A 64,551-nucleotide genomic window follows, 5' to 3' on the forward strand; every position below is an offset into this window, starting at 1 on the left:
CAGCATGTGGGATCTGTGATCCCATTGATCCATCTCAGCCCTGGCTGTGCTGTCAGCTCCATGCATGGGGAGGGACTGAGAGCTACTAGGGGATATTACAGGAGAGGGCATGATTCCCACCGGAAATCATAGAATATCAGGGTTGGAAGGGACCTCAGGAGGTCATCTAGTCCAACCCCCTGCTCAAAGCAGGACCAATTTCCAACTAAATCATCCCAGCCAGGGCTTTGTCAAGCCTGACCTTAAAAACCGCTAAGGAAGGAGATTCCACCACCTCCCTAGGTAACCCATTCCAGTGCTTCACCAGTCTCCTAGTGAAAAAGTTTTTCCTAATATCCAACCTAAACCTCCCCCACTGCAACTTGAGACCATTACTCCTTGTTCTGTCATCTGGTACCACTGAGAACAGTCTAGATCCATCCTCTTTGGAACCCCCTTTCAGATAGTTGAAAGCAGTTATCAAATCCCCCCTCATTCTTCTCTTCTGCAGACTAAACAATCCCAGTTCCCTCAGCCTCTCCTCATAAGTCATGTGCTCCAGCCCCCTAATCATTTTTGTTCTCCTCCGCTGTACTCTTTCCAATTTTTCCACATCCTTCTTGTAGTGTGGGGCCCAAAACTGGATACAGTACTTCAAATGAGGCCTCACCAATGTCGAATAGAAGGGAATGATCACGTCCCTCGATCTGCTGGCAATGCCCCTACTTATACAGCCCAAAATGCCGTTAGGCTTCTTGGCAACAAGGGCACACTGTTGACTCATATCCAGCTTCTCGTCCACTGTAACCCCTAGGTCCTTTTCTGCAGAACTGCTTCCTAGCCATTCGGTCCCTAGTCTGTAACAGTGCATGGGATTCTTCCGTCCTAAGTGCAGGACTCTGCACTTGTCCTTGTTGAACCTCATCAGGTTTCTTTTGGCCCAATCCTCTAATTTGTCTAGGTCCCTCTGTATCCTATTCCTACCCTCCAGCGTATCTACCACTCCTCCCAGTTTAGTGTCATCTGCAAACTTGCTGAGGGTGCAATCCACGCCATCCTCCAGATCATTAATGAAGATATTGAACAAAACCAGCCCCAGGACCAACCCTTGGGCACTCCGCTTGATACCGGTTGCCAACTAGACATGGAGCCATTGATCACTAGCCTTTGAGCCCAATGATCTAGCCAGCTTTCTATCCACCTTATAGTCCATTCATGCAGCCCATACTTCTTTAACTTGCCGACAAGAATATTGTGGGAGACCGTATCAAAAGCTTTGCTAAAGTCAAGGAATAACACATCCACTGCTTTCCCCTCATCCACAGAGTCAGTTATCTCCTCATAGAAGGCAATTAGGTTAGTCAGGCATGACTTGCCCTTGGTGAATCCATGCTGACTGTTCCTGATCACTTTCCTCTCCTCTAAGTGCTTCAGAATTGATTCCTTGAGGACCTGCTCCATGATTTTTCCAGGGACTGAGGTGAGGCTGACTGGCCTGTAGTTCCCCGGATCCTCCTTCTTCCCTTTTGTAAAGATGGGCACTACATTAGCCTTTTTCCAGTCATCCGGGACCTCCCCGGATCGCCATGAGTTTTCAAAGGTAATGGCCAATGGCTCTGTAATCACATGCGCCAACTCCTTTAGCACCCTCGGATGCAGTGCATCCGGCCCCATGGACTTGTGCTCATCCAGTTTTTCTAAATAGTCCCGAACCACTTCTTTCTCCACAGAAGGCTGGTCACCTTCTCCCCATACTGTGCTGCCCAGTGCAGCAGTCTGGGAGGTGACCTTGTTCATGAAGACAGAGGCAAAAAAATCATTTAGCACATTAGCTTTTTCCACATCCTCTGTTACTAGGTTGCCTTCCTCATTCAGTAAGGGGCCCACACTTTCCTTGACTTTCTTCTTGTTGCTAACATATCTGAAGAAACCCTTCTTGTTACTCTTAACATCTCTTGCTAGCTGCAACTCCAAGTGTGATTTGGCCTTCCTGAGCGATATTTTTATACTCCTCCCTGGTCATTTGTCCAATCTTCCACTTCTTGTAAAGCTTCTTTTTTGCGTTTAAGATCAGTGAGGATTTCACTGTTAAGCCAAGCTGGTCGCCTGCCATATTTACTGTTCTTTCGACACATTGGGATGGTCTGTTCCTGCAACCTCAATAAGGATTCTTTAAAATACAGCCAGCTCTCCTGGACTCCTTTCCCCCTCATGTTATTCTCCCAGGGGATCCTGCCCATCAGTTCCCTGAGGGAGTCAAAATCTGCTTTTCTGAAGTCCAGGGTCCGTATTCTGCTGCTCTCCTTTCTTCCTTGTGTCAGGATCCTAAACTCAACCATCTCATGGTCACTGCCTCCCAGGTTCCCATCCACTTTTGCTTCCCCTACTAATTCTTCCCAGTTTGTGAGCAGCAGGTCTAGAAGAGCTCTGCCCGAGTTGGTTCCTCCAGCACTTGCACCAGGAAATTGTCCCCTACACTTTCCAAAAACTTTCTGGATTGTCTGTGCACCGCTGTATTGCTCTCCTAGCAGATATCAGGGTGATTAAAGTCTCCCATGAGAACCAGGGCCTGCGATCTAGTAACTTCTGCTAGTTGCCGGAAGAAAGCCTCGTCCACCTCATCCCCCTGGTCTGGTGGTCTATAGCAGACTCCCACCACGACATCACCCTTGTTGCTCACACTTCTAAACTTAATCCAGAGACTCTCAGGTTTTTCGGCAGTTTCATACCGGAGCTCTGAGCAGTCGTACTCCTCTCTTACATACAACGCAACTCCCCCACCTTTTCTGCCCTGCCTGTCCTTCCTGAACAGTTTATATCCATCCATGACAGTGCTCCAGTCATGTGAGTTATCTCAGCAAGTCTCTGTTATTCCAATGACATCATAGTTCCTTGACTGTGCCAGGACTTCCAGTTCTCCCTGCTTGTTTCCCAGGCTTCTTGCATTTGTGTATAGGCACTTAAGATAACTCGCTGATTGTCCCGCTTTCTCAGTCTGAGACAAGAGTCCTCCCCTCTTGCACTCTCCTGCTCGTGCTTCCTCCCGGTATCCCATTTCCCCACTTACCTCAGGGCTTTGGTCTCCTTCCCCCGGTGAACCTAGTTTAAAGCCCTCCTCACTAGGTTAGCCAGCCTGCTTGCGAAGATGCTCTTCCCTCTCTTCGTTAGGTGGAGCCCGTCTCTGCCTAGCACTCCTCCTTCTTGGAACACCATCCCGTGGTCGAAGAATCCAAAGCCTTCTCTCCGACACCACCTGCGTAGCCATTCGTTGACTTCCACGATTCGACGGTCTCTACCCAGGCCTTTTCCCTGCACAGGGAGGATGGATGAGAACACCTCTTGCACCTCAAACTCCTTTATCCTTCTTCCCAAAGCCACGTAGTCTGCAGTGATCCGCTCAAGGTCATTCTTGGCAGTATCATTGGTGCCCACGTGGAGAAGCAGGAAGGGGTAGCGATCCGAGGGCTTGATGAGTCTTGGCAGTATCTCCGGCACATTGTGAATCCTTGCTCCTGGCAAGCAGCAGACCTTTCGGTTTTCGCAGATAGATGACTCCGTCCCCCTGAGGAGGGAGTCCCCGACCACCACCACCCTCCTCCTCCTTTTGGGAGCAGTGGTGGTGGAACCCCCAACCCCATTCCATTACTGTTGCAAAGGTGCAAATGAGTAGTACCTGGTTCTGCAGTGCTCAGATCGGTCCCTTGGGATCGGTCTCTGCCTCAGCTGGAGTCACCAGCCCCGGATGGGATGTTTTACAGGAAATATTTCCCACTGTTCCCACAGATAAATATAACGTTCTTTACCGTGACCCTGTGGATCCTGAGAAACAAACTCTCCTCTCTCAATGCAGATGTGTCCACTGTCAGAGACCACAGGTGAGACGGCAACAAAACAGTCCTGGAGGGTCAGATGCCTTGGTTTGGAGAGTCCTTGGCACTGGGATGGTGGGAGGGATTGCAGGAGGGGAACAGCATATCTAGGATCCATGGGAATGAATTCCCATAGTGTTTGCATTGACAGGAACCCTGTCCCACACAGGAAAGTTGGGGACGGTAGCTCCACCCTACCCTGCTCGGATCCTCCTGACCCAATTGCTCTCCATAGGGTTATTGTAGCAGGATCTCTCCATCTGCCCTTATCCAGGTTACTGACCTTTAAAGCCATCGCCCAGCTCTTCATTCTGGGCTGCACATGGAGCCTTGGTCTCCTCCAAATCGGCCCAGCAGCCACGGTCATGGCGTATTTATTCACCATCGTCAACAGCCTACAGGGAGCCTTCATCTTCCTGGTGCACTGTCTCCTCAATCGCCAGGTAACGCCCGTGCTTGTCATCAACCCCCCAGCACCTTCACCGGCCTCATGGTGGCCATGTCTGATCTTCTCAGCATTAGTTACATAGTGCAGTGACCGTGTCTCTCACTCTCCAGGTGAGAGAGGAGTACAGGAGATGGATCAAGAGATTCCGAATGTTCAGCACAAAGTCTCAGACATCCGATCTATCCATGTCTGCTGTCCCCACCACCAGCACCAACACGGTAAGAGGTCCTCTGCTCTGTTTCAGTACCCGCCTGTGAAACAGTCATCTCTAGCTGGGTCCCATTACTGCTGGAAAGGTGCAAAGCAGTTCCCTCTGCTGAGTTCCTAGACAGGGTGCCAGCTGGGAAAGTGATTACAAGTGTCAGTGAGAGTCGGTCATTATCGAGGGGTATCCTAGATGTCTGAGGCACCAGAACAGAATGCCCTGTCCTGGCATCTCCACATTCCCTTCCCTTGGCTCTCCTGGGAGCTCCAGGGGTCACTCACTGTGGGCTAGGCAGGCATTGGCTCTTGCAGTGTCATGATCTGAATATATCATATTGTCCCCTAGGATTGTCGGTGCAGACAGATCATTCCCAATGAGCAGTCAGCACCGTGAAGAATTTCCCTTGGCCCCATTATCCCTATGGGTCAGGATCCAGGGGCTTTGTGTGTCGCCTCCCAGAGACAACCCACCAGTTGGCACATTACTCTCTCAGTGGCCTTAGAACCTATTGTCATTTTTCTGCTTTTCTTGCCAGGTGTAACAATTCTGCCAGGTGGAGTCGATAGCAACCCGGTCCAGGTTCAATACCTAAGGGTTCCAATGCAAAACAGAATGAGCTGGAGCCCTCACCCAGTAATCTGGGAAAACTTCAGACCACCTCAGGTGCCTGCAAGAGGCATACGTCCCCTCTCAGAAGCACTGAATCTGTGTATAACAAAGAGAACTTTTAATAAAAGTTCTATGGTCCCCCACTTCCCATGGGGGATGGGCTGCTGTGATCCCCAACTGGTTTTTCAGTTTTTCCCAGATCCCCAACTGGTGCAAATCGGCATCAGTCCAAAGGCATCCACACACCCATTTACACCAACTGAGGATCTGGCCTTATATTATGAGCTGCCACCAGCTCTGGGGTGGAGTCGTGCCCAAAACTAGCCCATGGATTAGAAATTTATCGAGAATGAAGAAGCTCGTCAGAAATGACCCTACATCTCCACTGAGGAAACTGAGCTCGGACTCCGTGTGGAGGCTGCTGGAACCAGACTACCAAGCTAAGGAGGGCATATGGTAACATCACGGCTGGTTTGTTATTCTCATAAGTAACATCTCTGCTAGTTAACATCAAGGTCCATTGGGCCATCCTGGTATTTGATACTCCTTTCCCCTGCAGTTTCCCTGATAAAATATACTTCAGGGGAGAGTGAGTTGTTTGTATTATAATAGGGGCTGTGCCAGCAGTCAAAGCAAAAGCTTCAATGGCCCACACAGCAGCTAAACATTCTCTTTCACAGATTTGAATCTGCTGCTCCTTAGGGGTTAATCTTCTGAACTCGTATGCTACCAGTATTAACTTCCTGTCAGTTTCCAGTATCAATATCACTACTGGACTTTGTTGGGTTGCTGCCAACTTACTCACAAATGGCTTGCTTAACTCTGGGAATTTCAATGTTGGAGTTGGCATCAAGGCTTGTTTTAAATTACAGAAACTTTTTTCTTGTTCAGACCCCGACTCCCATTCTACTTTCTTTTTTAGTAAACATCAGAAGTGTCCAGTTATAGTGGTAAAATTCCAGATGTGTTTCCTTAAATAGTTAAACCCCCTGAAGGCAAACCAAACCAGCCAGACAAAGAGGACTTTGGTCTTACCCCACTGGCTAACCACAAGTCACTCAAGCAATTTCCTTAGACACTCCAGTTTCCCGGTATCACCACCAGTGCCACTCATTATGGGGACAAATGGTTATGAAAACCAATACCCCAGTAAAAGAAAAAAGGTTCTCCTGATCCCAAAGGACCAAGCCCCAGACCCAGGTCAATATACAAATCAGATCTTACCCGCAAATCACGCTGTTGCCAATCCTTTAGAATCTAAAAGTTTATTCATAAAAGGAAAAAGATATAGATGAGAGCTAGAATTGGTTAAATGGAATCAATTACATACAGTAATGGCAAAGTTCTTGGATCAGGCTTGTAGCAGTGATGGAATAAACTGCAGGTTCAAATCAAGTCTCTGGAATACATCCCCAGCTGGGATGAGTCATTCAGTCCTTTGTTCAGAGCTTCTGTTTGTAGCACAGTCCCTCCAGAGGTAAGAAGCAGGATTGAAGACAAGATGGAGGAGCTGCAGCTGCCTTTTATAGTCTCCTTCAGGTGTAAGAACATTTCTTTGTCCTTACTGTGGAAAATTACAGCAAAATGGAGTCTGGAGTCACATGGGCCAGTCCCTGCATACTTTGCTGAGTTCCAAGGTGTATTTGCCTTCTCTCAACTGGTCAATTGTATAGCTGATGGTCCTTAATGGGCCATCAAGCAGGCTAGGCAGAGCTAACACCAACTTGTCTGGGGAGTTTCCCGGAAGCATAGCATAAGTTTGAAATACAGACAGTATAGAGCCAATATTTATAACTTCAACTACAAAATTGATACGCACATATAGACAGCATAATCAAAAACAGCCAACCATAACCTTGTCTTAGACACTTCATTTGACCCCCTTTAAACAAGATTTGGTGCCACTACAGGACTTTGGTTGCAACCATGTTCTATATGGTCCCAGTTCAAATCAATAACGTGACACCCTCCTAACATCACCCTCAATGCCTGAGACTCCTCTGGCCTTGGTAAATTCATTAGTGATTTCATCTTTTGTTGATCTACCTGAATTCCTTGTTCCTCTAGGGTCACCCCCAAATAATTCACTCTCCTCTGCACTAGTTGGGCTTTCTCTTTGTTAGCCTTCAAACCCGTTTCCTGGATGAGTCTCAACACTTTTCTAATCCGCTCAGTCACCTCCTCTTCAGTGTCTCCCCACACTAATATGTCATCTACATATGAGGTGACATTCTCCTGATCCTCTTTGGATAATTGATCCAGCATTTGCACCACATATTGGTACGCAATAGCCGGAGTGCAGTGTAGGCAACAGGGAATTATTTTAAATAAGTACTGTTGTCCCTTAAAAGTAAACGCAAAGCAGGCCCAAAAATTGGGATGCAACGGGATAGTGAAAAAACAATTTGCCAAATCTAGGGGCCCCCTGTATTCTTGCCATTACGTGAGGTAGATCTGCTACTATTGGTGCCATGCGGGGGGTAGCTTTATTCATTTGTCTAAAATCCACTGTCAATCTCCAATCTCCTGAGGCTATTAATAGGGGCCAAATTGGGCTATTGTATGCAGAATTCCCTTTTCAATCATTCCCTGTTGTTCTAATGCAGGGGTGGCCAACCCCAGAGCCACATGCGGCTCTTCAGAAGTTAATATGCGGCTCCTTGTATAGGCACCGACTCCGGGGCTGGAGCTACAGGCGCCAACTTTCCAATGTGCCGGGGGGGCTCAATGCTCAATCCCTGGCTCTGCCCCCACTCCACTCCTTCCCACCCCCTCCCCTGAGCCTGCCGTGCCCTCGCGCCTTCCCCTTCCCCCCCAGAACCTCCTGCACGCCACAAAACAGCTGATTGGGAGGTACGGGGAGGGAGGGGGAGTCACTGATTGGCGAGGCTGCTGGTGGGCGGGAGGCACTGGGAGGGGGGAGAGCAGATGGGGGGCTGCTGACGTATTACTGTGGCTCTTTGGCAATGTACATTGGTAAATGCTGGCTCCTTCTCAGGCTCAGGTTAGCCACCCCTGTTCTAATGATTCAATTATTTTCTCAATTCCTGCCTCTGCTTGCACAGGATATTTATATTGTCTCTGTGGTGTCACTTCGTGCCCCACGATTTTAACACATGCTTCGATTTTACCACATTCTGCTTTATTCTTAATCCATACATTGGGAAACTCCTTTACCCACATCCTGTTGAGCCAGTATAATCTCCTCCACTGCTTCTGCAGCACATATTCTTGGAACGTACCCTGCTCTCAGGACACTTTCCGTCCAGCCGGGCACATGCCACAGAACTCCATTAGTTAAATCCAAAACTAACCAAAAAAGGAGTCCCCAATACTACTGGGTCAGCTGCCTGATCTGTCTGAAGCATTTGTTCTTTACAACAAAAATCCCCCACTCTCTCTCTGGGTATAGCTATTTCTGCTGAATGATACACTGTTCCTGTCACTCCTTCCCCAATAAAGGAGGCTGCTGTCATCATCTCTGACACATACTGAGTCAAATCACAACTTATATTTACAATATTTACACATGCCCCACTATCCACTACTGGATATTAGGGGGAAAAAATTCACTAGGAGGGTGGTGAAGCACTGGAATGGGTTACCTAGGGAGGTGGTGGAATCTCCATCCTTAGAGGTTTTTAAGGCCCGGCTTGACAAAGCCCTGGCTGGGATGATTTAGTTGGGAATTGGTCCTGCTTTGAGCGGGGTTGGACTAGACGATCTCCTGAGGTCCCTTCCAACCCTGATATTCTATGATTCTATGATCCAATAGGGCATCGTTGGGTCCATTATCTCCACAATGACAGTTGTCCTAGGCCTTCCATTTGAATCCCATCTTAATCTAGTTACCAACTCCCACTCCTGAGGACCCATCATCAGGGCTTCCCTATAGACCAGGGTTCTCTGAACCCTCAGTTTGCATAGCTGCAACCTTTTTCTGCTCCTCAAACATTTCTTCTTCCATCCTTTGCATTTCTTTCATCAATTCATCAGCACGTCTCCCATCCCACTTATCCACATCTACTCCCCTCAATTTCAATACCTCCAAGCGATATTCTGAATCACATCTACTCCCTTCTGGGGCTCATTTGATTATTCCACCCTCTACCTTCTTGGGGTGGGGTGTTTTGTCCTCTACCATGGCCTTTTCCTCTCTCACGGTATCTTGATCTAGAAACACTCTCATCTAAATATGTTATTGCTTCAACAAAAGGTACTCTGGGTTTCAATCCTTTGACCTGGCTTCCACCTTTCATCAATTGTTGGCATTCTATCCAGTGCTCCAATGCATCCTTAACAGTTAACCCCTCATCCTGGGCTGCTTGGTTCACCAAATTAGTAGACATCACTAATAAATTTCTGTCCAATCCTTCAAACATATCATTCCATAATTCCCTCTGAGTCAAATCAACTGCCATCAAAAAATCAGGTGTGACATGTTTGGTGACCTCCGCCCTGGGATTAGTCACTGGTTGTATTTCTCCAGCCAAGAATCTCAATGTTATTCTCCTTAACAGGTAATCCCTGGATGAATCTCCAGGCTCCATATGATCTGCACTGGATAACACCTTCATGGGTCTTTGACCTTTATCTTTCCCTAACAGCATAATAAATCATGGTATCAGTTGATGTGCTTCTGGCTGCCTGTCCAAAACATTTTTCATTTGATCTGCTGCCTGTCTAATCTCTTACCTCAATTTAGTATAAAGCCCCTCTCGAGGTTGGTCAAATTCCCTTTTCTCTTAACCCCCTCGCAGATCCTCTGCTTACCAAATATCATTAGAATCCAAATCCGAATCCAAATCTCTCTTTTTGACACACAGCCACAACTTGCATCTCCTGTATTTTCACTTGATTTTTCAGTGCTGCTATAGTTTTCTGGCACCAACTGTGAGAAACGCTTGTGATCTCCTCTTCCTTTCCATTAGTCAAATCTCAAAATAACTGTTTCATTACTATCACTTGATGATCTAATTTATCTTTGTCTGCTTTAATCTTTTCCCAATCCATCATTCTTTTCTCCAATTCCCTATTTTGTTTTCCCATTTGTTCTAACTGAGTTTGCATTATCTGTGCCTGCCTCACTTCCCACTCCAAATTTTCCTGGCAAGTTTTAAAATTCTCTTGTAATGTTCGTAACTCTGCAAGTATTCCCCCCTTACATGCAATTGCCTTTTTACAGCTTGCCACAACAGCCATACTACGGCAGTTTGCTTTTTACTGGCATTCGGCTTGTACATCTGTACATCTTTCTCAAATCTGTTTTCTAAGGTATCAAATGTTACATCTGGTTCCACTGCACCTTGCATCCAAGTGCATGTCCCAAATGCATTAATCTCCTTCTCTAACAGAGAAGGGACTTTAACTTTAGTCCACTGGGTTTCCTCTTTCCCCCCTTTACTTCATTTCTTAAACAATGTTTTAAACATCATTACACTAACAGCATGCGGTATCTCCCCACACATTTTTTTCCCTCACAAATTTCTTACAAATTTCACAAAAAGGAGTCACCCTTATTAGTCTTAAATAAGGACTCCCCCAACACTGTAAGACCCCATCTCGAAATCCAGCACTACTTAATAAATCCCCCCGCTCCGCATTCTCCACCACTTGTTAGACTCGCAATAGAGGTCTCCCTACGAGATGGGGAGCAAGCAGATACTGGACACAGTGTTGGAATATAATACTCTAAATACTCTTTATGGATTACAAAACAAACCTTGCTCACTTCACATTCACACCCAAAACATACTATACCAGAGTCCAAAGGTGAGAATGGTCCCAATTGCCAGTCTAGTTTCCTTCCATCAGGATAAGATCATAAGATGCGGGGAGCCGGCAAAGCCACATCTATATCCACATGGCACTCTGGATCAATAAACAACTCCGACTTGCAGAAATCACAGGCATCCATTTATGGTCCATTCAGTCGCGTCATGGGTTCTTTGCCTTTGTTTACTAGGCCTTCTACTCGCAAAATTCCAGAGAAATAATCCTGGGCGGGCCTCCATGACCCAAGGCATGCCATTTCCTGCAATTCTTATATAATTTTATATCAGTCCAGCTGGTGTTATTTCCTTGTCCGATGATTTTCTATATTTTTCTTGGAACATAAGACTGTTTTTGCACAAAGAGTTCTAATAGTCCTTGACCTATTGTGTCATTCATACCAGGCCTCAATGATACATATCCCAACAACACTATGATTCTGTACTGACATGGAGAGGAACTGGTTGGGCCAAGGTCCCTGACCTGACAATTGTGACAATGGGAAGTGTGACCACAGGCATCCGTTCCCCCGGAAAGGCATGATGACGGCTCCTATCAATATAAAGTGCACCGCCGAGAGGAGCAGAACAGAGACATCCACAGCCATGCATCTGGACTGCTGCTACCACAAATGGGACAATTCAGAGCAGTGCACCTGGGAGAGGCGGTAAAGGTGAGCTGGCCCGAGGAAGGGTGGGCTTGTGATTAAGGAGCTGCCCTGGGAGTCAGGAGGCTTGGGTCTGATTCCTGGCTTTGCTAATTTGAGGTTGGCCGGTGCCAACAATCAGGATAGTTTCTCTCTCTCTCTCCCAATTCGCGTCTTGGTTAAATCTGGATATTCCCATCATCCACATAAAATCATTTTTTATCATGGGGCAAACTCATCCCTGGGTCACTCCAGTGCTTTCAGTGTTACTATTCCAGGGACAAAACTGGTCCTGTGAGCCTGCCCATATCTTCCCATTAGTGCCTGAGAGGGTTCTCATTTTGCCTTTAAGGCAGGGGCTTCTCAATCTGGAGGTAACACTCACCCTGCCCTGCCCATATTGCCAAAAGAGAGAGCGATTCCCAACATGGAAAATGGAACACAGGGAAGACTGAGAACTATCTCAAGGTATTTACCCTATGGTGAATCCCTCCCTTCCCCTTGTCCAGTTATCATCTCCTGTAGGAAACCATGTTCAGTGCCTGGAGTCTCCCCCGAAAGTAAATGTTAGGTGGGGTTGATCCTGCATTGAGAGATCTAACCAGTGTTGCTTCCTACAGCTCTTTGCCTCTCCAACTCCGCCCAAGGGAAGGCCATTGTGATCCTGTATCTCCTGCTGGCGATTTGCATTGCAGTGGCCACAGTTCTCATCATAGTGAACCTTGGGAAATGAAAGTCTCCTGTTCGTTTCTACCTAGGCCTCAGATCTCACCTGCCAAGAGTGAGGCTGTTCTGACTAATTTTGGTGGATTTTAGCAGTGGAGCACAAAATTGGGCTGAGACTGGAGGCTCAGCTGCGATGTTAATTATGGAGCAGTTGCCATTGCTAGGTAACATTCACTCACCGCTGAATTAAGGTGACAGGATTTTCAAAGCGGTGGGATTTGGACATCAGAAGTCTGGGGTAGTAACCGGGAGGAAAGTGCATTTTACAGCAGCACGGCTGTCCCCACAGATATGGGTTTCCCCTCCTGACAAATTTTACTCTGCCATCAAAACTCTCATGTCTACAATGTCCCGGGGTCTCGCCGAAACCCAGCCGGATCAAGATCTGATAAGAAGAGATTCCAAGAGAAATCTGATTGCCATGACAATCTAGGCGAGAGGATAAAGGAAATGTTTCTATTCCTCGTCTGACTTGACTGATCTTTTTTGGATTTATGCCTCAAGGGAGGGGAGAGTTGGGCTGGTGAAAGTTGATGTAGCTCCTTGGAGTTCAGTGGAGCTGAGCAGACACACATCAGCTGGGGATCTGACCATCACTAAAACAGGACTCTAGATTATTGTGGGGCGTGGGACAACCACAGGAAGTGGAAGCAGTTCTTAGAAGTTGTTGGACAACATTGTCCTGCTCCTAGGATCACTGATTGTTCAGTGAGATTTTGTTCTGATGAAGTCACATTTCTACCAGTGTCTCATTGGCTGAGAGTGTTGTCCTGCTGGGGAAGCCTTGGCATAGATGGAATTGGTCTGTTCCAGGAGTAGGCATGTGCCTGGGGCTCCCATAAACAGCCACTGCTTGGGTGAGTGGGAACAGAGACCTGTGTCCTCCAGGACAGATCCCAGTTTAAATGAAGTAAGGAAGCAATAATCTGGACGGGGGAGAAGTGTGGTGGTGGGTCCCCAATCATCCAGCAGATGGTCCCTGCGAACCCACCTACAGTTGAAACCATTCTACAGGGACAGGGCCAATGGGAATGACCACGCTGGGTGTCCCTGATGTCCCCGGATTACCTCAATGCAGTCCTGGGTCTGACCTGTTCTTTCTACCACAGTCCCCCTACGCAGGACATTGATTTCCTAATTTTCCTCTGGGACACTAAACACTGTGTCGGAGAAAAACCACAGTTCTCACTCTCTTTTTGGGTGCAGCAAAGTCAGATACTTTATTATCTCAAGCAATTGCATGGAGGGAGAGAGTGCACTAGGACACATGGTTTCCCCCTCCTAGGCAGGTCTCTCTACAGGTAAACAATTACAGCAAGCATTTATACCTTTTGTTACAGACAACAATAAGCAACAGCTGCATTTTGTTTATACATAGGTCATCCTGATATCTTATTTTTCTCACTTATTTAGACTCTAGTCTACATTCCATCTTATCTACACATGATCTACACAAGGTCGCAACAACTTCTCACACAGTTCTTTCCCACTCACCTCACACAATCCTCGCTTCTACAAGTCTGGCATTATTAGGGTTACAGTTAGCCTGACTCTTGCTAACAAAGACTGTTTGCATTTGAAATTCCCTTCCAATCCCTGTCAGGCCTTGTTCTGCTTCCACAACTGTAACAAGCCTGCACCCATCTGGACAGGATGGGTGTCACTATGGAGCACGTCACGGGCACTGAGAACATCCCAGTAACAGTGGGTTAGTGCTCAGATCCTACTGCTCCAAAAGGGGTCTGAGCCCCAGCTGAGCAGAGGTTGGCTGCTGTTGTGGCTAAGGCATGGGCTGGAACTCACAAGATCTGGCTTCAGTGCCCAGTTTTGCCACTGACTCCCTGTGTGACCTTGACAGAGTCACTTCATTCCTTTGTTCCTCAGTTTCACTATCTGTGAAATGGGTAACATTTCTTGTCTATTTGTATTGTAACCGTCTCTTGCTCTGTGTCTATGCAGTGCCCAGAGCAACGGTACTCAATCTCAGTTCGGGTTTGTGCAGCACCTGGCACAAAGGGGCCCTAATCTCAGGTGGGGCTTGTAGGCAGCACTGTAATATAGATCAGTAATAGCTATAAGTGAAACCCATTTACATCCTTGCAAACGACTGCCCTTGCTCCATAAATTTCACACACTCCAGGATGAATGGTCCTTATCCAGCACTCCTCAGGGGTGGAGCGTGTGGGTGGGGCAGCATGAGGTCCTGTGTTGTTATTTAAAATGGAAACGCTCATCTTCCTTTTAGAGTTCAAAATGTCCAAAGAATTCAATGTATTTAACAGTCGACTTCTTAATGGTATGTTCTGCTGATGTTTCTCAAGAGGTTGGGCATAAACAGTTCCATTGTACTGCCAACCCCAGCATTCAAAAATCATGAGCGAAGCCCATGAGACTGGCTTTAAAATCATTAATTTTTTTGAAATACAATAAATGTTGCGCTTGATTTATTTCTGTTCTGGTTTCTGAGCCTTTAGGGTCACGCTTGCATCACTTTATTAAGCGGTTCTCTGCTACCATGAAGAGTAGAAATTAATTTTTTTAATGAAAGTAGAGACTCTCTCCTAACTGCATAAATCCAGGAGCTGGGACTTGAAGAAACAGATGAAATAGAATTGTGCGGGTTGCACATGGGTGGGGTCTCTCCCTTCGATGCAGAAGTTGATTTCTGCCCCTGTTCTTTGCAGTGTCCAAGGATCTGGCTGGGGATCGAGGAGATCCAAGCTCATCATGTGAAAGACCCATCACATCTCCAGGACGCCATAGGTGAGAAACATCCTTTTCGTTCCAACGCCTGATCACTGCTACTTCCTTGTAGAGGGACTCCTGGGTCTGATCTTCCCGTGTGGAGGGCAAGCTGAAATGGAAGGAGAGAAGGAGGATGAGAAAGGGGAAGTATGAGGATGGAGCAGGTAACCCTGTATGGATAATCCCATTTTAGTTTAGTTATGCTGGTGTCAGTGCCGTGACTCTGGATTTAGACTTCCATAGAAGAGACCTGTGATGCAGAAGTGGAGTGTGGGCTATGTGATTGTGAGCCTACCGAGGTAAAAATTCACTCACTGAATACAACGGTTGGCTTGAAGGAAAATCAACGAGCCCAGGATAGCAGAGGTGCTCAGGTAATACAATGGTCGACTCCAGTATCAGAGCATAGATAGGTCAAAGGCTGTGAATAGGGACAGAGAGTGTGTTTGCGGATGGATGGACACATAGAAATTTCCAGCTGCTGTGAAGGAAGGTCTGAACCAGCCCAGAAATATCAACCTGTTGATTCCGGTGGCATTTTTCTACCCCCTGCCTGCCCTGACAGAGATAAGGCACCTAATGCACAGTATGTCGAAGGAGCTGGCTGGGGTGAGAAGGGACCATGACAGACTCCAGGAGGTCTTGAGCAGGGTGCAGGACGTGTTCTGCAACATCACAGGTAAGAAGGCACCAGACAGGGCTCTAAACCACTGACAGCGTTAATCTCAAAGTCCCAGAGTCAGTGAAAGCCAACAGAGACCAGCGCGTTCGACTGTCATGTTCCCAATATGGCCTGCGCAGCTCCCCCTGGACTGAAACTGGCCACATCTCCCCAGCTGAGAGTCCTCAGAGGCTGTAGCGCCGGCACAGATGTCTCCTATGTCACCCTCCTGTCTGGCCCCGATTCTCTCATTGGTTCTATGCCTTGGGCACCAGAGTTGGTATAGAACCAGCCAGAGACTAAGGGAACCATAACCCATTCCCTGATACCTGCCCTCCCCCCAATAAAAAATTAGGATCCTCTTCAGCCTCAAGTCCACCTCCTGTATCTTAGCACCCGGCAGACAGCACACCCTTTTGTTCTCTGGATCAGCTCTGGTTACAGGCCTGTCTATTCTTCTCAGTAAGGAGTCCCCAATCACGTAGACCTGCCTTTTCCTGGTGATGGTACGATTCTCCGGTCTATCCCGTTCCCTCTGGCTGAAAGTCCTCTCAATTCCTATTCTCCCTTGCAATCCTGTGAAACCCATCCCGTATTCTCCTGGGGCTCATATTTGGTGTTATCTCCATTGATTCTTCCCCTCTTCCTATAGGACAGCCTCATTTGAGTGGCTGCTTGGAGACAAGTGTAAACTCCCCAGTCCCTGCCTGAGTAAGAGCCCTCAGAACTGTTCAGAATAAATGTCATGAAGGTCCAAGGGCATTGTGATCATGAACCTAAGTTATCAGTGTTGTAATACAATATTCCCTTCCCCATATGTTCCGATAGCCAGTAAAAATCATTGGCTTGGTCCTCAGCTGCTATGAGTTCATGGAGCTCCATGAAAGTAAACGCAGTTACACAGCTTTATACCCGCTACGTTTCTGGCCCTTCAGCCTCAAGATATATAGACGAGTGTGTATCCTTCCCTTCCCCCAGCACTGCCCCCAGAAATGCAAAACACCCCCTGCAGGGCACAGCGGAACACTCCACCCAAACAAAGACATCTGTGGGGAGCATAATCCAGGCTGGGAGTTGGTTTAAGAAGTAACTGTAGATGAACCACTGACTAAGGGCTTCTCTATATGGGAAAGTGTTACCACTTATGCTCATGCCGCATTACAGGTCTTGTTATCCCCTTCTAACACCATATGTGGACAAATTCATTCTGTTTAGCCCAAAACCCCTTCCAAAGTGACATAAATAAACTGAATAAAGGTCATGCTTATGCTGGACAAAGAGAATCCACAGGAGGGGTGTTTAACCTAGGATAAGAAAGTCAATTTAAATTCACAGTTTAGTTGATACCAGTATAATGTAGAAAAGGCCTAAGAGTGACCACAAGGGGGCCAGATCTCCCACTGATATAAAACAGCATCTTTCCATTGGAGTCAACGGGGCCAGATCCCAGCTGTGAAAATTGGCATCACTCCATTGATGTCAATACACCCATTTATGCCAGCTAAGGATCTGACCCTATGTAATAAGCTTTCACACACTGAAGAATGGAACTGTGCCCAGAACTAGCTCTGGGACTAGGAAGAGGAAAATTAACTAGAATGAGGAAGCGCATCAGAAATGACCCTAATGTTTAAATTGAGGAAACTCTGTGCAGAGGCAGCTGGAACCAAACCATGGAGCCCCACAGGAGGCAAAGCCCAGACACCCAGGCACAGTGAGGCTCCCTGCTTATCCCCGGCTGAGCTTCATAACCCCCGGTCGCCACAGCCCCTGCGCCGTCCATGCTTCTGGTTTTGTTTGCCCTGGTACAGTCATCTGTGCCCCTCACCCCACCCACGTCCCCGGCCTTGTCTGCCCTTGTCCAATACTCTGCCCCTCCTTCTCTGTTCCAGCCTAATCTCCCTGTGGCGGGGTGATGACTCACCAGAACGGCGCCTCCTCCTGGTTGTCCAGGGAATTAGCTCTTTTCCAGCTCCGGAGTGCCCTCTGCCAGCTTGATGGCCTCGCCTGCCGCTGGCCTTGGGTCCCTCCCGAACCCAGGTGCCCCTTTGCCTTGGGGTGCTGCCCTCTGGCAGTATCCCCACACTTTGGGTCTCCCCTCCCCCAGGGAACCCCCAACCCTCTATCCCCACCTTGCCTCAGTGGCTACTGCCAATCACCATCTAGCCCCTGCTCACTGGGGCGGACAGCGGTCTGTAAACCACTCATCACTGGCAAGGGGGGGTTGGACCTGCTGCCTTTGTCTGCCTTGGGCGGCACCTCTGCAACCCCAGTACCCTTCCCGGACTTTAGCAAGGCCTGCAGCCTGGGGCTTTTCCAGGCTGGAGCTCCCCAGCTCCTCTGGCCTTCCCCCAGCCCTGCTCCACTCTAGGTACCCTGCTCAGCTCCCAGGCAGCCAGGCCCTTCTCTCTCCACTGCTAGAGAGAGACTCTGTCTTCAGCTTCAGGCCCACAGCCCTCCTATAAGGGCCAGCTGGAACCTGATTAAGATGGCCACAGCTGTGGCTGCTTCCCAAATCAGCCTCGCCTTTCCCAGCTGCAGCCCTCTCTAGGGAAGCTCTTACCCTTGTTTGGCAGGAGTGGGGCAGTCATCTGCACCCACCCATGTCATCAGTCTTATCTGCCCTCTGTACAATTGCCCCAGGCCTCCTTCTCGGCCCATTTCCCAGCTTTGTCTGCAGTTGGTACAGCCACTGCTGTGCCCCCTTCCAGGCAGGCGTCTATGCATGGTACGACCTCTCACAGCCAATCCCACAGGCTCCAACCCTGTGCACACTTCAGTCCCTCTCTGCTGGGCTGTCTCTAGTGAATCTGCTGATCGGCATTTGTTTATTTGGCTGTTCCCCTTTCCTGGCCCCTCCCTGTCTCTATGTCCATCCTTAGCCTGTGAGTTCCTCAGGGCAAGGACGGTCCCTTCTCGCGTCTCTGGAAAGCACTGGGCACATTGCAGGCACGGCCATAAACATGTCACCAAAATTTACACAGCAGAGAATTAGCCAGGGGAACTCACTGCCGCTGGATGTCAGTGAGGCCGAGGGTGACGGGCCTGATTCTGATTTCCAAACAGGGCCCTTTGCACTGATATAAAGGGACCTAAGAATCAGGCCATCTTTATATTAAGCATAAAAAGAGCCAGTTACATTAGACAGGATAAACAAATAAATATAAGGGCTCTACCCCTGTGCCCTTCTGCTTCAGGGCACAAATCAATCACTAATGGCCTGGAGTCAGAAATGTCCCCATATTGCAGAAGTGTCCACCTTAATTCTATTTGATTTGAATTAATGGCTAATCCCAAAGGGACATGGCCCCTGCAAAGTGAGCGCCACCCAGGTCAATCTCTGGCAAGATACTTCGAGGGGTCTGACTGCACACTCCTTTTATGTCCATCACTGGCAATTGTAAGCTTTTGGCTCCCACATAATTGCTGGTGGTTTAGCAGCATTTCTTTTTACACATGCTTTGGAATTCGTTGGTCTTTCGATCTTATAATACTTCCCTACCAGGAAAGCTGCTGATCTCAAACCAGTCCTGATGGAGGCGATTGCTGAGGTCAGTTTCTAATACCCTCATTTCTGATCTTGTCCTGCTGCTTGATATGAAACAGCTGATGGAAACGACGACAACATCAGGAGAATCGACAGCATCAGTCCGGTGTCCTTCCGCACCACACACATTTCACTTCCAGATTACACAGTCAGTATAACTGTGGTTCTATATGTCCACAGTTTCATAGCAAGACTGATGTCATGATAATCCCACAGAGACCCCTGAAGGACCTGAAACGCGGCAGCTGCTGCTGCTATATGAGCTACAGGCACCCACATGTTTCAAGCATCTTCCAGGACGGTCTATGATGCTGCCCAAATATTTAACAGTCCAGACGGGTGAACATTGAGCTCTTTCTAATTTGGAGCTGAAGTCTGTTAGATGCTAATGGCCAGGGACTTCATTTTATCTGGGTTAATAGCCAGACCAATTCATGCGGCTTCTCACCTGATCAGCTCACCTTCAGCTGCATCGATTCATGGAACTGGGCCAACAGGACAATGTCATTGGCATATTCAGGTTCTCAAAGTAGAATAGTGTTCAGCTTAACGCCACTGATAGCCGCCTCCTCAAATGTATTCAATAGCCAATCAGTGCTGGCATAGGCGTGTCCACTTAGGGGCTCCTTCCACCTTCCACGGAAGTGGTGATAGTGGTTCAAGTCAGTGAGGTCTAATATATATTATGTCCCCTGGTCTTCATCAGCAGATCTCAAAATGCTTCATAAAGGAGGTCAATGTCATTATACCCATTTTATTGATGGGGACACAAATGCCCAGAGGGTTACCCTGCAACAGAGCCGGGACAGGAACCCAGATCTTCTGACCCTCAGTCCAACCCCACTTCCACCAGACCCCACTGTCTTGCCTCCAATGTAACCTTCAAGGTGCTTTAAAAAAAAAATACAGTTAGCCTCAGAATTGTTACTTGCCAAAAAATCTCATGACTGGGGCCTTACCAAATTCATGGTCTGTTTTGATCAATTTCACAGTCAAAGGATTTCAAAAAGTGTAAATTTCGCAGTTTCAGTTATTTAAATCTGAAATTTCATGGTGTTGAAACTGTGGGTGTCCTGACCCAAAAATGGGTGGTGGGGGATTGAAAGGCTACTGTACGGGGGTCGTGATATTGCCACCATTACTTCTGCGCTGCTGCTGGCGGTGGCATTGCCTTCAGAGCTGGGTGGCTGGAGAGTGGCGGCTGCTGGCTGGAAGCCCAACTCTGAAGGCAGCGTTGCCACTAGCAGCAGTGCAGAAGTGAGGGTGACATGGGTGGGGTCATAACTTTATTGGGGGGGAGCAGGGCCGGCATTATGGGGGGGTGACCACCCAGGATGCTGTTGTCTAGGGGGTGTCATGGTCACCCCCAGCAAGCCCACCCACAGCCACCGAAGGCCTCTTTATCCCCCTTCAACCCAAGCGTTTGGCCTGGAGCCAGCGAGGGGCCGGGCTTAGGGCACCCCAGTTGAGGGCTCGCTCCCACCTCCAGGAACCTCCCCTAGCTGGAGGAAGCTGCTGGTGGTGGGGCAGACGTAAGGGTGGCAATCCTGCAACCCCTCTGCAATAGCCAGATGTCATGGTCCGTTACATGTTTTTCCTGGCCATGAATTTGGAAGGGCCATACTCATGATCATCCTTGGGATCGTGTAATCACTGACCTAGTGGATTTTGTGCTGGCGTGAGCGAGAGCATGTAGAGTTATCAGTGAAATGCTGAGCTGCTGTCCCCATGGAGTCACTACAAGGCAACGGCCGCTCTTGGATTACAAGTGGAAGGAAGGGATTCTGGCTACATCCCCCTGCACGGCTAGCCTGCCTGCCCACTCAAATTGCCCATCAGCAGAATATCTTGACATTGGTTCCACCCATGGGACAGTCTTTGACTTCCTTCAGTTGGACAAGCGGTGCTTAGAGAGTGAACACTGCCACTAAACTCTTAACTAGCTGGCGTGAACGAGCCCCTGGCAGGGTTATAGCTGGTGTAGCGAGCTCCACTGTCCTGCAGTCGCTAGCACATGTTCCCACATACTCTGAGAAGTCCACAGGAGATTATCTGATCCAGCAGACCCTGGGGTGTCCAGGTTGGTGTAGAATGTCCCCTTAGTTCTTCAAGTGTTCATTTGCCTTTGTGGATCAAGATGCAAATGTAACAAGCTTCCAGTTGGAAGAGTGATTGTAACTCCAGTTATTGGTGAGAAACTGACATTTTTCTGATCATGAAACCTTCTGCTAAATCCACCTGCTATCTTCTCTAGTGTGTCTCAAGGAATAGTACAGGACCCCATCAGGTGAGGTGCTGGCAGAGGCTGCTCTAGGTACATGAAATGTAGGCAGCTGTCTATGGTGGCAGACTTCTGGGCAGTTGCCTACAGTGGCAAATTTAGCCTGTCAAGTATCAGAGGGGTGGCCGTGTTAGTCTGGATCTGAAACTGCTTCTGTAGTTGGCTAGCCATACACAGTCTTTGTTTAATCCTGAGCTGACGGTGTCAAATTTGCAGATGAACTGAAGCTCAGCAGTTTCTCTTTGAAGTCGTCCTGAAGTTTTTTTGCTGCAGGATGGCTACCTTTAAATCTGCTATTGTGTGGCCAGGGAGATTGAAGTGTTCTCCTACAGGTTTTTGTATATTGCCATTCCTAATATCTGATTTGTGTCCATTTATCCTTTTACGTAGGGACTGTCCAGTTTGGCCGATGTACATAGCAGAGGGGCATTGCTGGCATATGATGGCGTATATTACATGGGTGGACGTGCAGGTGAATGAACCGGTGATGGTGTGGCTGATCTGGTCAGGTCCTGTGATGGTGTCGCTGGTGTAGATATGTGGGCAGAGTTGGCATCAAGGTTTGTTGCATGGATTGGTTCCTGAGTTAGAGTTACTATGGTGCTGTGTGTAGTTAATGGTGAGAATATGCTTTAGGTTGGTGGGTTGTCTGTGGGTGAGGACTGGCCTGCCACCCAAGGCCTGTGAAAGTGAGGGATCGTTGTCCAGGATGGATTGTAGATCACTGATGATGCGTTGGAGAGGTTTTAGCTGGGGACTGTATGTGATGGCCAGTGGAGTTCTGTTGGTTTGTTCCCTGGGCTTGTCTTGCAACAGGAGGCTTCTGGGTACACGTCTGGCTCTGTTGATCTGTTTCCTTATTTCCTCGTGCGGGTATCGTAGTTTTGAGAATGCTTGGTGAAGATTTTGTAGGTGTTGGTCTCTGTCTGAGGGGTTGGAGCAGATGCGGTTGTACCTCAGTGCTTGGCTGTAAACAATGGATCGTGTGGTGTGTCCGGGATGGAAGCTGGAGGCATGAAGGTAGGCATACTAGCCAACTACAAAAGCAGTTTCTCCTCCCTTGGTGTTCACACCTCAACTGCTAGAAGAGGGCCTCATCCTCCCTGATTGAACTAACCTCGTGATCTCTAGCCTGACTCACTCTTGCTTGCATATTTATACCTGCCTCTGGAAATTTGCACTACATGCATCCGACGAAGTGGGTATTCACCCACGAAAGCTCATGCTCCAATACATCTGTTAGTCTATAAGGGGCAACAGGACTCTGCTAAATTTAGCCTGGCCGCCCCCATGTCATGCAAGACCACACTGCCACTCACTGGAATTTGGCACTGCCGCCCTTTCCTTCATGATATAGGAATGACTGAGCCAAATCTCCCACCCTAGGCTTCTGAGGAGGGGGATGGTACACTGAAGTTTTGCCTAGGGCGGCAGATTGACTAGAGCAGCCTCTGGGAGAGAAGTGCTGATTTCAACATATTCTGATAAAAGTCAATGGGAGTTGAGCAATCTCAGAGCCTGGAAGTCTAAGGACCAGAAACTGGAACCACAGAGACGCTATGATTCTGCACTGACCTGGAGAGGAAATGGTTGGGTCACAGTCCCTGACCCGTGTGACCACAGGCGTCCGTTCCCCTGGAAAGGCATGATGACGGCTCCTATCAATATAAACTGCACCGACGGCCAGGAGCAGAACATAGACATCCGCAGCCATGCACCCGGACAGCTCCTACCACAAATGGGACAGCTCAGAGCACGTGGAACTGACAGTGCAGGAAGCGAGCAGCGTACCTGGAAGAGGTGGTAAAGGTGAGCTGGCCTGAGGAAGGTTGGTCTTGTGATTAAGGAGCTACCCTGGGAGTCAGGAGGCCTGTGTCCGATTCCTGGCTTTGCTTATTTGAGTTTGGCCGGTGCCCACAATCAGGATAGTTTCTCTCTCCCCCAAATTAGTGTCTGGATTGAGTCTGGATAGTCCCATCATCCACATGAACTCCTTTCTTATCATGGGACAAACTCATCCCTGGGTTACTCCAGTGCCTTCAGTGTTGCTATTCCAGGGATGAAACTGGTCCTGTGAGCCTGCCTATATCTTCCCACTACAGCCTGAAAGGATTCCCATGCTCCCTTTAAGGCAGGAGCGTCTCAATCTGGGTGTCACACTCCCCTGCCCTTCCCATATTGCTAAAAGGGAGAGGGATTCCCAACATGGAAAATGGAACACAGGGAAGGCTGAGAACTACCTCAAGGTATTAATATGATGAATCCCTCCCCTCCCTTTGTTCAGTCATCTTCTCTTGTAGGGAACCATGTTCAGTGCCGGGAGTCTCCCCCCAAAGTAAATGTTAGGTGGGGTTGATCCTGCATTGAGAGATCTAACCAGTGTTGCTCCCCACAGCTCTTTGCCTCCCCAACTCCGCCCCAGGGAAGGCCATTGTGATCCTGTATCTCCTGCTGGCGATTTGCATTGCAGTGGCCACAGCTCTCATCGTGGTGAAACTTGGGAAATGTAAGTCTCCTGTTCGTTCCTACCTCGGCCTCACATCTCACCTGCCAAGACTGAGGCTGCTCTGACTAGTTTGGGGTGGATTTTAGCGGTGGGGCACAAAATTGGGTTGAGACTGGAGGCTCACTTGTGACCTTAATTATGGAGCAGTTGCCATTGCTAGGTAACTTTCACTCACCTCTGAGTTAAGGTGACCGGATTTTCAAAGTGGTGGGATTTGTCCTTAGCATAACTCCCACTAGCTTTCCATGGAACCTGTGCTAGTAAATCTTAGAAAAATCCCACCCAAAATCAATAACCGGGCCATGTTTGTGGTGACATTTTGAACGTTGTGAAATATCCATACAAAAATGTTCTTTTTTCAACCGTGTTCTGTGGCCAGTGCAAAGGGCTGTCGGCCGATCACGCTAGCGGAGAGGGAATGTCTGGGAGTGAGAACAATGCAACGGGGGCATGGCACAATGTGCTGCCACAATTGCCTCTTCCCCATTAACACAAGGAGAGCTTGGGCCCGACAAATGCATTCCTTTCCTATTTAACTTTGCAACCAGCTAACCACACACAAACCGAGACAGGCTCCTTGTGGTAGCAGGCGGCTTTCTGCTCCGCACAGCAGTCAGAGCCCTGCATTGCTCTGGGAAGGCTGAGCCTTTTCACTCTCAGCTTTGCTATGCCCCTTTGAGCTGTCCAGCCACATTCCACGCCTGTGTGTAGCAGTACCAGCTGCACCGCACACTCTGGGGCCACTGGCAGCTCAGTGTAACATAGAGCAGCCCCAACGCAGCTCTGCATTGTACCAAGGACCGAGCTGGTGTCCAGAATAATGAATCCCAGTGTTGAGCACAGTGTGCCTGTAGTGGAGGATCACAGCTAACATGAGGTAAGGGACATCAGAAGTCTTGGGTAGTAACTGGGAGGAAAGTGCATTTTACAGCAGCACGGATGTCCCCAAAGATATGGGTTTCCCCTGCTGATAAATTTTACTCTGCCATCAAAAGTGTCATGTCTACAGTGTCCAAGGGTCTTGCTGAAGCCCAGTTGGATCGAGATACTATAAGAAGAGATGCCCAGAGAAATCTGACACATCACCAGGACTATCTAGGTGAGAGGATAAAGGAAATGTTTCTGTTCCTTGTTGGACTTTGCAGAACTTTTTAGGTCCTTACACCTCAAGGGAGGGGAGAGTTGGGCAAACGGGGTCAGGTGCAGGGCTGGTGAAGTTGATGTAGCTCCTTGGACTTCATTGGAGCTGAGCAGACACACATCAGCTGGGGATGTGACCCCAGCTCAGACAGGACTCTAGATTATTGTGGGGTGTGGGACAACCACAGGAGGTGGAAGTAGCTCTTAGAAGTTGTTGGATAACATTGTCCTGTTCCTAGGATCACTGATTATCCAATGAAATTTTGTTGTGATGAGGTCACGTTTCTACCAGTGTCTCATTGGCTGAGAGTGTTATCCTGCTGGGCAAGCCATGGGCATGAGCGGAATTGGTCTGTACCAGGAGTAGGCACATGCCTGGGGCCCCCATAAAGACAGCTACTGCTTGGGTGAGTGGGAACTGAGACCCGTCTCCACCAGGACACTCCCCTGACCATCTGAAAAAAGGAAGCAGGAATATGGGTGGGGGAGGCCCCAGTCTGTCCAGCAGAGTGTGGTAGTGTGTCCCCAAACACCCAGCAAATGGCCCTTCATTTCTCTGTGCCTCAGTTTCACTATCTTTGAAATGGGTTCATTTCTTGTCTATTTGTATTGTAACCGTCTCTCACTCTGTGTCTATGCAGTGCCAGAGCAAGGGTACCCAATCTCAGTTCCGGTTTGTGCAGCACCTGGCACAAAGGGGCTCTAATCTCAGGTGGGGCTTGTAGGTAGCATGGTAATTTAAATCAGTAATAGCTATAAGTGAAACCCATTTACATCCTTGCAAATGACTGCGCTTGCTCCATACATTTCACACATTACTGGATGAATGGTCCTTATCCAGCGCTCCTCAGGGGTGGAGCATGTGGGTGGGGCAGCATGAGGTTCTGTGCTGTTATTTAAAATGGAAACTCCCCATTCTCTCATTTTCCTTTTAGAGTTGAAGATGTCCAAAGAATTCAACGTGTTTAATAGTCGACTTCTTAATGGTATGTTCTGCTGATGTTTCTCAAGAGGTTGGGCATAAACAGTTCCCTTGTCACAAGACGTGAAATAAAATCATAGGGGTTGCACATGGGTGGGGTCTCTTCCTTCGACACGCCCATGTACAGCAGTTCTTTTCTGCCCTCTGCTGTTTGCAGTGTCCAAGGGCTTGGCTGGGGTTAGGCTGGGGATCGAGGAGATCCAGGCTGATCACGTGAAAGACCCATCATATCTCCAGGATGCCACAGGTGACTGCTCCTTCCTTGTAGAGGGACTCCTGGGTCTGATCTTCCCGTGTGGAGGGGAAGCTGAAATGGAAGTAGAGAAGGAGGATGAGAAAGGGGAAGTGTGAGGCTGGAGCAGGGAGCCCTACATGGATAATCCCGTTTTAGTTTGGGATCAGCTGCATCCTGCTCCCATGGGCCACCCCAGGTTTTATCCTGCGCCCAGTTCATGCTGCAGCAGAACTTTGGATCTCAGACCCCGATCCAGCAAAGGCACTTAGGCATGTGTAACCCATTGGTGAGCAGTCTGACAGGTAACGCCTCTGTGCTGCTCTAGGAGATGGTTCGGCAGCTTTATCTCACGCTGAAGTAGTTCCTGCTTTTAGCCCTGGAGGGCCCCAGTTCAATCCCCAAGTTCTTCCCCACAATAGCAGCTGTCAAACAACTCTACCCTCGTGATTACTGTGTGGTGTAACACATCTCAGAGCAGTGGTTTTCGACCTGTGGTCCGTAGACCCGTGGGGGTCCGCAGACTATGCCCACGATTTCCAAAGGGATCCTCACCTCCATTCTAAAGTTCAGGAGTCCGAAAATGAAAATAGGTTGAAAATCACTGGCTTTGTGTTTAAGTGCTTTGCTGCATTGTGGTCTCAGTACCCTGTAGATACGTGGGAGTGGTGGTGGGGTGCTCTGGTTCGCTCAGCGCTGCTGAGAGCACACAGCTTCCATGGCCTGCAGAAGGAATTTGGGAATGCTCATCCCGTGTGGTTTCAGGCCCATCCAGTAAAAACATGAGCCGGGTTCTGATCTTAGTTATGCTGGTGTCAGGGCTGTGACTAGGGATTTAGACTTCCATAGAAGAGGCCCATGATGCAGACGTGGAGCCTGGGCTACCTTATTGTGAGCCTACTGAGGTAAAAATTCCCTTACTGAATCCAACAGTTGGCCTGAAGGAAAATCAATCAGCCCAGGATAGCACAGGTGCTTTGATAATACAATGGTGGACTCCGGTATCAGAGCATAGATAGGTCGAAGGCTGTGAAAGGGGACAGAGAGTGTGTTTGCAGATGGATGGACACATAGAAATTTCCAGCTGCTGTGAAGGAAGGTCTGAGCCAGCCCAGAAATATCAACCTGTTGATTCAGGTGGCATTTTTCTACCCCCTGCCTGCCCTGACAGAGATAAGGAACCTAACGCACAGTATGTCGAAGGAGCTGGCTGAGGTGAGAAGGGACCATGACAGACTTCAGGAGGTCTTGAGCAGGGTGCAGAACGAGTTACGGAACATCACAGGTAAGGGGGCACCAGACAGGGCTTGAAACCAGTGACAGCGTTAACCACAAATGCCCAGCGTCAGTGAAAGCCAACAGGGAACAGGGCATTTGACTTTCAGGTTCCCAATAGGCCTATGGCCTGCACAGTTCCCTGTGCATGGAAACTGACCACATCTATGTGCAATGGAAATGGACACAGCTGATAATTTGGCTAAATAGATAATGAAGCCTAACATGGGATGGATACAATACTGTATGGCAGAAGCCACCAGAGGGTGCTGTTGTACATCAGCTTGCAAGTTCCCTTTCCAAGCATATCAGCGGTATTCAGTCTTCGAAGACATGCTGTGTTGTTGGTTTCAGGCTGTGTTATTTTTGGAGGGGAGCTGTTGCAATTAGCAAGGGAGTTTGCTCCCTGCCTGACTCTCTAAATAGGCTCAGTTCTTGGGGCAGAGTTGTGCCCAGGAAACTGGGAATCGGTGTCTGGGCTGAGATCAGCGATTGGCCTGCATTTTATTTATGGGCGTCTCTTTTCCAGCACAAGTGCACCCAGCAGAAATCAACAAGTTATATTAGGAAAATATTAACTCAGTGATTCATTTTCAAATGGGAAACCGACCTACCAGGCCCTGCCATCTGCTACCACATGTCAGAGGGGCGACACTGCCATGTAACTTATAAAACCATCCCACAGAGGATGAATGAGCACCTGGTGGAAGGAAAAAGAATCCAATTTCCGGGAATACGCAAATTCAGTGCAAATTATTTGCTTGAAGCCAGTGAGAATGTCAGAAGTAAATAAGGAGTATGGGGACACGGATGTTTTTACACTTCAGTTAGACTGCATTTTAACTCTCTGATGCAGGCTTGTCCCATAATTTTACTTCTCACAGAAGTCATCTGCACAAAATGTCCACCTGGCTGGCAGAATTTAGAGAAAAGTTGCTACTTCTTTTCAACATCGAGTAAATCCTGGTTGGACGCTAAGCAGTTCTGTACCAATGAAGGGTCTCACCTGGTTATTGTTAACACCAAACAGGAACAGGTAAGCCAGCCACTCAGACTCCTATTGTGGATCACGCAGAATGGAAGGGATTAAGCACAAGGGGCCAGATTCTGTTCTGCTACACCAGGGTGAATCTGGAGTTACTCTAGATTTACCCCAGCGTAACTGAGATCACAGACTGGCCCAAGTTTTCCAGGAATTTAGCAATATCTTTGGATGTAACTTTCTGTTCAAGAAGAATTGAGGGAACCTGGATACATAGAGTCATTTGAAAATTCATAGATTCTAGGACTGGAAGGGACCTCGAGAGGTCATCGAGTCCAATCCCCTGCCTGCATGGCAGGACCAAATACTGTCTAGACCATCCCGGATAGACATTTATCTAACCTACTCTTAAATATCTCCAGAGATGGAAATTCCAGAACCTCCCTAGGCAATTTATTCCAGTGTTTAACCACCCTGACAGTTAGGAACTTTTTCCTAATGTCCAACCTAGACCTCCCTTGCTGCAATTTAAGCCCATCGCTTCTTGTTCTATCCTTAGAGGCTAAGGTGAACAAGTTTTCTCCCTCCTCCTTATGACACCAATTGTCGAGTGAGCTTTGTAAAAAGAAATCTCAGTGTCAGATGTGGATGATTCGATATGAATCAAAATTCATCTGGGGGGGGGGCAGTTCTAATCCCCTGTGAATACAAATCACAGAGTCCCTTAGGGACCTAAAAATAATATTTGATTGCTACCGACCTGGGCAGGAATTCAGCTGCTGACCCATAGGTGAAATGCTTTTCAGAGCAGCTCACTACTACACTACGAAAGGCTTTTTGATATTCTATGGAAGACCCCACTCCAGATTCCTCATCGGGACTTTGCAGAAGGAATCCTGCCCTGACGGAGGATCCACCTTAAGTTTTAAATTGAGCCCGGTGCCTGCTGGGAACAGGATTTGGGAGACTAGTTGGTGCTGGGAGGATGCCCATGTAGTGCAGAAGTGGGCAAGGTACTGGTGTGAATCTGGAGTCACCAGAACCAAAATCTGACTCATGAGCACTACAGCTCATAGCGTGTGTATTTCGCTATCCTGTCCTTGGGCCAGGATTTAAGGCTCCCCCAGTAACCAGGGTGCAGAATGGGACTCAACAGGGACTGCAAGATGGTTCCTTGGTCCCTCTTCATGGAGGGGACCTATGGCCATGGGATTGACAAGCCCCAAAAGCAGGCCTTCAGCAGCTGTAGGAGGATTGAAAATTACGCGCAGTCCTCAGGGAACAGCAGTGTAATATTCAGCCTTATTACTGTCACTTATCAGTATTGTGAGAGCATGTAGAAGTACCAATCAGAGCCCCATGTGCTAGGTGCTGTACATATGTCACAAAAAGAAAGTCCCTGCCCGAAACAGGCCAGTGTTCCTCTCCCATTTTATAGGGGAGATTTGCAGGGCAAAGGGCAGAGATGATGCATATGAAGTACAGCTGGTCAGAAAATGAGCTTTTTTGTGTGGAAAATTTCATTTATTTGAGCTAAAAATATATATACTGCGAATTTTCAACCGAAATCTGAAACATTTCAATTTGGAAGTGCTGCTGCAGTGCCTCATGGGAGCTGTAGTTTGGATGCTTCAGGCCCCCATTTTTAGAGGTCGAGCTACCCACTCAGTCTACATCTCCCATGATGTACAACACTCATTCCTCCTGAAGAGAGGAAGTGAGGCATCATGGGAGTGCCTGGTGCATCATGGAAAATGTAGGGTGGGACCCTTAATGTAAAGGGTTGGAAAAACAGGGGGAGGGGTGAGACTCTGCTGGCCACAAACACAGGCCCCCTGAAACCTCATCACCTCCTGCTTGGGATCATGATTGTCTCCTTCACCTGTTTTCCCACATAGACATTTTTGTCAAACCACATCACTGAACCCCACGTGTACTGGCTGGGCCTCAGCGACTCAGCGGAGGAAGGGGAGTGGCGCTGGCTGGACGGCAGCCCCCTGTCTGTCAGGCAAGTCCCTCTTTGTTCGGCCTCTTTGGAGAAAGACCTGTCCCTTACAATCAGCTGTTTCTGCTTTATCTCCTGTCCCGCATTGATACCAATGCAATTGATACTAGAGGGGTCTCTGGTCCCCTTTAGTGGCTAAACCATGTAAAGAAGGTTATGAGTCTGCAACTGCCTCCATGCTAATGTCATCCAGGGTCAGCACAGAGCAGGGACAGGACCTGGGATGTTCCTGGGGAGCAGAAAGCTGCTTGACCATGGGGCATTCTGAATGTCCTGCTAAGGAACGGTGCTGGGGAGAACAGCAACATGGCCCAGGGGACAGGGCCATGGACAAGGAGGCAGCACTCCTGGGTTCTAGTCCCAGCCCCATAAGTATCCTCAGGTGGCCGACTGTGAGGCACGTCTCTTCCTGCTCTATTCCTCAGTTTCCTCACCTGTAAAATGCACTGGAAACTGATGTTGTCCAAGCTGAGAACAGCTCTGGCTTGAGCAGTAACTGGGCCAGCTTCCCCCTATTCAGTGGCTACCACCAACCTGCCATGGCCCTGACCTGCAGGCACCACCTTAAGGAGTGAGTAGGCACATCAGTCCATGCCCACCTTGACTCTCTCTGCTAAAACTATCAGACCAGTCAGTGCCCGTTGGCGGCAGTGACGTGGAGACGTGTCCCCTAGGAGCTGGCTCATTTCACACCCCCTGCATGGAGGAGGTTTTCAAACCAGAGACGCTGTACGCATGTGGACTCTGTTCTGTTGCTAAGACCCACAGCCACACTGGGGATGGGATGGGAGATGATTACCAGCAGGGGCAGCCTGTGGAAGCCAGGAGCAAGTGGAGCATTTGCTGGGGTGCTGGGATACACAGCACCCACCAGTGGGAGTTGCTCTCGGAGCAGAGCCATCTAAATCATGTTTCTGCAGTGTAGGCACAGTCAAGCATAGGTCTCTTTGTGCCCTGACTGCCCTCTGTGCTGTGATGAGCAGCCACCCATCCTCTGCCTTCTTCCATCCATCCATCTTCCTCTTACCCACCTACTGCACCACCTGGCCTGCCAACCCCTGCTGTTTGGATGGTGACATTTAAAGGCAGCTGGCATCCACCAGGGTCCTTCCATCCAAAGTGATTGGTTCCCGCACCTCCCTTTTAGAACTTCCATACCCACCTCTAATTCCAAGGGGCTTCGGTTTCCTTCTCAGGTTCTGGGGGCCCGGGGAACCCAACAATGTTGGGCAGCAAGGGGAGGACTGTGGCAGCCTCCGCTTTGACGGGAAGTGGAACGATGCCACCTGCTCCTTCACTGAGAACTGGATCTGCGAACGGCAGTGCTAGCTGAGTCCCTGAATCCGCAGCAGGGAGGGGAGGTGTCACACAGCCTGCCCCACGTGGGACTGCTCCGGAGCTATCATCTCTCTAAATCAGTGATTCTCAGACTGCCGCTCGTGAGCTGCAAGAGGCTCTTTAATGTCTCCCCTGCAGCTCTTTGCAGTTCATGCTATTAAAACACTGTGGTTTAATTATTAACCAATCTAAGTTATTAACCAATCTGGATGCTTTTACTATGTTATTAACCCATTAAGTTATCAGCCTGCACTAAGCTACTAACTTATTTGCTGTGAGAATAAGAGATATAGATATAAAACTACATATTTCCCATCACACTGTTTAAATATGAATAGTACTATAGTAAATGAAACAATGAATTCACCCTACTGTGGCTCATTTGCATAATGTTGATGGCTAATTTGGCTCCTGAGCCACTGAGGTCCGAGTATCACTGCTCTACATGCTGGGCGGCTATTGCAGCGAGTGGAGCTTTGGGACAGGATCATGGAAAGCAGAGGTGGAGAACGTGACTGGCATTGGACCGTCTAATCCATTTCCCTCCCATACTGGGGCCCAGGGCGGGGTAGTTCCCCTCAGGGCTCTAGCATTAAATGTGGCTCCCACCCTTCCCCCAAGAGGTTGCAATTCCCCAGCCTGGTAGATCTCATTGCCAGGCTGTTCTTCCTGACACTGGGCCAGAGTCTGATCTCAGGTGCGCTGCTGTAAATGCAGAGGCTGTACTGGCTTCAGGGGACTCACCCCGAACTGACATCGATGTGAGTGAGATCAGAATCGGGGCCATTCGCCCTCAAACGTCCTTTTCTTAATTTCTTCCCATTGCTCCTCACTCTGCCCCCGGGTGTCTGCGCTGAGAGGAAGGATGATCTGATGTGTAAGGCACAGGATTGGGACCTGGGTTCAGTTCCAGCTCTGCCACTGACTCCTTCACCTGTCTGGGCCTCAGTTTCCTTCTCTTTAAAATGGTGACGATAACCCTTCCCGTGTCTCTCTTGTCTATTGAGCCTGGGAGCCCTGTGGGGCAGGGACTGTCGCATTATGTGTCAGCGCCGCACCCGGCACAATGGGGCTGTGATCTCAGATGGGGCCGATAGCTGCTCTTATAAGTGCTCCCAAGTCACCTATGTGCATCTTTAGGGCGCTGTTCTGCCATTAGACCACGCACTCGGCTCCCATTGAAAGCAGTGGAATTGCTTGTCTGTCTCCGAAGGCAGAGTTTGGTTGTTTGTCTTATACCCCTGATTAAATCTTGGGGATGGGGGGCACCGGTGGGTGGGACACCCCAGGGGGCCACTGCTTCTCGGGTGGGGGGCTGGGCCGAGCTGCTCTCACCTCCCCCGGGACTGCTGCTTTGAGTGGGTGGAGCCAGCGGCACCAGCTGCAGGGGCATCATGTTTCCCATGACCACACAGCATTTTTTCCTACTCATTACAGATAAGTGCATAAGGACACGGTCATCCTGTTCCCTACTGTTATCTGATGGTCTTTAGCAGACACCAACTAATACCCCAGCTTGTGCTTTATCTGAACAGCTAAGGTCAGGAACTCCTTTTATCTGGGCCAGCAGGTCCCTGACTGGGTCTTGCTCACCCTTCTAGACCTTGGAAGACTAGGTCTTTGTGGTTTCCAAAATGGCTGCTCCAGAGACTCCTATCTAGACAAGCTTGGAGGACTCACCTTCACTGCTCCTCTCCTCTCAGCCCCCTATTTCTTGGGGCTGGGGGGCAGTAGGTTGCAGAAGGACTACAGGGCCCCCAGCAGGCCAAATATACCCCGCCTCAAACCAACTTTATCCAGCCTGTCCCCAAGAAGAGTGGTCCCCCTTCTACTGAGGTGGAGGCCATGCACACTATACAGCCCCCTCTCCCCACAGAAAGTGGACCATTTTTCTACAAAACCACAACCTTCCATCACTCACTTAGCCAGCAGTTCACTTCCATAATGTTCTGCATTCTCTCTTCCTTTACTTGTAGGATAGAAGGGATTTTTTCAAAGGTGGCTTGGACATTCTTCTCCAGAAGTCATCTACTATCCGTGAGATATCCCGAGGTGTGGTTACATTAATGCCAATATGAACCATCACCAATAGATCCTTGCATTTTGACTTCTGAAGCCTGTCCAATCTTAGTGTGATATCTTGTGTCTTGGCTCCGGGAGGGCCGGGGACAGTCCTGTTGTCCTCCTATCCCTTGCAGAATGTTCTTTCGATTCTTTGGAGTATTGAATCTCCAGCAATGATCATCTGTCTTCCTTGGACAGTTGGAGAACTCTGTGCAGCCAAGCTTTATTTTCTTACAGGGTGGGCCAAGCAACGGTGGCTACTCACACGTTCCTGGAATACCAAACATCATGGCACTTCTCGGAATGGCATGCGCACACCCCTTGCCAGCGTAACTTAGTCCACATGGTGTGTCCAAGGTCACACTGCATGGGGGATGCCATTTTTGAGAGCGACCCGCTCCCACTGGCCTGACAATGTATGTAGCAGGTGTACAAAAGTCATACTGGCGGGGCAGAGAAGTGCACTCTCCAAAATGGGATCTTCCGTCTGATATGGGAAAAAACACGCCCCGTTTTTACCACTACCGGATGGGAGACAAACCAGACAATAAGAGGACTATCTGGTGTGAAACCAGACAAGAGGCCTCCATACGCCAAACTGCCATTCAAAAATGTTCTGTATATCTGTCCATTCGCTTGTGAGGTATCTTCCAAAGTTTCCACATTCATGGCCGGGCACATCATGCATCCATCTTGTATTCAGAAAACAGTGCACACACTCATGGGCTTTCGCCATATAAAGTCAATTTTTTTTCAGTGAATTCCCCTTTCTCAGGTGTTTCCTGGTGGCTGTTCCGTCTGGATTGTGGTGAGCAGTGGGGAATTGTTCAAGAGGTGCCAAAGGAGGAAATAAAGCAAATGAACAACACATTCCCAGTGGCTACACACATTTCTTTGACTTTCAGTTTGCCAGGAGCCGGTGGAGTGATGCTGGCATTGTGTATGGGGGTGGCATTAATCAGAGGGGGTCAACAAAGTCTTTGTTCTCTTTATACTATATTGGATACAGATCTTCCTCATTTGAATGGCTGCTTGGAGAGAATCGTAAACTTCCCAGTCCCTGCATGAGCTGTTCTGAATAAATGTCATGACGGTCGAAGAGGGTTAGGTTCATGATCGCAAGTTATCAGTGTTGTAATACACTTATTCCCTGACCCATATATTCTGATAGCCAGTAAAAATCATCGGTGTGGTACTCAGCTGCTATAAGTCCATGAAAGTATATGGAGTTACACTGCTTTATACCAGGAAAGTTTCTGGCCCTTCAGCCTCAAGATATATAGACATGTAAGTATCCCTCCCCTCCCCTGGCACTGACCTCAGTCATGCAAGACACCCCTTGCAGGGCACAGCAGAACACTCCACCCAAACAAAGACATCTGTGGGGAGCAAAACCCAGGATGGGAGTTGATTGAAGAAGTAACTGTAGATGAGCCCCTAACTTCTCTATATGGGAAAGTGTTACCACTTATGCCAATGCAGCGATACAGGTCTTGTTATCCCCATCTAAGCCCATATGTTTATTCTGTTTAGCCTAAACCCCTTCTAAAGTGACATGAAATAAATTGAATAAAGGTCATTCTTATGCTGGACAAAGAGAATCCACAGGAGGGGTTAACCTAGGATAAGAAATTCAAGTTAAATTCACAGTTTAGCTGATACCAGTATAACGTAGAAAAAGACTAAGGCTACGTCTTCACTACCCGCCGATCCGGCGGGTAGCAATCGGTTTATCGGGGATCGACTTACCGCGTCTCGTGAGGACGCGGTAAAATCGATCCCTGATCGCTCTGCCGTCGACTCCGGAAATCCACCTCGACAAGAGGCGGTAGCGGAGTCGGCGGCAGCGCGGCAGCGGTCGGCTTTCCCCCGTCCTCACCACCAGGTAAGCCGACCTAAAATACGCAACTTCAGCTACGGTATTCACGTAGCTGAAGTTGCGTATCTTAGGTCGGAACACCGCTGTAGTGTAGACCTAGCCTAAGAGTGACCAAAAGGGGGCCAGAGCTCCCACTGATGTAAAACAGCATCTTTCCATTGCAGTCAATGGGGCCAGATCCCCAGCTGTGAAAATCAGCATCACTCCATTGGGGTCAATACACCCATTTACACCAGCTAAGGATCTGGCCCTATGTAATAAGCTTCCACACACTGAAGAATGGAACTGTGCCCAGAACTAGCTCTGGGACTAGGAAGAAGGAAATTAACTAGAATGAGGAAGCTCATCAGAAATGACCCTAATGTTTAAATGGAGGAAACTCTGTGCAGAGGCTGCTGGAACCAAACCATGGAGCCCCACAGGAGGCAAAGCCCAGACACCCAGGCACAGTGAGGCTCCCTGCTTATCCCCGGCTGAGCTTCATATCCCCCGGTCGCCACAGCCCCTGCGCCGTCCATGCTCCTGGTTTTGTTTGCCCTGGTACAGTCATCCGTGCCCCTCACCCCACCCATGTCCCCAGCCTTGTCTGCCCTTGTCCAATAACTCCGCCCCTCCTTCTATGTACCAGCCTAATCTCCTCCTCGTACAGTTTTCTGCAATCCCCACCCCACCCATGTCCTCAGTCTTATCTGCCCCTTGTACAATTGCCCCAGGCCTCCTGCTTGGCCCATGTCCCAGCTTTGTCTGCAGTTGGTACACCCACCGCTGTGCCCTCCTCCAGGCAGGTGCCTATGCATGGTACGACCTCCCACAGCCAATCCCACAGGCTCCAACCCTGTGTGCAATTCAGTCCCTCTCTGCTGGGCTGTCTCTAGTGAATCTATCTGATCGGCATTTGGCTGTTTGGCTGTTCCCCTTCCCTGGCCCCTCCCTGTCTCTCTGTACATCCTGAGCCTGTGAGTTCCTCAGGGCAAGGTATGTCCCTTTGGAAAGCACCCGGTACATTGCAGGCACTGCCACAAACATGTCCCCAAAATTTACACATCAGAGAATTAGCCACGGGAACTCACTGCCGCTGGATGTCAGTGGGGCCGAGGGTGAAGGGCCTGATTTTGATTTCCAAACAGGGCCCTTTGCACTGATATAACGGGACCATTGAGGAACTAAGAATCAGGCCGTTTTTATATTAAGCATAAAAAGAACCAGTTACATTAGACAGGATAAAAAAAATTAACATAAGTGCTCTACCCCTGCGCCCTTCTGCTTCAGGGCACAAATGAATCACTAATTGCAGGAGTCAGAAATGTCCCCATATTTCAGAATTGTCCATCTTAATTCTATTTGATTTGAATTAATGGCTAATCCCAAAGGGACATGGCCCCTGCAAAGTGAGCACCACACAGGTTAATCTCAGGCAAGATACTTCAAGGGGTCTGACTGCACACTTCTTTTATGTCCATCACTGGCAATTGTAAGCTTTTGGCACCCACATAATTGCTGGGGTTTAGCAGCATTTCTTTTTACACATGCTTTGGAATTCGTTGGTCTTTCGATCTTATAATACTTCCCTACCAGGAAAGCTGCTGATCTCAAACCAGTCCTTCCAGATTACAGTCAGTGTAACTGTGGTTCTATATGTCCACGGCTTCATAGCAAGCCTGATGTCATGATAATCCCACAGAGACTCCTGAAGGATCTGAAATGTGGCAGCTGCTGCTGCTATACGAGCTACGGGCACCCACATCTTTGAAGCATCTTCCAGGACGGTCTATGATGCTGCCCAAATATTTAACAGTCCAGACAGGTGAACATTGAGCTCTTTCTAATTTGGAGCTGGAGTCTGTTAGATGCTAATGGCCAGGGTCTTCATTTTATCTGGGTTAATAATCAGAACAATCCATGTGGCTTCTCGCCTGACCAGCTCACCATCAGCTGCATCGATTCACTGAACTGGGCCAACAAGACAATGTCATTGGCATATTCAGGATCTCAAAGCAGAATGGTGTTCAGCTCAACACCACTGATAGCCGCCTCCTCAAATGTATCCAATAGCCAATCAGTGATGTTATAGACTTGTCCACCTAGGGGCTCCTCACACCTTCCACTCAAGTGGTGATAGTGGTTCAAGTCAATGAGGTCAAATATATATAATGTCCCCTGGTCTTCATCAGCAGATCTCAAAATGCTTCATAAAGTAGGTCTATGTCATTATATCCATTTTATTGATGGGGACACAAATGCCCAGAGGGTTACCCTGCAACAGAGCCAGGACTGGAACCCCTCAGATCTCCTGACCCCCAGTCCAACCCTACTGCCACTAGACCCCACTGTCTTGCCTCCAACACAAACTTCAGGGTGATTTTTTTAAAAAAAAATACAATTGGCCTCAGAATTGTTACTTGCCAAAAATCTCATGACTAGGGCCTTACCAAATTTTCGGTCTGTTTTGGTCAATTTTAAGGTGATAGGATTTCAAAAAGTGTAAATTTCACAGTGTTGAAACTGTGGGGGTCCTGAGCTAAAAGGGGTTTCTGGGGGATTGCAAGGCTATTGTACGGGGGTTGTGATATTGCCACCATTACTTCTGCACTGCTGCTGGCGGCGGCATTGCCTTCAGAGCTGGGTGGCTGGAGCGTGTCGGCTGCTGGCTGGGAGCCCAACTCTGAAGGCAGCATTGCCACCAACAGCATTGCTGAAGTGAGGGTGACATGGTATGGGTGGGGTCATAACTTTTTTGGCAGGGGAGGGATGTCTGTATGGGTGTGTGACCACCCAGGATGCTGTGGTCTGGGGGTGCCATGGCCACCTGACACACACACACACACACACACACAACCAGGCCAGGGTCTCTGTAACCCCTTTAACCCAAGAGCTCGGCCTGGAGCCATGGAGGGGCAGGGCTTAGGGCACCCCAGCTGCGGGCTAGCTCCCACCTCCAGGAACCTCCCCTGGCTAGAGGAAGCTGCTGGTGGCAGTGGTGTGGAAGTAAGGGTGGCAATCCTGCAATCCCTCTGCAATAGCCAGATGTCATGGTCCGTGACATGTTTTTCATGGCCGTGAATTTGGTAGGGCCAAACTCATGACCATCCTTGGGATCATGTAATCGCTGACCTAGTGGATTTTGTGCCTGCGTAAGCATGAGCATGTACAGTTACCAGCAAAATGCTGAGCTCCTGTCTCCATGGAGTCACTGCGAGGCAACGCCTGCTCTTGGATTCTGCTGTTATTGCACATCCTTCACCCAAGGGCTTCTCTTTTCAGAATTGCAAGTGGGAGGAAGGGATTCTGGCTTCATCCCCCTGCACGGCTAGCCTGCCTGACCACTCAAATTGCCCATCAGCAGAGTACCTTGGTATTGGTTCCACCAATGGGACAGTCTCTGGTTTCCTTCAGCTGGACAAGCGGTGTTTAGCGAGTGAACACTGCTACTAAACTGTTAACTAGCTGGTGTGGACGAACCCCTGGCAGGGTTACAGCTGGTGTAGCGAGCTCCACTGCCCTGCAGTCGCTAGCACATGTTCCCACATACCCTGAGAAGTCCACAGGAGATTATCAGATCCAGTAGACCCTGGGGTGTCCAGGTTGGTGTAGAATGTCCCCTTAGTTCTTCAAGTGGAGAAATTGGAAAGGGTCCAGAGAAGAGCAACAAGAATGATTAAAGGTCTTGAGAACACGACCTATGAAGGAAGGCTGAAAGAATTGGGTTTGTTTAGTTTGGAAAAGAGAAGACTGAGAGGGGACATGATAGCAGTTTTCAGGTATCTAAAAGGGTGTCATAAGGAGGAGGGAGAAAACTTGTTCACCTTAGCCTCTGAGGATAGAACAAGAAGCAATGGGGTTAAACTGCAGCAAGGGAGGTCTAGGTTGGACATTAGGAAAAAGTTCCTAACTGTCAGGGTGGTTAAACACTGGAATAAATTGCCTAGGGAGGTTGTGGAATCTCCATCTCTGGAGATATTTAAGAGTAGGTTAGATAAATGTCTATCCGGGATGGTCTAGACAGTATTTGGTCCTGCCATGCGGGCAGGGGACTGGACTTGATGACCTCTCGAGGTCCCTTCCAGTCCTAGAATCTATGAATCTAGATAAGAATCTAAGTGTTCATTTGCCGTTGTGGGATCAAGATGCCCATGCCACAAGCTTCCAGTTGGAAGAGTGATTCTGACTCCAGTTATTGGTGAGAAACTGACATTTTTCTGGCCATGAAGCCTTCTGCTAACCCCACCTGCCATCCTATCTAGTGTGTCCAGGTATAGTACAGGACCCTGTATATATGGGTCAGGTGAGGTGCTCGCAGAGGCTGCTCTAGGTACATGCAATATAGGCAGCTGTCTACGGAGGCAGACTGCTGAACAGCTGCCTAAAGTTGTAAATTTAGCCTGGCTGCCCCCCAGTTATGCAATACCACACTGCCACTCACTGGAATTTGGCACTGCCGCCCTTTCCTTTACGATGTTGGAGTGACTGGGCAGAATCTGCCACCCTAGGCCTGTAAGCTGGAAAACTGTCTTGAGCAGCCTCTGGGAGACAAGTGCTGATTTCAACATTCTATGATAAAATTCAATGGGAGTTCAGCAATCACAGAGCCTGGAAGCGTAATGACCAGAAACGGGAACCACAGAGACGCTATGATTCTGCACTGACCTGGAGAGGAAATGGTTGGGCCACGGTCCCTGGCCTGGCAATTGTGAGAATGAGAAATGTGACCACGGGCGTCCGTTGCCCCGGAAAGTCATGATGATGGCTCCTATCGATATAAACTGCACCGACGGCAAGGAGTAGAACAGAAACATCTGCAGCCATGCAGCCGGACAGCTCCTACCACAAATGGGACAACTCAAAGCAGGTGGAACTAACCGTGGAGGGAGCGAGCAGCGTACCTGGGAGAAGTGGTAAAGGTGAGCTGGCTTGAGGAAGGGTGGTCTTGTGATTAAAGAGCTGCCCTGGGAGTCAGGAGGACTGTGTGCGATTCCTGGCTTTGCTTATTTGAGGTTGGCCGGTGCCAACAATCAGGACCGTTTCTCTCTCTCTCCCAAGTAGTGTCTTGGTTAAGTCTGGATATTCCCACCATCCACATCAACTCCTTTCTTATCATGGGGCAAACTCATCCCTGGGTCACTCCAGTGTCTTCAGTGTTGCTATTCCAGGGATAAAACTGGTCCTGTGAACCTGCCCATATCTTCCCACTAGAGCCTGAGAGGATTCTCATGGTCCCTTTAAGGCAGGGGCTTCTCAATCTGGGCATCACACTCACCCTACACTTCCCATATTGCCAAAAGGGAGAGGGGCTCCTAACATGAAAAATGGAACTCAGGGAAGGCTGTGAACTACCTCAAGGTATTTACTCTCCAGTGAATCCCTCCCTTCCCCTTGTCCAGTTATCATCTCTTGTAGGGAACCATGTTCAGTGCCAGGAGTCTCTCCCTAAAGGGAATGTTAGGAGGGGTTGATCGCGCATTGAGAGCTCTAACCAGTGTTGCTCCCCACAGCTCTTTGCCTCTCCAACTCCGCCCAAGGGAAGGCCACTGTGATCCCGTATCTCCTGCTGGCGATTTGCATTGCAGTAGCCACAGCTCTCATCGTGGTGAACCGTGGGAAATGTTAGTCTCCTGTTCATTTCTACCTCGGCATCAGATCTCACCTGCCAAGAGTGAGGCTGCTCTGACTAGTTTTGGGTGGATTTTAGTAGTGGGGCACAAAATTGGGCTGAGACTGGAGGCTCAGCTGCGATGTTAATTATGGAGCAGTTGCCATTGCTAGGTAACATTCACTCACCTCTGAGTTAATGTGACCGGATTTTCAAAGGGGTGGGATTTTTCCTTAGCATGACTCCCCCTAGCTTTCCATGGGACAGAACTGGTGACAATTTTCCATAATGCTGTTTTGATAGTTCGGTTTTTCCGCTCAACCAGACCCGAACTCTGCTGATGTCCGGTGATATGAAACTTTCGTTTTGTATGAAATTCTTGGCATAGACATTTAACCATTTCTCCTATGAAATGCAGACCGTGGTCTGAGTCTATTGTATAAGGGAACCCGAGCCTAGAGAATGTCTGTTCCAGAATGTCTGTTCTTGTTAAATCACTTGCTGGTGGCAGTGTACCAGGTTTTAACCTAAGCTGGTAGAAATAAGCTGAGGGGGCTTTCATGCGGGTCCCCACATCTGTACAATAGAGTTCAGAGTGGGGAAAGAACCCTGACACAGGTCCTCAAGGAAACTATTTTGAAGCACTTGGAAGAGAGGAAGGTGATCAGGAACAGTCAACACGGATTCACCAAGGACAAGGCATGCCTGACCAACCTGATTGCCTTCTATGATGAGATAACTGGCTCTGTGGATATGGGGAAAGCAGTGGATGTGATATATCTTGGCTTTAGCAAAGCTTTTGATATGGTCTCCCACAGTATTCTTGCCAGCAGGTTAAAAAAGTATGGGTTTGATGAATGGACTATAAGGTGGATAGAAAGCTGGCTAGATTGTCAGACTCAACAGATAGTGATCAATGGTTCGATGTCTAGTTGGCAGCTGGTATCTAGCAGAGTACCCCAGGAGTCGGTCCTGGGGCCAGTTTTGTTCAACATCTTAATTAATGACCTGGATGATGGGATGGATTGCCCCCTCAGCAAGTTCACAGATGACACTAAAATGGGGGGAGAGGTAGATACACTGGAGGGTAGGCATAGGGTCCAGAGTGACCTAGACAAGTTGGAGGTTTGGGCCAAAAGAAATCTGATGAGGATCAAAAAGCACAAGTGCAGAGTCCTGCACTTAGGATGAAAGAATCCCATGTACCGCTACAGGCTGGGGACCGACTGGCTAAGCAGCAGTTTTGCAGAAAAGGACCTGGGGATTACAGTGGATGAAAAGCTGGATATGAGTCAGTAGTGTGCCCTCGTTGCCAAAAACGCTAACGGCATATTGGACTGCATTAGTAGGAGCATTGCCAGCAGATCGAGGGACGTGATTATTCCCCTCTATTTGGCACTGATGAGTCCAAATCTGGAGTATTGCATCCAGTTTTGGGCCCCCGACTACAGAAAGGATGTGGACAAATTGGAGGGAGTCCAGCGGAGGCTAACAAAAATGATCAGGGGACTGGGGCACATGACTTACGAGGAGAGGCTGCGGGAACTGGGCTGGTTTAGTCTGCAGAAGAGAAGACTGAAGGGGGATTTGATAGCAGCCTTCCACTGGCAATATCATGACCCCTGTACAACAGCCTTGCAATCTCCCACAGCCCCGTTTTGGGTCAGGACCCCCACGGTTTCAACACCATGAAATTTCACATTTAAATATCTGAAACCGTGAAACTTACACTTTTTTAAATCCTCTGACCATGAAATGGACCAAAACAGACCATGAACTTGGTAAGGCCCTAGTCATGAGATTTTTGGCAAGTAACAATTTTGAGGCCAATTGTATTTTCTTTAAATCCTCCTGAAGTTTATGTTGGAGGCAAGACAGTGGGGTCTGGTGGCAGTGGGGTTGGACTGGGGGGTCAGGAGATGTGGGTTCCAGTCCTGGCTCTGATGCAGGGTAACCCTCTGTGCATTTGTGTCCCCATCAATAAAATGGGTATAATGACATTGACCTCCTTTATGAAGCATTTTGAGATCTGCTGATGAAGACCAGGGGACATTATATATATTAGACGTCACTGACCTGAACCACTATCACCACTTCAGAGAAAGGTGTAAGGAGCACCTAAGTGGACAAGTCTATGCCAGCACTGATTGGCTATTGGATACATTTGAGGAGGTGGCTGTCAGTGGCGTTGAGCTGAACACCATTCTGCTTTGAGATCCTGAATACGCCAATGACATTGTCCTGTTGGCCCAGGTCAGTGAGTCGCTGCAGCTGATGGCTAGCAGGTCAGGCAAGAAATGCATTGGTCTGGCTATTAACCCAGATAAAATGAAGTCCCTGGCCATGAGCATCTAACAGCCTCCAGCTCCAAATTACAACCAGCTCAATGTTAACCTGTCTGGACTCTTAAATATTGGGGCAGCATCATAGACAGTCCTGGAAGATGCTTGAAAGATGTGGGTGCCCGTAGCTCATATAGGAGCAGCAGCTGCCACATTTCAGATCCTTCAGGGGTCTCTGTGGGACCATCATGACATCAGGCTTGCTATGAAACTGGGGACATATAGAACCACAATTATACCAACTCTGTCATCTGAAAGTGAAATGTGTGTGGTGAGGAAGGCTGAAGGACAGCGGACTGATGTTGTCGATTCTCCTGATGTCGTCGTCGTTTCCATCAGCTGTTTCATATCAAGCAGCAGGACAAGATCAGAAATGAGGGTATTAGAAACTGAACTCAGCAATTGCCTCCATCAGGACTGGTTTGAGATCAGCAGCTTTCCTGGTAGGGAAGTATTATAAGATCGAAAGACCAACGAATTCCAAAACATGTGTAAAAAGAAATGCTGCTAAACCACCAGCAATTATGTGGGAGCCAAAAGCTTAAGATTGCCAGTGATGGACATCAAAGGAGTGTGCAGTCAGACCCCTCGAAGTATCTTCCCAAAGATTGACCTGGGTAGGACTCACTTTGCAAGGGACAATGTCCCTTTGGGATTAGCCATTAATTCAAATCAAGTAGAATTAAGGTGGACAATTCTGCAATATGGGGACATTTCTGACTCCAGGCAATTAGTGATTGGTTTGTGCCCTGAAACAGAAGGGCACAGGGGTAGAGCCCTTATATTTATTTTTTATCCTGTCTAATGTAACTGGTTCTTTTTATGGTTAAAATACATAGGGCCTGATTCTTAGTTCCATGAAGGTCCTTTTATATCAGTGCAAAGGGCCCTGTTTGGAAATCAGAATCAGGCCCTTCACCCTCTGCCTCACTGATATCCAGCGGCAGTGAGTTCCCCTGGCTAATTCTGTGCTGCGTACATTTTGGTGACATGTTTGTGGCAGTGCCTGCAATGTACCGGGTGCTTTCCAGAGACGCAAAAGGGACAGTCCTTGCCTGAGGAACTCACAGGCTAAGGATGGACAGACAAATAATCAGGGGCCAGGGAAGGGGAACCGCCAAATAGGCAAATACCAATCAGCAGATTCACTAGAGACAGCCCAGCAGAGAGGGACTGAAGCATGCACAGGGTTGGAGCCTGTGGAATGGGCTGTGGGAGGTCGTACCATACATAGGCACCTGCCTGGAGGGGGGTTCAGCCGTGGCTGTACCAGCTGCAGACAAAGCTGGGACATGGGCCGAGCAGGAGGCCTGGGACAATTGTACAAGGGGCAAATAAGACTGAGGACATGGGTGCAATGGGGGTTGCAGATGACTGTACGAGGGGGAGATTAGGCTGGGACATAGAACAAGGGGCGGAGTTATTGGACAAGGGCAGACAAGGCCGGGGATGTGGGTGGCGTGAGAGGCACGGATGACTGTACAAGGGCAAACAAAACCAGGAACATGGATGGCGCAGGGGCTGTGGCGACCGGGGGATATGAAGCTCAGCCAGTGATAAGCAGGGAGTCTCACTGTGCCTGAGTATCTGGGCTTTGCCTCCTGCAGGGCTCCATGGTTTGGTTCCAGCAGCCTTTGCACAGAGTTTCCTCTATTTAAACATTTGGGTCATTTCTGATGAGCTTCCTCATTCTAGTTAATTTCCCTCTTCCTAGTCCCAGAGCTAGTTCTGGGCACAGTTCCATTCTTCAGTGTGTGGAAGCTTATTACATAGGGCCAGATCTTTAGCTGATGTAAATGGGTGTATTGGCCCCAAAGGAGTGACACTGATTTTCACCAGCTGGGGATCTCTCCCCATTCACTCCAATGGAACAGTGCTGTTTTACACTAGTGGGAGATCTGGCCCCCTTGTGGTCACTCTCAGCCCTTTTCTACGTTATAATGATATGAACTAAATTGTGAATTTAATTCAATCTTGTTATCTTAGCTTAACCCCTTGTCTGGATTCTCTCAATCCAGTATAAGAGTGACCTTTATTCAGTTTAGCTTATGTCCACTGGGGAAGCGCTTTAGGCTAAACAGAAGAAGTTTGTCCACATGTGGGGTTAGATGGGGATAACAAGACCTGTATCGCTTATTGGCATAAGTGATAAAACTTTGAAGGGTTAAAATCCACGTGCATTTTATATAACAACCTGGTATATGGATTGTGCCAGCTCTTTTCCAGACCCAAAGTCCAGAGTTTGGTTAAGAGACCAGAGGCTTAGCTAATAGTGATTAGCTAAGAGAAAAGATGGGGTAAACAAGATAACATTGCCTTTGCTAAGATATGCTTGGTCAGTAAAAATGCCAGATGTTAAAGCAATAACTGAATAATTATGTTTCATCCAATGTTTCATCCAATGTTTCAGATTGAACAAAGGATCCCTGTTCCTATTGTGTCAGTCTCTTCTGTAGGGAACGTTCTTCCCACAGATCCAACCTTGAGTTTATGAAAATTGGCACATGTCAGTATAAAATATGGCATCCTTCCACCTCCCTTCCGAGGGACCAATGCCCTGCCTTAAGACATAAAGGAGACAATCTGTATTACCATATCCTGTCTCTGTTTCTTTGCTTTAACCCCTAGGAATGTACCTGTTGGACACTCAAAGGAGTTGCTCCATTCCTATGGACCCCAAATCAGAATTCAACATATATATATTTTATACTAATAATCTTTTATCAAAGTATTAATTAAATGTTAACCTGCTAACTTGAGACCATGGGTGGAGCCATTATGTATCCTTTTAACCATTGGCTAATGTGCTATCTTGTCTTGCTGCAAAACCTATCCCGGGGTGTGGAACTGCCTACCCCATCACTTTCCCCCGCCCATGGAAAATCTATATATTCTATTGTAATCAATTGATTGACAGTGTCTCTGAGCCTAATAAGCCAGGTGACACTCCGCCAGCGGTGTGTGTAATAAACTCCTATGCTTGACCTCTACAGGGTGTGGATTTATGTCCTTCAGTTTGGGGGCTCGTCCGGGATACAAGTTTGTGAACTGGCTGAGGATCTGAGACTGAAATCCAAAAGAGGTGAGTATGTTTACTTTACCACCTCATTAGGCCAGGGATAGAAGTCTCTCATCCCCTTTCAGACAAATCTTGTTTCTTTTTAACTTGTGTGAAGGACCTTAGACACGTGTAGTCCAAGCAGAGGGGTTAAATAAGGGTACCACTTGGGAGGGAAGACTTGTGCAAGAGGGCCATGTACTGTTTAAACAACTAAGGGGTGTGTTACGGAGGACTTGGATAACCCATCAGCAAGCGATTGGCTGTGAGTTAAGCCCAGGATTGGCTGGGTATGCAAGCGGTAGGCAGTGCAAACTGGTGGTCCATTTCCTCATTGCACGTAACATTGCAAGTCCTAGGGGAGTGCCCCCCCCCCAGGCGTGTAACATACATGCTTTTGAATAGCACAAAGTCTCCAACCAATAAGTCCGGCATGTGTGTGTAACTGAAGACACGCGCAGTATTAGAGGTGGGGAGATGTCCTCATAAAATTCAAGGCTGTGGAGATTTGAGACCATAGCATAAAAAGGGGGGAAAGTAACTCCTCATAAAGGCTGACAAGCATTTAGGGGGGGAAAACGCAAGTTCCCCTCAAGGAACCTACCTTAGAGGAGCAAGTACAGTGTATGGCTCCAATCAAAACACAGCTAAGGAGGTTCAGAAATGTTAATGTGGAGAGTGAACCAGTAAGGGGACTTAAAACAGAAACAACTGAAATTTACCGTCCCTTCACCCCCCAGGAAAAAACAGGCACTACTGTCTGATTTACCTGAACTCAAGCGTGATAACAAGAATACTGAGTTCTGGGACAAGCTGGATGGCCTGACTGAAATACACGGCCTCCATAGGAAGGACGTTCACATCCTGGTCAAGTGCAAGTGCCCCAGGGATGTGTGTGAGAACCTAGATAATAAATGGAAGACAGGGCGCTGGGCTGAAGATCGTAACCCCAACCCAGCGGGAGGGGATCAGGCTGAAGAACCAGCAGGAATCCCAAACCCAGACGCAGGCACTGTAACAGAATTCAGGAATGTACTAGCTGTTGTTCTAGGAGCCCAGACCACTAACTGGGGGGCTCTGCAGTCTGTGGTTCAGCAGACGGGGGAGTCTGCCATGGCCTATGCTGAAAAGAAATGGAATGCATTCCGAGCTTATTCAGGTCTGGAGAATATAACATCCCGAGACCATGATGTATTCCTTCAAATCCTAAAGGAAGGGCTGTCTGCAGATCCCCAAGCAGTCCTGGCATTGGGCATCTCAGTGGGGGAGATGTACTCAGCAGTAATGAAATGGGCCACAGAAGTAGAAAACAGAAAAAAGAGGAAGGTAGCAGCAGCCGCCCCCTCTGAAGAAGTGGTAGCTGTGCATGCAGTCAAAACCACTACCTGCCTCACGTGCAATAAGCCTGGGCATCCGGCACGTAACTGTAAAAATAAAAATCAAATCAAAACATGCAGTCATTGTAAAAGGAGCTCGGGGGAGTAATCAACCCCAGAGCTAGCTGCATTGAATGGGCCAAAGGGTCCAAATAGGAAAGATCATCTCAAAATATAGCCATAATGGTCAGTAATAAAGTAATAATACCAGAGTGGGGGGGAAGCCCAGTAGAAACCCTGTGTTCCCTTCACCCTGAAGTGTGGGCAACAGATAAACAAGATTGTGGGCTAGTAAACATGAAGCCTATGGACCAACTCACAGAGTTGGACCAAGCCTATGGACCAACTCACAGAGCCCACAGGCAGTACCCAATTAAACCAGAAGCCTTAGAGGCAGTTAAAGATAGAGTCACTAATTTGGAATCTAGAGGGATAATTAAAAAAAACACCTCCACAACTAATTCCCCAATCTGGCCCATCAGAAAGGCAGACGGGACCTGAAGGTTAACTATAGACTACACCCACCTTAACCAGGTGACTCCAAAGGCACATCGTATGGTGGCAAGCCCTGCCACGATTCTTAATTTACTAACACCGGGACATTCAGTATTTTCAGTCCTGGATGTAGCTAATGGATTTTGGAGTATTCCCCTTGCAAAGGAGAGTCAGGAGAAATTTGCATTTACAGTAGGAGACCAGCAGTACACTTGGACCCGAGTACCTCAGGGGTTCCATAATTCTCCCTCCATATTCCACAGGACAATGGCAGAAGTAATAGCACAAGTGCCTTTGGAAGGGGATACTGTGATACTGCAGGGTGTAGATGATTTGCTAATTGCCAGTGCAAATAAAAAGGACCATTTAAAAACCCTAAACAGACTGTTCATGTATCTTCGCGAGGCAGGATTTAAATTAAGCCTGAAGAAAGCTCAATTGCAACAGCAGCAAGTTTTATACCTAGGGCATAACATATCACAGGGAGAAAAGGCACTCACAATAGACAGAAAGCAAGTGATTCGAGGGTTAAAGAAACCACGGACAGTTAAGGAAGTCCGGAAGGTCCTGGAACTCCTTAATTTCTGTAGAACCTATATACCGGAGTACTCAGAGATGGTGGAACCAATTCAAAACCTCACTAGAGGGGGAAAGCCTGCAAATGAGTTAGTAATATGGGGCACAGAGCAAGAGGAGGCATTTATAAAAAGAAAACAGGCTTTAGCCTCCGCCCCCGGCCTGGGCTTACCCGATATGGGAAAACCGTTCCACCTTTACTGTAGCCATAGCGGGACCCAGTATTCAGCTGTACTAACTTATCTACCATAAGACCCCCCTGTATCCCAGGGATTACTGGCTCCAGATTGTGCTACGTGGGCTGTAAAAGCTTGTGAATCATACACTCTTATGGGGAAATGAGTGCTCCATACACCCAGGGCCGGCTCCAGGCACCAGCTTGTCAAGCAGGTGCTTGGGGCAGCACGTCCAGGTATTCGGCGGCAATTCGGCGGATGGTCCCTCACTCCGCCTCGGAGCGAAGGACCTCCCGCCGAATTGCCGCCGTAGATTGCGATCGCGGCTTTTGGGGGGGGGGTTGCTTGGGGCGGCCCAAACCCTGGAGCCGGCCCTGCATACACCCCATACACTTATCAATCTCCACAACACCGGGCGACTAAGATCTGTAACAGATGCCCGCAGGAGTCAGTGGGAATCAACATGGTGCTTGCAAAACCCTAACTTCTCCATAGTAAAAGACAAGGAAATAAATGTAGCCGAATGTCTGAACATAGAGGGAGAGGACACGAATGTCTTATAGATGGAGAAGTGGAAGTGTTGGGAAGAATTAAAGAAGAGCCATTAGAGAATCCAGATATAGTTTTGTATGTAGATGGATCAAGAAAGAATGAAAATGGAGTGCCACACACCGGATGGGCAGTGGTACTCAGTGATGGGACAGTGATAGCGTCAGGTCAGATGGAAGGATCAAAGTCAGCACAAGAAGTGGAGCTAACAGCCCTCGCAGAAGCTTTGAGAGTGGGGGAAGGCAAGGAGCTCACTGTATACACAGACAGCAGATATGCATTTGGAGTAGTGCATGACTACATGGGCGTGTGGTCACGCAGAGGTTTTATAACAACTGGCAAGCCAATTAATAATATGGAAGCGGTTCAAAGACTAACAGAAGCTGCCAAACTACCATCAGAACTAGCAGTAGTAAAAATAAAAGCACACAATAAGATCTCAAGTGAGGAACAAAAAGGAAATTATTGGGCAGATAAACGTGCCAAGGAAATTGCACAAGCAAGTCCTATTAAGGTTTGTGCAGCTAGAGTGCCAGAAGAGGAAGTGAATGTAAAAAAGTTATATGCAACCATAAGCCCAGAATAGAAAAGTAAATTGGAAAAACAAGACTGTGTGTATAAAAATCACCTCTGGTATGGGCCAGGGGGGGCGGAGCTGGTAGCCCCAGAGTGCGTATGGGCTCTACTGCTCCATGCCATCCACTCTCCAGCTCATCTGGGGTGGAGACAAATGAGGGCCGCCCTGGAATACTGGTGGTGGCCAGCTATGAAAAAAGATGCTTTACAATCTCTCAAAAGATGTGTGACATGTGCACAAGTGAATGTGGGTAGAAGGAAAAAGGTGCCTCTGAATCACCAACCAGGACCAGAGGGACCGTGACAAAACTTGCAAATTGATTTTACTGGACCCTTGCCACAAAGCAGAGGGTACACTTACATTTTGGTAATTATTAACACTTTTACCCAATGGGTAGAGGCATTCCCAACCAAAAATTGTACTACTACAACAGTAGCTTTTGCAAGACACGTGCAGTGGCCAATAAACAAGTCTGGCCAGAAGTAAAGGTTAGGACATGAGCACACAGTGGAACGCAAGAAGGTCCAAATAAAATCATACACTGATGCTCATAACAACAGGGAGGCTAGTAACATTACAATTTTAATAACAGCTGACTGCCCTGTTATCCGCTGGTGTCAGGTACCAGAGATTATGGAGTTTCATGGAGGCATTTGGAAGGAATCATGGAAGTGTATGAGCTACCCCTTTGAGCAGGGCGACGCTCTGTTGTGGCCCTCTTAGAGGGACAGTGTCTATACTTAATGCAACCAGTGTCCGAGTTACCTTTAAAGGGGGACAGCCGCGTACTACTAGTGAAGGGGACTACAAGGTGTTGGGTTATCCCTCATTTGAACACAATTACATGGCATATTGCCACGATGGCTTGGGAGGAAACACACAGACCTCGATACTGGAATTTGTCTGGGATTTTGTGGGAAAGAAACCAAACACTCATGAATGATTATGTGCCAATTATACTGACATGGTACCAGTGGAGGTTGAGCCTGCTGAATCAGGATGGGGCTTACCACTTAAAGCACGGACGGAGGTAACCCCAAAGGCATGGCATACATTTGTGAAACGATGGTCCAAGTTAGAATGTCCACGGCTGGTAACAATTAACCGGGTTATCAGAGACAGAGTGGAACCACCCGACTGTGTGTCATGCCCTGAACAAATCCCTGTTCCAAAACCAGGATTAATAATGATAGGACCAGCCCTACCGGTCCTCACCTCGGTGGTATTCCACACTTACAGGGTCGAGGTGCGTATTCCTTTAGAGGAAGTGAACAGACAATGTGCAAAGGTCAGGCCTCAAATGAGTAGAAACATTACTAGCCTAACAAACCAAATTGGTGAGCGCTTAACTAGACAGAAGAGGGGATTACTAGATACCCTTGCAGGATGGTTTGGTGCAGGTAATTCTGTTGGCAACACCTATACCATAGCACGCCAAGCTGAGAGGAGGGACTGGCTGGAATCAAGGCTGGCTGACGCTGTAATTTCTAATGCCCGGGGAGGACTGGATACTACTAAGGCCAGTCGATTGATCCTAGACACCTTAAAGGATCTGTCAAACTCTGTATCCACCTCATTCGATATAACAAAATTCTGGGTCAAGAAGTCACCAGCCTGCTAATAAATGGGACTAAAATAAAGGCACTGGAGGAAAGTTGTTGGAGAGTAGGACAAACTTTGGCTATCACAACACAAGGAATTGTAACCCATCTCCTTGATGGCCGCCGGGTCCACCCAGCTCTTATGGAAGTGGTGGGACCCTTTCTCCCCAGTACCCCTCCGTGGGCATGGGGAAACAGAGAATCAATGAGAGTCCAAAGACCAGTTTGGACAGGTAACGGTATACTCTGTAGCCTTCTGATACCTTTAGGCATCCCTCATTTACAGCGAGCCAGGATGGTGACCTCCCTGCCAGTATGGAGGAGGGGTCATGTTATTAAAATAGAAGGCGTTGCATACACTAAGGTCGCTGGGAGAGCATTGTATCCTAGTGAATGTTGCACCCACTCTAATAAGGAAATTACATGCCCATATAATGTTCTAATGAATCTGTCTAGGTTCGAAGTGGCCATTAGTGAGAAACTGGCGCACACAGAGCTGGTCCAGATGAACGGTACCTACTGGTGTGTGACTGCCCAGAACCACTCCATCGAGCTAAATGGAAAGCCCTGCCCCTCGAGACATCCATCCATGTGCATGACGGTCCCCCAAAGGTCAACCCTGACTGTTGACGGGACGCGGCTCCACCGTACTCCACCAATGATGGGTAACCTAACATGGGATCCGGAATGGCACTACGGCAGTAAGTATCTAGAGGAGGGTCTACAGGCCTTGCAGGCGAAGATCGAGGAGTTGGTGGCCGAGGCCCAGAGGCATATTGGGGAAGGCCATCTGAGGTACACTCAGATAGGGGAAACCGTGGACCAGGCCGATGTGAAGTACTTGAAGGCAAAGGAACCAGGCAGTGGAGGTGAAAGCGATGATTATGGGTGATGCCATCTCAGGTGACAAGGTCACCTGGGGATGGATCTGGGTGCTATTTTGTCATGTTATATGGGGAGTGTCTATCTTGACATTCCTGATGCTACTGGTGCTTTATCGGCGACTCCGCAGTAGGCTGGGTACATTAAAATTAGTATATTTGACCTGGTGGGTTAGGGAACCCTAGGGTCAAGAGGAGGGACTGAAGGGTTAAAATCCATGTGCATTTTATATAACAACCTGGTATATGGATTGTGCCAGCTCTTTTCCAGACCCAAAGTCTGGTTAAGAGACCAGAGGCCTAGCAAATAGTGATTAGCTAAGAGAAAAGATGGGGTAAACAAGATAACATTGCCTTTGCTAAAATATGCTTGGTCAGTAAAAATGCCAGATGTTGAAGCAATAACTGAATAATTATGTTTCATCCAATGTTTCAGATTGAACAAAGGATCCCTGTTCCTATTGTGTCAGTCTCTTCTGTAGGGAACGTTCTTCCCACAGATCCAACCTTGAGTTTATGAAAATTGGCACATGTCAGTATAAAATATGGCATCCTTCCACCTCCCTTCCCAGGGACCAATGCCCTGCCTTAAGACATAAAGGAGACAATCTGTATTACCATATCCTGTCTCTGTTTCTTTGCTTTAACCCCTAGGAATGTACCTGTTGGACAATCAAAGGAGTTGCTCCATTCCTATGGACCCCAAATCAGAATTCAACATATATATATTTTATACTAATAACCTTTTATCAAAGTATTAATTAAATGTTAACCTGCTAACTTGAGACCATGGGTGGAGACATTATGTAATCTTTTAACCATTGGCTAATGTGCTATCTTGTCTTGCTGCAAAACCTATCCCGGGGTGTGGAACTGCCTACCCCGTCACTTTCCCCCACCCATGGAAAATCCATATATTCCATTATAATCAATTGATTGACAGTGTCTCTGAGCCTAATAAGCCAGGTGACACTCCGCCAGCGCTATGTGTAATAAACTCCTATGCTTGACCTCTACATGGTGTGGATTTATGTCCTTCAAACTTTCCCATATAGACAAGCCTTTGTCAGTGGCTCATCTACAGTTGCTTTTTCAACCAACTCCCAGCTTGGGTCATGCTCCCCACGGATGTCTTGGTTGGGGTGCAGTGCTCTGCTGTGCCCTACAGCGGGTGTTTTGCATGTCTGGGGTCAATGCTGGGCTGAGGGGAGGGATACATACAAGTCTATATATCTTCAGGATGAAGGGCCAGAAGTTTAGTTGGTATAAATCAGTGTAACTGCTTATACTTACATGGAACTCCACGGATTTATAGCAGCGGAGGACCAAGGCCATGATTTTTACTCGCTATCGGAACATAAGGATAAGGGAATCATTGTATTTCTACAATGATAACTTGTGATCATGAACCTAATGCCCTTGGACCTTCATGACATCTGCTCAGAACAGTTCTGCCAGCTCTTACTCAGGCAGCAACACTTGTCTCCAAGCAGCCACTCAAATGAGGAAGGTATGGATCCAATATAGTGTTAAGAGAACAAATACTTTGTTGGCAGGACAATATAATGGCCCCTCTGATTAATGCCAACCCCATAAACAGTGCCAAAATCACTCCACCAGCTCCCAGCAAACTGAAAGTCAAAGAAATGTGGGTAGCCCCTGGGAACGTGTTGTTCAAGAGGTGTCAGAGGAGGAAATAAGGCAAATGAACACCACCACACTGCTCACCACAATCCAGACACAACAGCCACCAGAAAACACCCGAGAAAAGGGAATTCACTGAGCAGAAATTGACTTTATATGGCCAAAGCCCATGAGTGTGCACTGTTTTCAGAATAGAAGATGGACGCATGATGTGTTTGTATATATATATATGTATCAATATACACTGTTATTCAGATAGCCGAGTACTATATTATAGGTCATTGAGGCCTGGTATGAATGACGCATGCTTGACATGAATACTTGTGTTGCAAGCTGGCAACCAAAGCAAGAACATAAAGTCAAGAACTATTAGAACTATTTGATCAAACACAATCTTGTTATGTTCCAGGGAATATACAGAGAATCAGCAGAAAAGGGAACACCACCAGCTGGACTGATATAAAATTGTATAAGAATTGGAGGAAATGGCACACCGCGTCCCACCCAGGATTGTCTCTTTGGAATTGTATGAGTAGAATGCCTAGTAAGCAAAGATAAAGAACCGATGACGTGACGGAATGAACTATAAATGGTTGCCTATGATTTCTGCAAATCGGTCCATGCCCCCAAAGCTTATACAGGGTAAACTCATGAACATATGGAGTGCACCGTAACACCCTCCTCCTGAATTTACTGCCAGAGACTTGGTCACTGTCCATGGTGGAGGCAGTACATGTAAAATCCCTGTTTGTTTCTGGTTACACACCCTTTCAGTACCTTTAAACCGTATGATGTCATTCATGTGTGTTCTGGCAAAGTTCTGGGTTCCTGGTCCCTTGGTGCCTGAAAACATGTTGGAGTGTAGCATTGCTAACAGAATGCAGATAGCAATACCTGTTAAAGTGCAGGTTTCTTGGCATTTAGCCACCAATACCATGAGGCAGTGTGTCTCAGTTTCCCCTTCTACTCAGCAGTGTAGGCCTGTTATGCTTTTGCTGCTGTGCCAAGCCTGCAGCCTGTTTATTATTATTTCAGGTATTAGCTGAAAACCAACATGCTTATGGGACCATCCGTAGCATGTACCAAAGTTTTTTTTCCCACAAATCAGGTATGTCACACATCTTCAAAGGGTTTGTTGTTATCATCAACTCCTTTGTCTTGACCCATAGCTGAAGTATCAAGAGTCACAAGACTAACAGCCAGTTTATGACAGACAGACTTTGTTCACACTGTTTGGCTTGTTCAGTGTCTATTCCATTTTCCAATCCCGTTGTGTACCATGGCAGGTGTTCAGATACAGATACTCCTGCCTCTTTGGAGAAGGCTCTCGCTTCAGGCATGTGTTTGAGGTTTCGGCAAGGAAGGGGTGCACTGCAACCATGCATGGCCTCAGCCCCTCCCTCTGGAATCTTTGTGTTGGGCCCCACCCAATTGTGAAGTTTCCCAAATGCAAAGTTTTTCTTCCTCCTGCCTTGAAGAGACAGTTTTATCTCTTACGAGCATAGCAGGAACAACATCTTCAGTGGAGTGCTTTGAATTAGTAAGATCCCCTTGGACACCCCACTCTCTGTTCCCAAAATGTCAGCTGGGTGGATTCTCTCCTCCAGGAGATCTGACCCCCAGTCTTCCCTTAAAACTTGATCCACAGGTGAGGGATCTGGCATTTCAGAGGCAGATCCTTCACCCTCCTCCTGCGGAAAAGCCTCCCTACAAAAGGTGGGCAAACCCTCCTGTCCCCCCTCACTTTCCGTCTGGACTTCCCTCTCTGGGCTCCCCCCGAGACAGACACCCCGTGTTCTCCAAAAGGGAAGGTGACCCTGATTCAGCTGTGGGCTCACAGCTACCAGCTCTGACAGACCCTTCACTGGCCAGCAAAATCCACCCCCCTTTCACTCAGGTTGGGCTTGCTTCCAGCTATAGAGTTCTTGGGGTCTGTTCCCACCGCAGCAGTCACCAGGACCACAACTTTCATCTCCAGGATACATGTCTTTGTGCACCCCAGGGCAGGACCTGTCCCCTGATGACCTGAAACTTTCTAGCAGTCAGCAGCTGGGATGGTCTCCCTGTTACACGGTGGAACAGCCCCCTTCCCCAAGGAGATCATCACAGGACAGGAACTGGCTCTATCCAGCCCTTCCTGCAGGGACCTGCCTTGAGCCCCAGGCATGCAGGAACTGGTTTTGGCCAACCCTGCCCCCAAAGCTGCATTCTCCACTGCTACAGAGGAATTAAAGAGACACTCTCCTATTCCCCCAGCAGTACATGTGACTTCAGCCTCCCTCCTGGGGCTTTCAGCACAAGATTCCTTCTTGGTGCTAGCAAACCCCGGGACAGATTCTGCCACATCAAAGAGCTCATTCCCCAGTAGAAACTCTGAAAAATTGTGTGCCACTGCTGCAACAGTCAATTCAGCCTGCAAATCATCAGTTTCCATGTGTACCTTAGCTAAAGGTGCAAGGACTTTGTAACCTCCCACCAATTCTAATTCTGCCATTTTTCCTGGTAAAAAAATCCTTCTCCTGGATCAAGTCTCTCCTGACCACACAAATCTCTGCACCAGTGTCCCTTAAACCTTGGAGCACTTTGCCATTAAGCTTAACAGCATGCATATGCTCACTGCTTGGTTGCGCAGAAGCAACCTTTACAAATCCTGTGTGGTAAAATGCAGAAGCTTCATGTGCTACCTGGTGCCTGTTGCCGCTCAGCACAAGGACTTTTATTCCTCAGGTGCTCAGTGGACATACAATGATAGCACCTTCTGGGTGCCTCTGCTTGAACAGGAGACTTGGGACAAGTAACAGGGGATTGAGGAGGTGAACGCCCAGCCTCTTTTTTCCCCAGTGGTAAAACGGTGATTCTGCTTTCCATCAACCCTGTACCCCTCTGCCAGTGGTTTATGTTTAATTGAAGCTTGTGACTGCTCGTAAGAGTCTGCAAACCCAGCTAATTCAACCACTGAATCCACCTTTTTGTCCCACAAATACTGTTTTACATTATCACTGCACATATTCAGGAATTGTTCCTGAATAACCAAATCACACTGTTGACGTCACCAGGCATCACCTTCACCCCAGGTAACTCAGGAGGGTGAAAAATCACAAGTGTCAATAAAGCCTTCCTGTACTAGGCCTGAACCAAACTCCTTCCATGTTTAAACTCTAATAGACCTCAAAAGCCAGGTGCAAGTGAAATGTGTAAGCAACTTGATATCAGTGGTAATAATGAGGCCTGCATACCTCTGGCCGAAGGAAAGATAGTAAATCAAAGGAACGGGACAAGATAGTAGTTCAAGAAGTGTTACTAACAAGCTGAACTTATAGCTGCCAACATAAACTAACTGCTTAAATATAATTGCTATTTGCTTAGTAACTGTTACCAGGAATGGGAGGGGTAAAGAGAGGAATGGGGGGAGGAAGGGAGGGGTAGCGGGGGAAGGGGGGGGGATGAGGCTTGACTGCAAAAGGTATAAAGGAGAAAAACTGTTTCTGTTAGTGTGCTCGATTTGAGACGTGCCTGTCTCCTAGCACCGCTTTGAGATCTCAAATAAACTTTGTTTGCTTCTCCACCTGGTGTGTTTATTGGCGCGAAGCACGCCGGGCCACGAACCCCTGTTGCTTTGCCTCGGGCACTTCTGTGCCAGCAACAGTTTTTGGCGCCCAACGTGGGGCTCGAGGCTGAAATTTAGCCTTGCCCGGATCCCTCCTGGTGGCCGACGGATTACGACGACGACCGACGCCCAGAGCGCTCACCGGTGACTTCATCGGGGGGCCTCGGCAGAGACGTGGTTTGGTCGACCCCGGAGGGCACAACGGTGCAACGCGCTTGAGTAGTGGAGAAGCAGCTGCGGGCGACGGTGGGGAACCGGTCCCGTGGATAGGGCGACGGTGCAGAACCGGACCCTTGGATAAGGTAGGAACAGTCCAGTGGGGACTTTATCTGTCTTGACCTGGGGACGCCCAGTGTCTACCTGTTTTGACCTGGGGACGCCCAGTGTCTCCCTAATATGGGGCAGGGACAGAGTATGGCAGGCAGGGCAAGGTGTACACCCTTGGAATGCATTCTGGTGAACTGGAAAGTGTTTGGATCGGATCCGTTGATTAAAAGTAAACTGAAAAGATTCTGTACAGTAGACTGGCCTCAATATCAGCTAGAGGACCAGGAAAGGTGGCCACCGGAGGGATCACTCAATTATAATACGATCCTTCAATTGCTTTTGTTTTGTCAGCGTACGGGTAAATGGAATGAACATATGTATGTACAGTTGTTTATGTTGTTAAGAGATAGGTCAGATCTTTTGCAAAGGTGTAATTTGACTCCGTCAGGTTCGGTAGTAACTACTGTTAGTCCCCAGAACCCTCCTCCGGTTGTGATGGCAGAGTCGGTGTCCCCTTCGGCTCCTCCACTCCCACAGGCTTCAGAGAGTACCCCCCCTCCCAGTGGGATTGTATCCGTTGATTACTGAGAGTGTGGTAGCCCGTCCAGGAACACAGGATCTTGTGTCAGTGGCTTTTAACCCTGTACATCTGGCTGCTTTTCAAGGCAGAGGCAGAGGAATTCTCTACGAACCCAAGCAAGTTTATCTCAGCCTTTGAAGGGTGTCTGGCTAGCTGTAAACCTGACTGGGATGACTGTAATGTCCTTATGCGGACCCTGTTGTCTGAGGTGGAGCGTAATCAGGTTGTGTCTAAAGCAAGGGAGGAGGCACAGAAGAGACATGAACTGAATCCACATCACGTCCCTGCTGTTGCAGTCCAGGTCCCCCTAGCAGATCCCGGGTGGAACCCTAATGACCCTGCGGGCCAAACACGTCTCACAGTATACAAGGAGCTCCTATTACATGGTCTCCGACACTCAGCTGTCCGACATAACAATTGGGCTAAGCCTTATGAGCTAGCACAGGAGCCAAAAGAGAGTCCGGTTGCTTTTCTGCAGTGTATTCGGGATACCATCAGGCAAACTACTAATGCAGACCCTGATGAACGGGAAACTGAGGCAATCATAAAGGGTATTTTTACCAGCCGTGCAGCCCCTGACATTAAAAGGAAACTGCAGAAAAAGGAGGATTTGATGGGCATGACCATAGCACAGATTCTGGAAACTGCAAACAGGGCTTACAGCCTTAGGGAGGGAGAAAAGGAAAAGAGGCAAGCGAAAATGATGGTTGCAGCAGTACAGGCCGGTGGCAAGGGAAAATTCCAGGAAGGTGGAAGGGGCCGGGGAATGAGAGGACGTGGACGTGGGCGCCCTGGCTCACAGGAAAGGCGTCTGGGTCGCAACCAGTGTGCCATATGCCGAAAGGAGGGACATTGGAAAAATGAGTGCCCCGAAAGGGAAGGTACCCCTATGATGGCAGCAGAGGATCAAGAATAGGGGTGTCAGGGGAGACGGACTATCCTGCCCCCGGAACCCCGAGTAAAAATGCGAGTGGGAGATTCAAACAGACTTTTTAATAGACTCTGAAGCTGCACGAACCGCTGTAAACCAACCCCTGCAGCTGCCTGTGGCAGATTCCCTCACTGTGGTGGGTGCCACAGGGAAAGGAACCAAGTGCCCAGTATATGCCCCTGCGGAATGTGCTTTGGGAAACAGAACTCTATCTCACAAACTGGTTTACCTCCCCGATTGTCCAACGCCTCTATTGGGACGGGACCTGCTTTGTCGCTTAGGTGCCACCCTGCATTTCACCCAAGATGAAATAACCCTCACCTTACCCCCAGAGAATGCCTGGATAATGACTCTTGCAACTGAGCCCTCAGCCATGCAAGCCCCAGAATGGAGCCAGTGGGAAAAGCAGGTTTTTCCTCTAGTATGGGCATCAGGGGTCCCAGGGAAGGCAAACCGTCAGACCCCTGTTCATATTCAGCTTCTCCCAGGCAAAAGCTCAGTGTGAATCAAACAGTATCAAAACTGTTAGAAAATCCTGAAGTTACCCTACAGACCTGTCCCTCCCTTAACCCAGCCACCCTGTTACCGGAGACAGAGGAGCAGGAACATGACTGTCTGGAAATCATAGATGTCCAATACTCCAGCCGCCCAGACTTAAAAGATCAACCCCTCCCTAATGCTGATTATGAGTGGTATACTGACGGCAGTAGTACTGTTGTAAATGGACAGAGGAGGGCAGGCTATGCTATTGTATCTCTCCATGAGACTGTGGAAGCAGAGGGTTTGCCTGCTGGAACATCAGCTCAGCTGGCTGAATTGGTAGCCTTAACCCGTGCACTTGAACTGTCAAAAGGGAAAAAAAGTTAACATTTTTACTGATTCCAGATATGCCTTTGGAATACTACACGCTCATGCCGGTCTGTGGAAGGAAAGAGGAATGTTGACAGCCCAAGGTTCTCCGGTTAAACATGGGCCTCAAATTCTCCGGCTTTTAGAAGCGGTACAGCTCCCCTCAGAAGTAGCAGTAATACACTGCAAGGCTCATCAAAGAGAAGATCAAGATGTGGCTAAGGGTAATGCCAGGGCGGACAGAGAGGCCAAGCGAGCTGTTACCCTGGAACCACAGGAAGCTGAAGACGCCCATATGCATGCCCTCATCCCATCAGAGGGGGAACTCCCAACCCCTCAGTACTCTCACGAAGAGAGGAACCTAGCCAACACACTTAGGCTCCGGGAAAAGGAGGGATGGCTCCACTCCACAGAAGGAAAAATCCTCCTACCAAGGAATCTAATACGGCCAGTACTACAGAAACTACATCAGTCTACCCACGCAGGAAGAGAGGCTGTTTCCCAGCTTATGAATAAATATTTTCTAACCTCTGGACTTAGGCCTCTGGCCTCCCAGGTGCAGGCTGAATGTCTAGTCTGCCAAAAGAACAACCCTCGACCTGGAGTGTCAGTGCCACCAGCCACTCTGGAACCTACCCCAGGCCCAGGACTAGTTTGGCAAATAGATTTTACTGAGTTCCCCCGGACCCAAGGATTCAGATACCTTCTCGTCTTAGTGGATCGATTCAGTGGATGGCCTGAAGCCTTCCCATGTCGTAACAACACTGCCAAAATGATGGCTCTTAAATTCGTCAAGGAGATCATTCCCCGCTTCGGACTCCCCCAGTGGATGGAATCTGACAACGGAACACACTTCACATCCCAAGTTGTTCAGAAGATATCGGATGCCCTACAGATCCCCTGGAAACTCCACACTCCATGGCGACCGCAGGCCAGTGGGGTAGTGGAACGCACAAATCAGACACTTAAGCGGCACCTCTCAAAGGTCTGTCAAGAGGCTTCCCTTAAGTGGCCTGATGCTCTACCCCTTGTTTTGCTCCGCATTCGCGCTCTCCCAAAGGGCAGGTTAGGGCTCAGTCCCTTCGAGATTATGTTTGGAAGGGCATGGCCTATGAACGGTACACCGGTTCTGGCAGGGAAGTGGGAGGTAGGCTGTGGTTTCTTATCTCAGTACATGTGCTCTCTGTCTGCTGTTCTCTGTTCTCTCCACAGGTATACCAAAGATTTGCAGCCTCTCCCGCTGGATGCCCCGATCCACTCCTTGCAGCCAGGTGACTCCGTACTCGTTCGGACCTGGAAGGACGAGCCTCTCCAAGAGAAGTGGAAGGGACCCCACACCGTCCTGCTGATCTCCCATACAGCAGCAAAGGTCGAAGGACACAAGAACTGGATTCATCACTCTCGCCTGAAAGCAGTGCCTGCTCCTGAACGGTGGACCGTCCAGCCTGCAGAGAAGACTGCCAGCGACGATCTGGGACTTAAGCTGTTATTCAAAAGACAATAAGGTCTGCTGGGGATGCCCTGTGATCTCTTTGGACAGTCACAGCGCACTCCCCGCAAGAACTCTGAGCGTTGGTTGTGTTTGTTTTCACAGGGTCGGCCTAACCTGGTGGCCTGGTCCCTTTTGCTTTTAGTCTGCCTGCTATTGGTAATTGTTATTTTGTGAATATTTGGGGAATTGTAATTGTTAGGCCCTAGGGTCACCTGCCCAGCATGAGTTCAGGTCCAGGGCCTGCCACAATGGTACTCTTTGCCATAGGGACACTCCTCTCGTTACCTCCCGTTTCCCCCCGACCACATGCGGGATGGAAAGAAATCCCTACTAACTTGGAAACAAACACATATGAGTCCTTAAAGGTCTGCTTTGCCCAAGAGTTCAACCTCTCTAACTGCTGGGTATGCTCCCAAGTCCCGCTCCACACAGCAGGGTTACCCTGGAGGGCGGTTCCCCAAAATTGGTCAGATATCTGTTGGGTATGATCCTCCTCCCATCCTATGGGGTGGGACGGCTAACCCAATTTTATCGTAGGCTCTCTGTGTTTCTCACCAAGTATGCTAATGAGACCTTGGCCATAAAGAAAAGCCTTAACTCAGAGCTTTACCAGCTCCGGTTGCTGTCCCTGCAAAACAGACAGGCCTTAGATTATGTTTTAGCCTCCCAGGGCGGGGTGTGTGCCCTTATTGGGAGTGAATGTTGTACTTATGTCCCGAAAAACTCACAGGACATTAACAAGCACATCCTGTCAGCCAAACAGGCTTTTGAGCAGTGGAAGGCCCAGGAAAGGGAACCCACAGGTTTCGATTCCCTTTGGAGTTGGTTGCCCAACCTAGGAGGACTGGGAAATAGCCTTGTGCGTCTCCTCCTCACGGGTGTGGTACTATGCTTGGTCACCCTCTTCCTGATTGCTTGTTTTAAGGTGCTCCTCCGTAAGCTTTGTGCCCCCCGTTCCCCAGAAGTCCCAGCATACCCTCTCATTGAGAACCCTAGCTTCATAGCACTCAATCATATCTTGTCCACAGAGTATGAGAAAACTCAGCCAAAAGCTTGTTGAGTATTCTCAAAGGAGGGAGTTGTTGACGTCACCAGGCATCACCTTCACCCCAGGTAACTCAGGAGGGTGAAAAATCACAAGTGTCAATAAAGCCTTCCTGTACTAGGCCTGAACCAAACTCCTTCCATGTTTAAACTCTAATAGACCTCAAAAGCCAGGTGCAAGTGAAATGTGTAAGCAACTTGATATCAGTGGTAATAATGAGGCCTGCATACCTCTGGCCGAAGGAAAGATAGTAAATCAAAGGAACGGGACAAGATAGTAGTTCAAGAAGTGTTACTAACAAGCTGAACTTATAGCTGCCAACATAAACTAACTGCTTAAATATAATTGCTATTTGCTTAGTAACTGTTACCAGGAATGGGAGGGGTAAAGAGAGGAATGGGGGGAGGAAGGGAGGGGTAGCGGGGGAAGGGGGGGGATGAGGCTTGACTGCAAAAGGTATAAAGGAGAAAAACTGTTTCTGTTAGTGTGCTCGATTTGAGACGTGCCTGTCTCCTAGCACCGCTTTGAGATCTCAAATAAACTTTGTTTGCTTCTCCACCTGGTGTGTTTATTGGCGCGAAGCACGCCGGGCCACGAACCCCTGTTGCTTTGCCTCGGGCACCTCTGTGCCAGCAACAGTTTTTGGCGCCCAACGTGGGGCTCGAGGCTGAAATTTAGCCTTGCCCGGATCCCTCCTGGTGGCCGACGGATTACGACGACGACCGACGCCCAGAGCGCTCACCGGTGACTTCATCGGGGGGCCTCGGCAGAGACGTGGTTTGGTCGACCCCGGAGGGCACAACGGTGCAACGCGCTTGAGTAGTGGAGAAGCAGCTGCGGGCGACGGTGGGGAACCGGTCCCGTGGATAGGGCGACGGTGCAGAACCGGACCCTTGGATAAGGTAGGAACAGTCCAGTGGGGACTTTATCTGTCTTGACCTGGGGACGCCCAGTGTCTACCTGTTTTGACCTGGGGACGCCCAGTGTCTCCCTAATATGGGGCAGGGACAGAGTATGGCAGGCAGGG

At 48.5% G+C, this 64,551-nt stretch overlaps 2 protein-coding genes across 2 annotated transcripts; both read left to right on the forward strand.

Moving 5' to 3' along the window:
- Positions 1–3,762: 3,762 nt before the first annotated feature.
- On the forward strand, positions 3,763–5,042 carry LOC113409679 (adhesion G protein-coupled receptor E2-like; the record flags this gene model as incomplete). Its single annotated transcript, XM_026663835.1, has 4 exons — positions 3,763–3,854; positions 4,123–4,291; positions 4,407–4,514; positions 5,037–5,042. Coding segments are annotated over 4 exons (375 nt in total), but the record flags the coding sequence as incomplete, so codon positions are not given.
- Positions 5,043–5,459: 417 nt separating this feature from the next.
- LOC112125061 (CD209 antigen-like protein C) lies at positions 5,460–31,939 on the forward strand. The gene is made up of 7 exons (XM_029914255.1): positions 5,460–5,566; positions 11,420–11,555; positions 14,939–15,017; positions 27,520–27,633; positions 28,508–28,659; positions 30,504–30,613; positions 31,807–31,939. Exons 1-7 carry the CDS (start codon positions 5,460–5,462, stop codon positions 31,937–31,939), a joined length of 831 nt encoding a protein of 276 aa, XP_029770115.1.
- Positions 31,940–64,551: the final 32,612 nt, after the last annotated feature.

Source organism: Terrapene carolina, unplaced genomic scaffold, assembly GCF_002925995.2.
Source record: "Terrapene carolina triunguis isolate 2854851 unplaced genomic scaffold, T_m_triunguis-2.0 Scaffold33953, whole genome shotgun sequence".
Taxonomy (NCBI): domain Eukaryota; kingdom Metazoa; phylum Chordata; order Testudines; family Emydidae; genus Terrapene; species Terrapene triunguis.

Bases quoted from the DNA above. Each gene is read 5' to 3' on its own strand.
- LOC112125061 (XM_029914255.1), top strand. From the start codon at position 5,460: ATGAAGAAGCTCGTCAGAAATGACCCTACATCTCCACTGAGGAAACTG. The intron at 5,567-11,419 runs GTAACATCACGG...TCCCCCGGAAAG, and splicing joins CAAGCTAAGGAGGGCATATG to GCATGATGACGGCTCCTATC. The intron at 27,634-28,507 runs GTAAGGGGGCAC...TACTTCTCACAG, and splicing joins CGAGTTACGGAACATCACAG to AAGTCATCTGCACAAAATGT.